A 72,089-nucleotide genomic window follows, 5' to 3' on the forward strand; every position below is an offset into this window, starting at 1 on the left:
GCTGAGCTCAGACTGCAATCTACTGTGAATTTTACAAGTATATATAAAAAAAATCCTGCAGTAGAAATATCTTCTGTTTTTGAAGTTTTCATTTAATATTTTTCCTACTAACCATAAAGAAAATAATTTGATTTGTGATAAGAATATGAGGGTATTTAAAATAAATTAATAAATATGCAGACACACTGTGAAATCAAACAGTTATTCTTGGGTCGCATTTTGGTTTATGTTCTGTTTGGATATGGCTTCGGTTTTCTACATTGATTAAATAAGTCGATAGAGGCATCTTCATTGCCATACCGAATTCCACTGTCTGTACCATTGATGAAGGCTTTAAACAATACTTGTCTCAATACATACCCCTGAGGGACACCAATCATCACTGAACTCCATCTACACTTTAAACCACTTGGTTAATGCTATCTGGATGAGACCATCCCAACAATACACACCATCAAATACTCTGTCTGCCAAATCCATCTCTCTACAATTTAGAGAGACAGATGTTGTGGGGGATCATGTCAAAGGCCATCTTACAGATGTTGAGATACATGACATTCCTTCCTAGCCCACTGATGGTCTCACTCTTTTACAGAAGGCTGCTGGGTTGGTCAAGCAGGACATGCCCTTGGTGAAGCCCTGTTCACTGTATCAAATTACCAACCTGTAGTGGTTTTGGTTCGCCAATCTGAGCTTCCTGACCGACGCACCAATTTTATGTAGTGGGTCTAATGCTGTCCAAATGCGAGTGCACCAACTAGATTTACTCTTTCTGCTGTGAGATAAGATTTAGGAGAAAAGCAGAGCAGGCCCAAAACTTTAAAGTGTATAAAGAAAACTTTATTAACAAAATTAAAAGAAAAATAATTAGAATCAGAATAAAATCTTCAGAACATTTCTCCTCCACCCAGAACCTTCTTTCCTTTTCCACTGACAATGTACAGAGACAAAACCTGGGACTTTCAGTCAGTTTTCCCCCTCTAAAATAGTCTTTCATCAGTTCTCTTAGGGAGAGGAATCTCTCTTGCCATGCCATGGAAACTTCTCCACCATAAACTGTTCTCTCGTGGCCTCAATGTCACAGTGAATCAGTTGCCTGGAAAGAGAAAAACTGTTTCACAGTATTTAAATTACTCCCCTTGACTTACAGCCTCGAAAAACAATTGTTTTCAAGGGCTCAGTCTTCGGCCAATGGAGTACACTTTTGAGGATGAGCTGCTCAGAAGCAAAGGTTCCCTTCATGTATCTCTATGATCCTCTTCAGCTCCAGGAACAGAGGTCTTCTTCCTCCTTGGGGGCAAAGGATCTTCATCACCCTTGTCTTTCTCTGTTTAAGCTTATAATTTAGATCACAACTACTTCAACATCTGCTTGCTTCAGCATGATTGTCTTTCTCATATCTACACTTTGAATGCTCCATCTGCCCATGCTTTTTTAATGAATTACTGGGATAATCTAGTGTATCATAATCCATCATCATGGCCTCACAAAAGAATTTCAGCCCAAAACTCAGGCATATCATCATTCTCCTCCCATCTGAGATTTGACTCCTTCTTTACTGACCTTGCTGTCTTCATGTTTTCTTCAAGAGAGGATTGGCACCTGCAAGTTTCATCTGTGCAGAACAAGGGTTAATATCTCACCTGGGCCTGCAGATATCGGGCAGATGATCTCTGCCAGGCAGTGTCAGAGCACTCACGATAATGTGTTTCAGGGGCTGTGGGGGCTGTGCCAGGATCTGGTGGGGCCAGGCCAGAATGCTATTCTGGCTGCCTGGCTGGTTTCCGGCCCCTTGTGCATTCAATTCCAGCCACAAGGTTGCTTTCTGCGCAGGCTGCAGAGCCACCCCTAGTTTTGGATGCATGATCTCCTGTGGTGTTGGAACAGCCCCTTTGACAAGATGGCTCGGAATCTTGCAGCTGAAGTTGCTTACAGTGGAGAATTCTTTGGCAGCTGCACTGGGGGAGCGGCCAGGATCTCAGCAGCCAGGCTAGGACTCAGCTGTGTTCCCCTCCCCTGTCCAGCAGCTGCTGGGGCCCAACCCCGCCACTGCTGCAGCAGAGCAGGGCCCAGTGGGCTCCCCTGGCAGGGGCCTGGCCCAGCAGCAGAGCCCACCCGGCCCGGCCCAGCCCAGCTCGGCCCAGCCCAGCCCAGCCCGGCCCGGCCCGGCCCGGCCAGCTGTGCAGTGGGCTAGGCTGGCCTGTTACATGTTCTCAGGCCAGAAGAAAGGGAGTGATTCCCAGGATTTGTTAGTTTTTGACATGTGCGTTCATAGAGGTGTGTTCATCTTTTTTAGTGGTTTAAAAATGTCCCAATTCTCAGAACTAGTCAGCTATTTTTTTGCCAGGCACAGGGGAAGCTCCCAGCAGATCCTTTCAGAAAATCACTTCTGTGGCTCGCCTCTTCCCTCCTCGCCAAAAATCAATTAATGCAAAACCAGCACACTCCCTTTCCTCCACATGCCTAAACAGAGCTTCTAGGTTCTCTTCATTGGTCTTCACAGACACAGAGGCAAGATTGACAGGTTGGTAGTTCCCAGGGTCCTTCTTTCTACCCATTTCATAAATGGAAAATGGAGACAATTTTTCCCTTTTTTCCAGTCATGTGGGACTTGATCTGACAGGCATGACTGATCAAATCTCAGGGAAAGTGGCTTGACAGCTACATTAGCCAAACCCTCCAGAATCGGAGATGCATCTCATTGGGTCCCACAGATTTGTGTAAATTCAGGTACCTCAGGTGTTCTCAGTCCTGATCTTTACACTGGAAGGGACTTTGCTCCTCCAGTCCATCCACTCAGGAGGCATGGGAAAAGAAAAAGAGATTGACAGATGGAGAAAAAACGTTGTTGAGTTCTTCAGCCTTTTCCTCATTTGTTGCCAGTCCAGCTCATCAGGGAAGGAATATGATTTCTTTGACCTCTTTCTGGCTGACATACCTAAAGTATCCCATCTTACTATGTCTCTTGCCAGTTACTCTCCAGCCAGAACAAAGCCCATCCACAGGGCAGTTTTCCTATACTCTTGCCTGGACACTTGTCCACCAGGTTACTGGAGTGCTACAGGTATTAGATATAGAGTGCTATTGGAGTCCTGTATGTCTTGGGGAGTTAAGAGAAGCAAAATCCGCTTCTTTCCTCATATCCACTGAGCAAGAGATCTCATCTTGAAATTATATCAGCTTCCTCGGGTACAATTTTCTCTTTATAAATTCATAATGTCTGCTCTGCATAAAACAGTGCATGATATAGAGGTACCTACATTATAGGTAACAAAAAAATAGTATAGACTAGGATTCAATATAACTTACCACTGAAATGATGATGGGGTACACACAGAGTCCTTTCACTCAAACTCCAGAAGAGTAAGTACAAGTAGAAGTCCTACCTTCAGGGAAAAGCTCTATACAATTCCAGGGAATGTGTGGAAGACTTCTTCTGAAAGTTTTGTGCAGCTTTTATAGTCAGTAAAGTGAAATGTCTGTCAGTCAGAAATTCAAGACCTATATTCAATTTGTTCACAAGGCAAAATGTTTATTGTCAGCTGGGAATGCCACCTCCTTGGTGCCAGAGATAACACACTACTGGGCAGCTGTCCGGCTTGGGTTATTTCACTGATTTATATGAGGGCGGAGATGCCCTGATTTATCACACCAGCTGATGGAACAGATAAGTTCTTCTCGGACAAAAGGGAACATTCCACCACAAATGCTTTTCCTATTAGACAAACAAAATTCCTGAAGGCCTGTTCTAATTTTGCTTTTTGTGGGAATCAAGGACAAGACACCTTTCCAAGACACTTCCCCATAACACATAAACTTCTAGCAAGGAGGGGGGCTTCACAAGGGGTTGAACCAAGAGGAAGAATTTCTTCATTACCTGTGTTTCTAATTAGGTATTCTTGTAATTTATGCTAATTTGTTAAACTTATAAAACTGAATGTACCCTATCTCATGAGTGCGTCTTTGGTGCATTTTCACTGTGCATGCCAGCATGTTGTGCACCCTTCATTAAATGGTAACTCCATTTTATAACCTAGTCTTGTTTGGCTCTTGATTTTAGGGCTCAAAAAGCAACAGTGTGGCTAAGTAAGGTTGCTGGAGACAGGGAGCAAGTGGAAAACTGGCAGGTGAGGTACAAGCTTTATTCTTGCTGCATTTAAATGGTCCCAAATCCATGGTCCCTCCAGACTGGGCTGTACTCAGTCTCCACTGTGACATTACCACTGGCTGCAGGGACCTGGGCATTCTTGGGGCACTCTTCCACAAAAGAAACTGGAGTACAACCACAAGTTATTTTAGAATTTCCCATGTTGGTCACAGTTTCCTGTCCTACTAAACAGTGTTTTCCATTTACTTTAGACCTTCTTTTGCAGCTACTGTATTTATATATGTCCTTGTCTTTGTCCTTCACATTCTTCACTAGTTTCAAGTCCAGCTGTGCTTTGGCTTTCCTAATTCCAGCCTTGAAAACAGAAATAATATGTGTTCTCCTGGGTCAGCTCTTTGTTTGCACATCTTTGTAAATTTTCTTGAAATACAGTTCATCTATGACAGTTACCTGCTGTGAATGCTCATCTTTCCAGATCTGTGGTTTGAGGAGCCTCTCTGTGAAGATGACCAGCTATCCTGTGCCTTTTTGTCATCCAGAACCATCTTCAACGAGAAAAGGCAAACTATGTTGCTCAGCAAGAAAAAATCTCTTCTGACATTCTCAACAGGGATTTTACTGAGTGCTTTGTTCATTTTCTATGGAATTTTATACTCTCATGGTCACTACTGTCACTACTGCCAAGGTAACCCTACATATTCACCTCCTTAATCACTTCTTCCTTTGCTGGGAAGGAGCAAGCCAGTTGGCCTTTTGATCACTTATGTCAATAAATTTTCTTCAACACATCCACAAACTTCTGGACTGCTGGCAGCTATCCCTCTGCCCTCCCAGGATATTTCAAGAGGTCGAAATCTCCCATAACTATGGGGGAAGACATGAGACTGGGGTTTCTTTCAACTAACTAGAGAATGACTAATTTCTTTCCCTTTGGGATGAACTGATCTGTAACAAATACCTATCTTGTGACCTTCTTCTATTAGCTTTTGACTTTCTTGCCACACTTGTCAAGACAAAGCTTCATGAAGTCAAATCTCTCCTTTCTTTCCTGGTCTCTCTTCTAAAAAGTCTTTGTGCATAATTGGCAGGACTTCAGTAATCTTAATATCGCTGAATCTCTTAAATTCCAATGAGACTGTACCAGTGCAAATGCATCAGCAAACATTCTTCCAATGTGCTTTCTATGTTATATGATCTCAGTTGAGAACTCCCTCACCACATTGTGTTACTACCACATTCACTAAAAAAGTACAAGAACTTTCTCAGTCTGGTCACTTCCTCAATATCCTCAGTGCCTCCATTTTTCTTCTGTATTGGGCTGCTCTCTTTTGAGAAACCAATTTGAAGGCCCCAGCAGGTTGGTAATATTGTTCTTGCCTTGCTTTAGTATATGGATTAAAGAATTAATGCTTAGAATCATTCAGATGAACTAATCTGAAGGAACTGTCCATGCTGAAAACTAATTTGCTTTCATCAGAAGTTTTAAAACAAAAATTAATGCATGAGATCAGAATTTGGTAGCATACATGTCAGTGAACCTGATGTAGAAATGGATAGCTGAAGTTCTGTAGTTGGACAGACTAATAGTATGTGGTTAAAATATCTCTCTTAACATCTACACTCTTGTTCACTAGGATTGCACAGAAAGCTTGGTGCTCTCTTGTATCTGAGAAATTTTACATGAAAACAGATATGTTTTCTGAAAACTTGTAGTATATCCATAATCTGTACTTCATGGAATTAACTTGAATTCTTTTTATCACACGAGTATTGGAATCTTTAGCAGGACAGTGATAGGCACTGTAGGAAAGAAAATCAACAATTAAGGTGAGAAAATATTTTTTCCTACATTTTTTTCTGTAGGTCTTTACAGTGCAATCTCTTTGGAGCATCTGTATTTTAGATCTCACATGTTCAGGTGGAATTACATTTGATGTGTTGCAAAAAAGACTTTTCTAGCCACCAGATATTGTGCTGAATTTATTTCGTTCAGGAAGATATAAACTGGACTTTAATATAATGTTTTGTGTCTTGCTGGACAAAATAAGGAGGGCAATGAGCTTTTATTTAGTATTTCATGATATCATGAGTCATGTCCTGTTACAATCAGTATTTAGAATGCATAGTTCTAAGGGAAGAATAAGGGGACTCTAAATATGCTAAAAAAAATTTCAATTACCTTGAGACAACTGTGTGTAATTATATTAGCAAACTCTCTGAAGAGTACAATGCTGTTAGTTAACTTAGTTAACTTAGTTAACTTATGGTATGAGAGATAAGGTCTTTTTTAAAGTTTTCTTATTAAAAAAAAATAGCATACTTATTTCAGAATCAGGACAATGAGAATTGAGTATAGTTTTAGTACATTTTAGTACATACTACACATTTTTTTATCATCCCAAAAGAGTTTTCAGGTGATTTCAAATGGAACTTCAAACATAAATATGACAATATGTTTCATGTTTTACAGCACACCAAGTTTTTTGTACATATGTCCATGCCTGTGTATGTTTAAAAATGAGAAGGTAAGGGATCATTTTTTTATTGCAGTGCTATGTTCCACTCAAACTTCTTTTTACTTATTTTCCAGACTGCTTTTTGCAAGTTACTTAACAGTTTCTTTTTCTATTTTTCAAAACTTTTATGAGTATTTTCAATTGAAATTATTTGAAATCTCTCCCTAGTGCTAGCTCATATGAAGTCAGAACAAGAAATCAGAGAACAGCGAAGGAGAAATTATGTATCGAGAAAGGAAATTCATCTTAAGAAGTTTTTTTGTAATAAAAGCCCTATCAAATACCTGCAAAAGTTTTAGAAAAGGCTTACATACGTGGGAGATGTTGTATAGTAACTGTTGTTTTGGACTCATTTGCAGCAGAACTGATAACAGATATCACAGCTCGTTTTTTCAAAAGTCAATATATCATCCTTCATGTAAAATGTTAACATTTCACTCTAGATTAATATTGTGTTAGGTTAAAATACATTAATACAGTAGTTCATGATGGCATAATGTGGTGAGTAATGCTGAGGGCATTCCTTAATGCCATTTTGAGTCTTATGGGTATGTGCGTTGTACTGACACTATTAACAATTTCTGATGAAAATGTACTTCAGCAGGAATTATGGTCAGTGTCTCAGCAAGGTGTAGCTGGAGAGAATGCACAGAACAGATTCTGTGTGAAAAGATACTCTAGAATGGAAAAAAACCAGAGTGTCAGGGTTAAAAAACAGAGTGCCAGGGAAAAACAGAGTGCCAAAAAAACTTTTCTTTAGTTAACTATTTTTAGAAAACTTTACCTTGATAAAGTTATTCTGTGCGATGTGGTCATGTGAAATTTTTTTAACAGAATGTGTTACATCAGTCTATCTCTGTTATAGCCTATAACAATTCCCTTTGTCTCTAACAAGGGAAATCTGATATTTTGTTTGTATCTGATATTTTGAATCTGATATTTTGAATCTGATATTTTGTTTGATTTTTTTCCCCATATAAACTAAGTTTTTCAGTTGAATGTACTTATATTAAGATGTAATTGACTAAAAAATAAGGTATTTTCATGGTTTGAATTTTGCTTTTCCCCTTCCTGCTCTACCAATGGTGCTTTGCCTTAGGCAATTCGAGAGCCAATGACAGAGAAATTGGACTATTCCTGGGACAAAGGAGAGGTTCTCTATTTAGTAAACTCACTATTTCCTTTGTATTACACTTATTGTGTAATTACTCAGTGGATACTCGAATGTGAACTCACAATTATTTCTTGCCTTTGGAAAGCAAGTCTACAGTCCACACTTTCAAATATTGTCCCATATAAAAGATGAACTTGAACTGCAGTCAGTTTTCTAAAGGAGTGCCTGTTTATTATCTGACTTCTACATGTTACTGGAAACAGAAGTGAGAAAGAATAAAATGACAGGCAAACATTATGTATTTTCCAACAAGGAAGATTACAGTGTCAAGACTCTAGGCACACTGTTATTCCCAGGTTCCTTTCAGAACATCTTTGCAGAAATTATTTCTGTAGATAATTTTTACCTAAGACATTTGCTTCTAATGGAAATTACAGTGGTATTTTGCCTTTTTCCCTGTAAATCCATTTGATAGTGGTTAAATTAGATTTTGAAGGCAAACCGCTAACTCGAAAAAAAAAAGCTGAATTTAGCAACACATCTCTGTAAACGTTCCCTCACATCCAAGTTTGGTACACTGGGCTTTAGATCAGTTTTGCAACCTGTCAGACAAACAATTATGTGCAAATACTGTTAACTGGGAATAATTCAAACTATAGAATTTATAATTGGTAGTGACAAATATAGATACGTAAGTTAGGAGCCCCATTCTAATATATTCCAATCAACATAATAATACCTATGGGGATAACTGACTACATATTAAAGCATAATTATCTTTTAAAGTCTTTGTTGGAGATGTACATTGTATTCCTTCACATTCATTTGGCTTTGTAATTTTTCTTCTGTGTTTGTCTCACGCTATTTTTACATGCATATTTAGCACATTCTAAAGAGGAACAAAAACCACTTTCCATACTCTAGTCATAATGATTATAAGTTCAAACAAAAACTTTACAAAGATTAAAAAATGGGACTCACATAAACTCGTCTGAGTGAACCAGGAGGCCTGGGGTATGTTTTCAAACATGTGCTGCTCACGTTTCATTATAAAATAAAAAAAAAAAAAGAGACATTTTATCATAATCCAAATTCTAAAGTCTGTTTAAATCAATAAACTATTTCAAATTTATTACTCACTAAGATATTATTTTGCTATCTCTGTCAAATTTTCTTGAAAATAGAAATATTTTCTTCAGAATGACTTCAAAGCAATCTTGTCAGTTACTTTTGCATTTGCTATTTTTAATTTTGTTGTAATTTTAAGATATTATTGGGACACTTCTGTGCTAAAGGTTCTGTACAAATGCTAAAGGTTCTGAATATGAACTGTAGGTTAATGTTCAGGTGACTCAAAATTTGCAACCACAAAAAATGAAACATTTCTGTGTCATCAACTTTTCTGAAGTCTGAACTTTTCTCTTCATGGAGTAGCTACTTTATTCTTTAACAAATTTAGGTAAACATTCCCCCCCACTCTCCCCCAAGAAGTGAAGCTTTTCAACTGGTAGTAGCTTTATTTCTCTTCTCCCCTTTTAAATACCATCCATAGTCTCATTTTTCAAAGCTCGTTACTGATTTTCTATCAGGAAATTTAGAGCATTCATATTTTCTGTTTCATTCTTTCAGAGGCTGCTAGAAAGGGCTTGTATGTGCACAGAAAACACAAATATCTTTCTGAAAGGTTCAAATCATATTATTCTACTTTATTTAAGAAAGTTCACTATAAGTTTCCACTGAGATTAATTTTGAATGATAAAAGAACTAAAGTTTCAATTTGAAATGACTCATGTTTAAATCATTATTCTGAGAGTTAGCTGAAGGGACCCATAGAGCAAACTGAAGCTTCTGAAAGAAAGGTCCAGGGAGCGGCAGGGGAGAGCAACAAAAAACCCAAACATGGTAAAGGGTAGCAATGTAACTAAGCTTCATACTAAAAGATTTGTTCAGTGCAATTCTTTGCTCATGTATAAGCCAGTTACATAGCAGTCAAACCCTTTTATATGGACACTGTGCAAAGTTTTAAAAAATGGAAGAAATTTATAAACAATATTTTTAACTTGGAGACCAGAAGGGAAACACTAGATAATTAAGAAATTATGTATAAATTCTAATCTAAATTATGATTCCTATATGTGTTAGGAAAAGAAAAAAACAAAACCAAAGCAACCCAGACACTAGATTATATGGCTAGTCCTTTAGAAAGTAATAATGACTTTATTTTAACCTTTTTTAATTATGAGTTTATTATTATTTTGTAGTAATTCTGTGGTAGTTCTATCTTCTGAAGATTTGAAAGTGATTTCTGTCTTTGTGATATTCTAAACAGAGCTAAGAATTCTGGTTTTTGATGTGGAACCCTTTATATCACAATCCTTAACATTGATGTTATATTAATGTATACATAATTAAAAAAAAAAAAACAACTGATTTCATGATTGAGTTTCAGGAACTGGATAATTTAGTATCACTTTCTAAAAATTAGGGGTTTTTAATTGTTAGATTTTTACACCAGCTGTCCACAAAAGGTTAATAGATATGAGGCAGGATTCTGGGGAAAAAAAATTAACATACATGCAGAACAAATGAATAGAAATATTGGTTGAAAACAACTCTGGAGGTCATTTGTCACAGCTCTCCAAGCTGCTATTATTCTAAGTCAGTCACTAGTTCATACAACAAACACGTAATATTTTTCAAGGTGATCATAACCTCTTTGGCAACCTCATTGCACGTAACGCAATGCATTCATGATCATAGAATAGCTGGGGTTGGGGGGAGCTTCTGGAGATTATTAAGTCCAGCTCCCTTGATAAAGTAGACTCACATAGAACAGGCTGTACAGGGACATATCCAGGTGGGTTTTGAATATCTTTAGAGAAAGAAACCCCACAACCTCTATGAGCAGCCTTTCCCAGGGCTTGCTTAGGGCCAATAATCAGGTGGACCATGTTTTAGTTGTTCCCATTGTCCCTTGTATTGTCACTGGGCACCAATGAAAGGAACCTGACTCAAACCCCTTGACACTTATCCTTAAGGTATTTTCAGGCATTTATAAGATCACCTCTCATTCTTATCTTCTCAGGCTAAGCAGGTCCTGCTCATTCAGCCTTGTCTCATAGGAGAAATGCTCTAGTCTTCTTCTCTTCATAGCCTTCTACTGTACCTTCTTTGAACTTTGTCCTTTATGTACTGAGGAGCCCAGACCTGGACAAAGTGCTCCAAATGCAGCCCCATCAGGAATGAGTAAAAGGGCAGGATCACTTTCCTTCACCTCCTGTCCCCATTCTTAATGCCTCCCAAGACACCATTTGTCTTCTTGCCCTCAAGGACACACTGCTGGCTCATGGACTATTCATTGTCCACCAGGACCCCCAGGACCTTCTCTGTAGAGCTGTTTTCCAGCAGGTTGGCATGAGAGACTGGAATGGCAATGGTTAATGACTCAAACAGTTGGCCGTGTGTGAAAGTAGTGGGTGCTTTGGTGAGGTCAGGTTTGCACCCCTGAGCCAAAGGGGAAGAGGAGAGGTTTTGGGCATGTGACGGTGAAGCCTCTGATCTGTATATGAAAATTTCAGGTGCAGGGGGAGTATGCACCCACTGCCGGAGGATGACCATGCAAACTAATCTTTGCTTTAGATACAACCTGGAATTTGAGCCAGATAAAGGAAAAGGGTAATAAGAAGCATAACCTGAAAGCAGGGATAATGCTTTTTATCGTGCCAATTTACTCATTTGAGCTACTCTAATGTAAAAATCCTCCAGACACACAGACATACACATCACACACACACACACACACACACACACACACACACATCCCCGCTCCCCAAAGTCATCAAGTGCATGGAGTTATTCTTTCTCAGGTGTAGCATCCTACATTTGCCGGTGTTGAACTTGTGTTCCTCCCTGTACAGCTCTTCAGCCTCTCCAAGTCTCACCAAATGGCAACACATGGAATTATCTTTTCTGACACTCAGCCTGAGCTTCCTGAGATGTGGTTTTTTTTTGGTACTGCTTCATGTCATCTGGAACTAGCAAGAATATTTTACCTCTGTGGTCTTCGTAGCTGGTTCACAGACACAGTTGTGGAGTCAAAGACTGTGGAGATGAGCCTGTGTACCTAGCTGCATTGCAGACAGTCTCTAACTCGGGACTAAGCAGGCCTGAGGACAATACCCTGAAGGGGAGCTCAAATTTGGATTCTCGAGCTACTGTCACTTACAAAAGGTGAAATATTGTGCTTAGGTAACATACACTTTATTTCATTATCTACTTAAACAACAAAAGAATAAAAGAAATGTACTCTCACCTTAAGACTATTTTTCAATGTTACCGTTAAAACACTTGCTAAAGAAATGTTATTGCAGAAGTCTTAATTGTACATGACAAACTTACCTCAGACTGTGGATCAAATCACCATGAAAGAAGAACCACTGAAGTAAGCAAAGGTTGAGAGTGTTGTGTGAATTGCACTTTTTCCCAACAACCTAGCATTTTTAGCATTGAGTGATTATTCTCTTGTCGAGGCCGACAAAATTGATTAACCTTCTTGGAATCCTAGGCTAAAAGTGATAAAAACTTTCACCTAATATTACTCTTCCTTAATTTCCCATTCATTTCCTTCAATTGAGTATTTCTGGGAATTCTGTGTTCTGTTAAAAAAAGTGTTAGTCTCAATACAATAATAAAAGCCATGCAGAGCAAGCATGGTTTAACACTCACCTTACTTTGAGCTGACTTAGTTTCCTTGTCCATTTTGTCTCACTTGTGGGGCATCGTGCCTGATGGCATTTAAAGCCTATGTAGATGTGGCACTTAGGAACATGGTTTGGCGGTGGACTTGTCTGTGCTGGATAAGGAGTGGAACTCAATTATTCTGTTGTTCTATTATTCAGTAAATAAAATACTTAGTGAGGGTCAAAAAACATTGTATCTTGGAGCATGAACAAGCAACTGTGAGAGAAAAGACGGCAGTACCTCATGATGGAGCAATGGTTTTAGAAAATCATGCACCCATTTCAATCTGTTTTATTTGTTACCAACATGTGCCTAGAAGGAGTAAAGTTTAAGAATAGCACTGAATATAGTATCTGAACTTGTTTTCTCCCACCTCTCAGAAGTTAAAACTATATTCATAAGAACTTTCAAAAAAAACCCCAACAGGTGTGACTTTTGTGAAGAATTTTGACTCATTCCTATTCTCATGGCAAGGAATTTATCTGAGAGTTTTATAAATGCAATCTGCAAAAAAATAGTAATTCTTACATATTTTATATATGGATGTGTTTATATTTCAAGAAAATTGAAAGTACAGTTAAACAATTTTTGTTTTTATTCATGGTTTTGATGAGGTTATTAAAATATCTTTAAAATATTTCATGTTTTAAACACCTCTCACTTCCCTTTATAACATATGTGGTTTCACTATTGATGTTTTTCAATACCCTCCATGTCTGCGTTTCTAGTAGGTCTTTATATGAAAGCAAAACAAATTGAAAATAAATTAATTGAAATGTGTCACAGATATTTACTTCCTAAATCGCCTTCTGTTAATTTATCTCTGATTCTCAAAAGAGGCTCCATGCAGAAGAATTAAAGCTTTGGTCATGCCCACCACCACATATTTTTTTTCTGCTTTACATTTGCTTATCTAAGAGAGCATAGACACTTTGTTCCTATAGGAACCAGACAACTATATCTTCCCAGGGGAAAAAAAAAAAATCAGCAAAAGCTGCTATTTTCCAAAGCAGATAAACAGCTTTCCTGTGCATAAAAAGAGTATGATAATAAAATAATTTCCACATCTCTTGGGCTTTGATAAGTATTCTGGGCTTTTTGAGAAACGTGTTTGCAAATCATTGAAATACCTGGTTTTGCAAAGCCAAATTAGAAAACTAGTGTAAGGGTCCATGCCTCATGCATCAAATATTACTGGATACATCTCTTTAAATCTAGGGTTACAACAGAAACAAAATTGTTAAATATTTGCCTGCTCTTTTTTCCTTCTGCAAGTCATAACAGTTTATGTGAACAGGCTTGTTCTTAAGATCAGGAAAGATCTGGAAACTATTTAGAGCAATACAAGAAGTGTTTCCTTGAACATTCTAAAAGAGAAAGAGCAATTTCCACCTCAGATAAAATAAAATAGAGTAAAAATGCATGTTGCTTTTAGGTAATAATTTGCAGATAAACTCTAAAGAAGCTTGCCAAATTTTATTTAATCATTAAATATTCATAAAGGAAATAATCTCTGACTTCTGATTTCACTTTAATTACACAACTGATATCTCTGCTTTCCATTATGTTCTATTACTGGATATTTTTTCATCATCCATATGAATGCGACTTGAACTTTTAACAGTTTTACTGTTTTTCATGTTCAGCTTCAGTAAGATTATCCTTTTGATCTTAAGTGATGCTCTGAACATTAACCTTTCTCTCTGATAGCATTGTAAAAAGAAAATTATACTCATCAACACCACATAAATGTAAGGAGTAATGATTCAGTTTTTAGTGTAATTTTGTTGCTATAATCTGTTTATCTCAGTGGCAGAAATGAGTGTAATCGTCCCTATAGACATAAGAGGTTTTCTGTTTGGTTTAACAGTTCAGGCAGAAGCCAAAAGCAAAAGATATTCCTGCAGAAAGATGCCTGGAAAGGTTAACAGAAAAGGCCTCCTTTTGTCAGGAGTGTCCGCAGAAGGGGACCATCAGTGATCTGTGATACACCAGGATTATTACTCCTGTGAAAAAGTCTAAGAGTGTAAGTGTAAATAATGCTGAATGAGATGCTCTTATTTCTGCTAGTAGATTGCAGTGAATATTTAAAGAAAAATTATACAAGCTGGGGGGTGTATAGAGTGATTTTGCCATTCCCTGCCGATTTTTGGAGACATAAGGTTTACTGAGTCACTCTTTCTAACTTCCTCCAGATTCTTTTGCCTAATTATTCTATATTCCATGAACTTTCCTAATCTCTTTTCTGAAATCCTTATATACATTTTTGGTTTCCATGGTGTTGTATGAAAAATAGTTTTGGAGTGTATATATACAGTACTGAAAAACATACTCCTCAGTGTTTTCTCTAATTGATAATTTCACAGACTGTCTCCTATTACTTCTTTAGATTTCTGATGAGGAGTACAAGCAATTTTTACCAGGATGGTAGTCATCAACAAATAAAATAAACTAGTAAGGGCATTTTTTATATCCTAATTCCACAGTGTCCAAAAACAGAGCACACAAACCACTGGTACTGGAAAAGTGGTCTGGCAGAAGTGATGTAGGAGTTTGTCATGGCATGGGTTTTTTAAAACCTTTCATTCTCAACATTCTTCACTCTAAATAAACCCTATGTAGTTGCCATGCAACATCCAGTTAGTAAGGCTGAAAGGATGAATATGAAATATCTCTCAATGGAGTTCAGCACTTATACCTCTTTTAATTCACTGAGTATATAAAAACACCATCCAAAAATACACGGTGCATAGCTATGTGTTTGCATTTGCTATAAAGTAGTGATTGTGTGATCAAGGAGGGATTTCACCCCATCCATATACATTATCTCCAGATAAACCTACCCATTTCTGATGTCTGTGGGCATTCTGGCAGCAGAACCAACATTGCATCTTCAACCACTCCAAGATGACCAGTTATTTCACTACAGAAAATTACCTGATGCCTAAAACATTGTCAGATAAAAATGAAGTTTGGTCTACTCAGACTACTTTTTAATAGGTGTTACCAGAGTTAACAACAGCACACTTATCTTCAGGCAAAGTAGAAAGCCTATGTTTTTGTTAACACAACTTGACCTGCACAACTTACGATTCAAGAGAAAATAATTGTTGAGCTAATCTTAGACCATTTCAACTGAAATTCAGGGTTCAGTGAGGTTTGCCTGTTTGGATTTTTTTCTCATTAATTGGTATGGTCAAGCATCATAATAAACTGGTTTTACTGGCCAGATTGCTACTAGGTAGAAGAAGCCCTGACACATATGTCCATTTTTTCTCTATTTCCGTCTCTATAGATATTTAATTTCACAGGGCATGACAAAAAATTGCCAGACCTATGAAATCAGTTATTGAAATTAATCAGTGGAGTTTCCTCTTTTTTTTTTTTAAATTTATACATACTTGTTCTTCTGTTCTACAAAAAATAAAGTAAATATCTGTTTTATCTTCAAATCTTTTTTTCTCAGCTACTCACAACTTCTTGAGTATCATGAAATGGCTTGTTCAAACAGGTCTCCTATCTACAAGTATTTGAAAGGAAAGCTTAAAACTAGACTGCCAAAAGAAAAAAGTTAAAGATTTTAATATGGAATAAATAATTATGCAATCACTGAAAGTCAAAAATTACAGAAAGTGTTATTTCAATTAAGATGTGATCTATCTGTTTTGCTCTATTTCTTAGACAAAACAATCAGGAGTTGGATCAGCAACAACTATCATACACAGAGCAGTGCAGAACCAAATTATCATAAAAATCAGAACTCAATAATTAAGGAGGAAAGAGCCTATTTACATTTTTTTTTAAATTATAACTTCTGTTTTTTCCTTATTTCTTCTTGGATTCTCAGCTTCTTCTAGAATGGAGGGAACAGGTAATACCTCTAGATTCTACTGAATTTTTAATTTGAAAATAATTTTTAAAGTTATATTTTACAATTTATGCAATTTATTAATGACTAAATCATTACAGCATAGTGACTGATGGTTGTTATAGAAATATAAGCAAACAACTTCAAACAATAAATTTTTATCAATAATTGTGAAAACTGTGCAAAAAGATATTTGAAGTATACTTAGTCATCCATTTAGCAGGGCCAGCCTTTGCTTTCCTTTAATCCTCAAGTCTTTGTAAAGGAACACAGAAATCAATTCCATCTGTGGCTTTGTGGGAAGTAAACAAAATGTTTATTTTCATCTATCTGAACATGACCTGCGTTTCTTGTCAGACAGGAAAGAATCATTTATAGGCGTGAATTGGGCAGTACAAAGTTATTGGGGAATGTATGCTGAGTGCCAATTTCTTTCTGTTTTCACTTGCGGTAATTGGAAGTGATGCCTCGGCAACTGCAGTGTGAATTGGCAGCAGTTGTGAAGGAGAGTGAAAGGAAATTAAACTTATTTTCTTCCATGGGAATTGAAACAATACATGTTGTAAACAGCTGCTAGTTTCAAATGTATCTTTTAATGAACCTACGTAATTAGAAACACTAAATCATTGTTACTTGAAAAAGTTAGGTAATAAGGGATCATGTGCCTGTTGCTTTAAACAAATGTATATGATTTGAAAGTGGAAAAAAAATTCAGAGATTTCAGACTGGGTATTGACGCTCTATCATGTTTCTCAGATTTATCTTGTATGACTACTCACAGAAGAGACTGTGATTGTAAATTAATTTAAAATCCTCCTCTTTCTTCATTTGCACTTAGATTTAATTATACAACATTTCACTTAGTCAGTTTTTGATGTACTACGGTTTGCTTTGTCCTAATATACAGAAATTTTCTGGATGTTACATGCTACTCATTTTGCTAGTGTAGTTTTTGATTAAAACTGCAATTAATTAGAGAAATATTTCTTATAATTTTTGACACTGTTTCACTGTGCTGTGGTTCATTTACTTTGGATAGTGAAGCTGTGTGAATCATTATCATGAACTCTCAAAAAACTAGAGCTCAAGAACTTTTTTCAAAAAGCCTTACATGCATCTGCCAGCACAAAACTTAATGTGTGTCCAGAGAAGACTGGTATACACATTGCCATGAGGTCCTTAAGAAGCTTGGGAACAGAGTTTTACAATGAATAAATGGAATAATTACCTTCTCAGCAACATAATATAATTTTTCTTTGAATATTAAAAAAAAACTTGCATTTTAAGTTGGATTTCTTGGCAGTACTATTTTCAAATTTTAACAAAATTATGCACTAATTTTCATGAATTAAGGTGTGATTTCAATGTCATTATGCTTTACAGTTACAGAACAGTGTCTGAGAAGGCAAGCTGTGCAGATTTGCATAGATTGTGCTCAACAAAAAGTAGCAAGTATCACTCAGAATATTAGATTTTCCATCTATTTGTTTAAGTAGGTAATTTAAAGAGGTTTGTTTAATAGATGATTTTAAATTCAAAGAATGGTAATGAGACTGGTGAGGAAAGAAAGAGCAGCTAGTGAAAAAACTAAGAAAAAAGCACCCATAACAATTTTTTATAGAAAAAAAACTTTTATATTTGAATAATGAAGAATTTCAATGTACATTTCACTGTGCCTTTCACTGTACATTAAATATCATTAATATCTCATAGACCAGCCAAAAGAGAAATATCAAAGCTTCCTTTTGTCACAGGTCTTATAATTACAAAACACTTTGCAATGTTTTTCTCTGAGTGAATATTTAATATCAACTTTTAAACCTTGTTACAAATTAAGTCAATGTTGTCTCTGCACTAAACTATTGTTGGTGATCCCTATTCCAAAGAAATTAACCAGATCTTATAGAAGATGGTAAGAACAGAAGAGGGAATGTGTGCTGCACATACTTCGGTCCTTGAAGATTTTAATCTTCCATAATATTATTATATTAATTATATTATATTATATTATATTATATTATATTATATTATATTATATTATATTATATTATATTATATTATATTATATTAATTATATTATATTATATTATATTATATTATATTATATTATATTATATTATATTATATTATATTATATTATATTATATTATATTATATTATATTATATTATATTATATTATATTATATTATATTATATTATATTATATTATATTATATTATATTATATTATATTATATTATATTATATTATATTATATTATATTATATTATATTATATTATATTATATTATATTATATTATATTAATCTTCTGGGGGAAAAGCAAATAAATGGGGCTTAGAGTAGAAATAAAGGACTGATAACTTCCAACTTGGAGTTGGAATTAAATCAAAGTCAATAATTATATTAAATTAAAGACATTTTTCATGAAAAGCAACATTTGGGTAAACAGTAGTTTTCCTATAGTTATATAATTAGCTATTTTTTTCTTTTATTTCTTTGCATAAAATTCCTTCCCAAGAATAAATAATGTGCCTTAATTAATCCAGTCAAAGTCACTTGGTTTTCAGCATGTGATATAAGTAATCTCTTTTATATTGTGCCAAAATACACTGGGAATGGATGAAATATTTAATGACAATTGACAGCAAAATCTACAATTATGTCCAGATATACAAACTGGAAGATCACATTCTTTTTACTTACAGGTACAGAATCTGATCATGCCACTTATCACCATTCCAGCCTACTTTAGATAGTTATGTGACTCCTTAATGTGGCATTTAAGATCTTTTACTGAGTACTCCACACAAAGACAAAATAATTTGTATCTTAAATTTATAAAAAATGCAGATGCTTTCACTGTTCTGCTGAAGTACCCACTTGAAAACCTGCCAACATCTAAACATTAGCTAAAAAATCAGGTTGGATCAGGAGTGTTTTTTCTGAGTCTCTTGGTCATCCCACCTACTCTTGTGTGGGCCATGGCATCGAGTGATGCTGGTGCGTAGATGCTGGAGGTGTTAGTTTTATTCACTCCCATTACTGTTGAACGTTCGATACAGAAGACCACTAGTGAAGCTTGAAGTCTGCTTTATTACTTGTCTGAATTGCTACTAGCATAGCCCAGGGTAAGGAAGAAAAAAAGACCTTTGCATAATATCCATAGATGTTTTATTCAGCCATGTGGTGAGGTGTTCAAGTCCCAGCACGCACACACAGAGAGGCTCTTGCTTTCTCTCTACAGGGGCCTGGGGGCTGACCCTGTTCTTGGGGGAGGTACAAAGCTAAGGGGCCATCACAGAATAGGGAAGGAGTGGCTCAGGACCATAGGAGCAGACATGGGAACAGAGGAAGGAGCAATGGGGTCTAACCGCTTTTTGAGGGAAGCTTCTTGTGTCTCCTTAGACTAGGGAATGTCCCCGCCACCAGGGTGTCCATAATTGCTTACAAATGTAAAATTCGATTTGGTTTGGCTTTTTCATTTGTTTTCAAATAAAGTACAGTGTGTGTTAAAGAGTGAATCTATGGCTCTATTGGAACTCTTTGTTAAGAACTTAAAAACAATCATATGCTAAAGACACCATGATTATTGTCTCCATCCTGAGTGATAATTAGGAGTTATGCAGTTATTCCTCATTAAGCTTTCTCTCTTTTTCACTTTATGTCCTTGTTTGTACAACCTAAATTTTAACGCAGAACCATACTAAATAAAACTTAATCTCACTGAGAGAGTTTTATACTTGGGAAACAATAAAACCACTTTTTTTTTTCCTTCTTTTACTTCCTTCCCCTCCCACCCACCCCATTCTTCACACTTAGTTACTTAATCAGTGAAAAAAGCCGATTGCTTATTTAAAATTAAAGTATTTTTAAAGAACTTTGTAAAGAAAACCTGGCCAGCACATCCTGAAAATGAATGCTGGATATATTTTGCTACGTAAAGTTAATTTGTATAGTGGAGAATTTTCTCCATTTGGAAAACACTGATGGAAGTTAGCTAGAATGTGAAAGATATGAAATAATATGTTACACATTAATGTACCAGTATGGTCATTAACATTATGCTCACTCAATAATATCTTACATAAAAATGAACAATTAAGATTGAAATGCAATCTTTCTGAGCTTTATCTAAGGAATAAGGAATGTTCTAAAAAGGCAAACATCAAAAATGGAAACAAGGTATTTGAAGCAGAAAAAAAAAAAGTAACTGTGGTAATATTTCAAACATCCTGATAAATCTTAACAGTTAAGAGATCTGGAATATGAAACAAGATGGTTAATAACACTGAATATGTTACTGAACTACTAATCGCAATTGTCTTTTCTCACTCCTTAGCTATTGACTTCCAATATCCATGGGACACTTTTCTAAGAATTCAGAATTTTTGGAAACTGGTATTCCTGAGTTTTCTCCTTTGTATTAGTGTCAAGGGCTTATCTGATCCATACTTCAGTATCTTTTTGTTTATTGTGAGATACAGTTCATATCTGTGCAACATTTCAAACATTTCTGAGCTAGGAATAAAGACTGCCTATATAGGACCAGAAAATAGTATACAAATAGTTTTTCGAGAATGACATCCTAAGTGTACTAAGATAGTTTTTGCTATCTAGAAAACTCCAGGTACACCAAAATTACAGTCAGTGAATTGCCAAGCAATTTAACTTGGCAATCAGTGAATTGCCAAGCTAATATTTAGTCTGTTTCCTGTCAAAACAGGAATAAAATTTAAATGCATTTATCATGTTTCTGTAAAAGTACTCTTGGTTTCCATAATCTATATGCCTCTGTGGTAACTGCTGTTATATTATCCCTTATTTATGGTATATGTCTCAGCTGGCATTGTGTTATATTCTAAATAATAATATTTCATTTTGCTTTGATGTTTTCAAATCTAAATGAGAATTCTGCACTCTCATGAGTGTCACTCAGTTGCCAATAAAGAATTTCACAGCTAGTAGTAGTGTTAATTTGAGCCAATTATGTGATCATTGACCTGCCTTAGCACTAATTTACCTCACATAATTTCAATCATGAAAATCTAGCTCTACTGAACATCTCATTTAGGAATGTCATTCCTGAATAAATCTTCATGCAGTAGTGAATCAGTTTTGATGATCTATCAGGAAGCATGAGAAAAGAAGACTTTTTCCAATCAATCTTTTTAACATAATCTCATTATGCTACTTTGTTTTATTTTCTGAGGAAAAACCAACAAAACAACCAAAAAAACCCAAATGCAACATCAAGAATATTTAATTTTGAAAGCAGAAAATTATAAATGAAAATTTTAAGAAGTGAGATTGTCAAACCTTGTACCTGCTTTGATAGAACAAGTTAATGCTAAAGACAATAATAGTAATAATAATAGCAATAGTAATACTACCACTGCTACTATAGGTACTACTATTACTACTACTAATACAAATAGTAATAGTAGAGAGTGAGAAAGAGGTCAAGCCCAAAAAAGACAAGTGGTGTTCATGACCCTGCTGGCTGGTGCCCAGCCCATCCCCTAGCAGTGATCAACCTGTCCTGGCCAAGTCCCCTCTGCTGCCTGTATTCATGACTGTCCAATGTAGCAAAATAAAATAGAAGGGAAAGACCAGGAGAAGATGGGAGCAGTAAGGTCAGGCAGATCAAAGACTTTGGCTTTACTGTTCCTATAACAAAGATTTGGGAGTGGAGGAGTTATTGTCAGAAAGGATAAAAAGCCCTTAATTCATAAATCATTGCTATCCTCTTCATACCCATTTAATAGAAACCTGCAAATATATGAATCAGTGTTAAGATCTTAGAAGACCTGATGGTCAGGAAAACTTGATTTGAATTGCATAAACTATTAGTCATTCTTCAGACCAGGTTCTTTATTTACTGTTTACTTACTGAAGAGCTTGTATTCCATATATAATTTTTTTCTTGAAGGATGCTACATAGAACCATCTCATTTTGATCTTGTAAGAAATACTGTCCTGAAGAGATAGTGAAATTAAGAATTTTTTTAAATAACATTTGATTTTATTTAGCGTAAAAAAGTATGTAACATACATCAGAATTTAATGTTAAGATTACTTTAAGAATACGAGTAGAAGAGGTTTGTTTAGATTTAATGGAAGGATTTTACGGAGATCTTATGCTGAAGGATAATATTCTACATAGAAGAGCTTGAAATTTCAGACTATGAAATATTTCATTTTACTTAAAGCACATGCTTCAAATTTGTTTGGATATGAGTTAATTTCTTTTCGCAGGTTTATGGTCTTTTTCTTTCTGCAGTTGAAGTTTCCCTGTTCACATGACATTTATTTCTTTGACTTCTTTTTCCATGTTTTCCCTGAGAATATGAAATCCTGCAGTTTTCAAAATGAGTTTACTTTTACTTCAAACTCTGCACATAGATATAAAGAGTTCTCCAGTCCAGTTTTAGAAAACAAACTGCTAATGACAGTATATATTTAAAAAGAGCATTTATATGACTGAGTTTTATGTTCCAGATTGCAAAACATACAAAACCTTCCTATCTGGTTAAATGACAAAATGGCTCTAGAGAACATTTTAGAGAAAAAATTGTATTGTATAAACAGTGTATTCCATTAAGGATTCATGCTCAGGTATGCTTCCAGTGGGAAACACAGAAACTCAAAGCATTACTGAAATATTCTGTCCGTGAATTTTGCACCGTTTTTCCTGGGATTTAACAGCAAAGAGTTCTTCTTACTCAGAACTCACAATTTTGACAGGACAGAAGACAGAAAATGCTTTCTGAATTTTAAAGACTATCTCCTTCATCTCTAGTGCTGGAACTGTGGTTCTTTGAAAAATCTGGTGAAAAAGCAGATGAAAATCCTTTTAAATTATAACTGTCCATTCTGTTTTAAAATTTTTATGAGTTCAGGTGACTATTAAACTTATTTCTCAACTGACTTTAGAAACAAAAGATAAAGATGTATTCAAATACTCTGTTAAAATAACAATTAAGAAAAAAACCCAACTTCATTGTCTCAACTATATCAAGGGAATGACCTGCACTGTGAATTAAAAATATGAAAGTATGGAAAGCAAGGAAGAGGAAAACCAGTATCTTTTTTTAAAACAAAAACAACCAAAAAACATAGAGCTAGGTTAGTGTTCTAATTAGAAAAATGCATGCTTCCTTACATTTCAGAGTCAGAGAAGATATTCCAGAACTGCATTGAGCATATCTTTGAAGTGTAAAACCTAACATTCACAGTTATGATGAAAGGAGATTTAGTGGTTATTCTGCCTCTAAAAATGGTTCACAACCTGTGAAAAATCTGAAAGTGTAACTAGTGTTGTGAATAATGTAAACGTAAATATGGGTTCACAGGTAAGGTGCAGAGTCTGGCTATGAAGGGCAGCAATAAGGACTTATTTAAGTACACCAATAACATTGGCAAAGTGAAGGAAAGCATGGATTAGCTGCTGAATATTTTGGGGGTGCCCTGAAAAAGGAAACAGAAGAATCCTTAACTGGTCTATCCTGGTAAGGCCATTCCTCAGGAATCCCCAATGCCTGAAACCAGAGGGGAAATCTGGAGTGAAAAAAGCTTATCTTTGGTGAAGGAGATCAAACTGGTAACATTTGACTGAAGGGGCAAAACCAGATCCATTTGGACCCATGAGTGCTAGCCAATTTAATTTCAAGGCCACTCTCAACTATTTTTGTAGCTGCTGGGGAAAGTTCTTGAAGACTGGAAGAGCTGGGTTCCCCTAGAGTCTTCAAGAAAAACAAGGAGACAGAATCCCTGGCATGAAACATCAGGTTTACTTAATTCATATGAATTTTGAATAATTATCTAAACCATTTCAACTCCTGCAATTGTTTATTAGGAAAGTGGAAGGGAAGAGGGAAGGTGAGATTAAGTCCCAAAAAGTTCAACAGAATGAGATCCAACAGATTTTAGAAAATAATATTTGAATGATCATTAATTATGTATTTGTTACATAATTAATAGAGAACTTGCAATAGCATACCGAGTTGTTCTGCTGATTTTCTTAAGTGATTTTTTTTAATCTGTAAATAATAAAAAACCAGAAACTTCCCTTTCAATTGTCTTTCTTTCTGAAATCTCTTATTTACTTGGCCTCTCGCATTGCCATTAAAATCAATTTTGTCACCTTTCAAATGTTCTTGCTATTAATTGCTATTTCTGAGTTTTGCATTATTGCAGAAGTCCCAAATCTACTGGTCCCTAACGCCTGAAATAAGCAAGATTTTCTAAGATGAGGCCATTCACTCAAAATGCACATCAACTTTATATCATTAGATTTTCAAAAAAACATGTATATTTTTTCTCAGAAAAGCATAATTTAATGCCAAGGAAAAGTTAACCTTACTTCAAATGCTCACTAATAATCAGTTTGGGCTGATGAGCTATATTCCACTTTTACTGGAGTGTTGACAGAAAATAATTATCCTGTGCACTTGAATTGTGTTCTAGAGGAAGGTGTAGTCAGCCCAGAATAGGACATTCTGCATTTGGTGAATATGCCATTCTTCCTATGTGTCTGAGAGCAGTTAAAATGCTATCTCAGCTTTGTTTGCCTCCTCTGCCACCCTGAACAAACCTAAGATATTTCTTCCAATTTTTTAAGGTACATACAAATTTTACTCCTCTACTTTATAGGACTCCACAAATTAAAACTTTCTGTTTAAATATATCAGCATGTTCTCCATCTTGCTATCCAGCCTATAATGATTTCTCATGTCCTGATTTGACTTAATTATTTTAAACTTGTTTCTTCCACATTTCTTTCCTCTGCCTTAAAATATTTGTTCATAATGTTGGCCTTAGGATGATCTTTTCCTCCTCCTTTTTTTCACTTCATTCATATGATGAATCAAACATTTGTTTCTTGATTTACAGCATCAAACTGCTTATTTTGATCTCAGAGCTCTACATGTTTTCTATGATACTTATCACAGATCTTGTTTTATCTCCCTTCCCTTCATTCTTATTTTTCACATACTTTTTATCTAGCTTTCATCATCTGTTTGTTTTGTATTTTCTGTTTTCAGCTTGACTGGTGTGCATTATTTTTGCCTTTGAATACTGTCTGTATCTAGAGTTGTTTTGTTTATAATAATTTTATTTTCCATTTCAAGATATTTTTTTTTTTATAATCTGTGCAAGTAGTTTATTCATCCTTTGCATTTGAGGTCTCTGCAATCTAGGGGTGTAGGGAGTGAATTAGATTGAGGTGTCTAAAAAGTTATACATTTACCACACAATGGTAAACCAGGTATATGTTCCTTCAATGAGACTGCTTTCAGAAATATAGTATTAACATTTCCCCTTTACAGGTTCTCCCAGGTAGTTTTGGGCTTATTTGTGAAAAGAGAGTATCTACAATTTTAATGTTTGCTACATAAATGGCTGCTGCCATTTTAGGCATACTTGAATTTCATTTTGGTCTTTAATAACCCACAAAACCCATCAACTTCCTTTTATGGATGGATGACCTAGTATTTTATCTTTGCAATAGTTCTTAGAAGCAAGAGAATCTTTTAAATATGTGGAAATGTAATTTTGTTTCAGAAAGCAACATTTTTCTAGTATCCAAAAAAACATCAAAAAGCTTTTTGTAAACAGAAAGGTGGAATAAAAATTGATGAAAAAGGTTCCATGAAATCGGACAAAGATTCTATAGTGAAAACATTACAAAAAAGTGGAAGAATTGCTTTTAAAACTTGGGGGTTCATCATGACTTGCTGCCAAACAAAATCACACTATGTAGCATCAGTGGTAACATCAAGAGATCTTGCTGAGCATAAATAGTTGGTCTGCCAACATGAATCTTTGATGGTGACATCTTTTTAATATCTGAATGAAATATTTATTTCTTCTCAGAGGCCTTTGGATTTTTAGAAAATATTTTAATTCTAAATAGGAAGCGTAATTCAAAGCCTGTTTTATGTTGTGGGGAAAGCTGGAGAAGAAATACTCTACAAGTGATAATGTTCAAGCCAAATTATGCCTCAGATGCTTAAAGCATTTTCACTGCTTGCACCTTTTTTGTTCCACTTACAGATCCCTTAAGAAGCCATACTGAATTTCAGAGTCCACATTTTCTCCTTTGAGCAATGTTCCTGAAGTACTGTAATATTTTTAAGATGTGTATCCTTCTTTCATATGAATCAGCTGAAATTCTAGTTGAATCTTTTTCTTTCTCAGATCTTTATTTCTTTTAATCTGCCTTATGTATCTGTATCATATAATCCATATGATTTAACATGTAGCCATCAACATCAGTGAGACAAATGACAATCTTTACTGTAAATGAGAAATCTTTCTCATTGTAACAGAATTAGATGAGTTTATGTTTGCACATTATATAAACTGTGTATTATATATGCTCATGTATGCATCTTTGTACAGAACCTATGTTTAGCTAATATTATTTATATATTTTGTCATCTTATATATTTTTATCTAGACTATAAATCATCCTTCAGTGTCTGGGAAATGAAGAGACTAGATTTTCCATCTTGAGGCCAAAAAAACTTACCTATGCAATATGTTTCATAGTGACGATGGTGCGGCAAAACCAACTTCCTTTGGACCTATAGTCTGTTACCTTTTGTCTAAATTTCTTCCCAGGACGTCCATTATACATATGTTGACAAGAGAGCCTGTTAAGCATTATTTCAGAGCTGAAGAAATATAATAGTTTAAAGAAAGTATTTAGTAGTACCATTATTTCTGAAGATTATCTCCTGCAGGGTCCTGGAGAATATCTGAATTTAGCAGAAGGCCAATCCAAGCTTCTTGACTTTTAGTATGAAATTCAAAGCCACATTTTAAAGAGAGCTGTGCATCTCTTTAAAAAGATGAGAAGTTTTCAACAAGGGCTTAGTTTGTAAATACAAATATGCAAATTTGGCACTTCATACGAATTTGGCATTTAGTATCATTCATGATACTAAATACCTCTAAAGTTTGAAAAGTCTTTCTTTCTTTCTTTCAGTGTTTCCATAAGTTCTTGTTTTCTGCAGGCTTATGCATAATTGTACCTTCTCATTCAGAATCAAAAGGCATAATTCTTGAAGATGAAAGAGAAAAAATTATTAAATTTCATAAACTAGCTCTTATGTTTAAACTTCTTCATAATATTTTTTAAAAAGTCTAGTACTTCAGTATGTTCCTTAAAGAATCTTAAAATCTGTGACCATAACTGGTTTAAAATTTTAGGGATTGTTTTGATGACACCCTTTGATCATGGACAGGCTTGCAGAATGGTAAGACTCCAGAATAATTTCAGATTTTTGCATACTCATCCAGCCCCTCCTTCTGCCCAAAGCAGAATCAACTATAAATTCACACCAGGTTACCCAGTCTGGTACTCACTGATTGCTCACTTTATGTTTTCATCTATGTTCTCTGAACCCACTTCAACAGACATTGTCTAGGTGTAACATTTGTTTGAGTGATTTTTGTGTTGCCATGAAGATAATCTTCTCACATCAGAAGCCATACGTACATCCAAACCTTTCACATTTCTGAGTTACTGCCTGAGTCTTTGAAACAAATTCTGTATTAATAATAAAAATATTTCTGTAAATATTTTGGGGAGTAGGGTGTGGTTTTTTGGGTTTTTTTGGGTTTTTTTAAGTTTTAAAAAGAGTCTTAGTATTGAACACTGAACTTATTGGCCTCAAGTCCCAAATGAGGACAGAGGAAATAATAATTGATAAGCAGTTAAATAAAGGGATTAAGAAGTAAGAAGGACCAGATTGTGAGAAGTGATGAAGGCGAGGATGTAGATGAGGACAAACAGGTGTTTTAATGTCAATACTGACAACAGTGTGTGTGGGAACAGTGATAAAAGAAATTATTTTAGCTACAACTAATGTGGTTTCCTGAAGGAAGAAGGTAAGGATGGCTCATAGAGTGGGATATAAAAAAGATGATTGATAAAACTGTGTTTAAAACAAGTTTGATGTGTATAACTGTAAATATTGGGGTACCGTGCATTGTTATTAGTTGGTGTGGACATGTGAAGATGAGAAGTATGGAAAATTTAAATGGCAACCTACTTCTGCCATACATTTTAATGTTATACATGAAAGAAAACCAGGTGAGAAGTGCTGGAATATGGTACAAAGGGACAAGAATGGTGGTTGAAAGAGTCTGGTTACTGAGGAGCAGCTTAGGTTACTGTTATGTTATGTCACATTATGTTATGTTATGTTATGTTCTATTACTCTATTATATTGATAACTTGAAGGTAAGTAAATTTAAGACTTCCAAAGCTGAAATTGCTAGTGTATTTACAGAAAAGAATGACCAAAGTTTTATTCCATAGCCTGGAGTAAATGGAGATTTGATGTTTCCAAATAAATAATAGGAAATAATATTTAAGTATCTTTGGATACTTAGGTGTAGCCAGTATGTAAAAGGCACTACCAAGGGACTATTTCAGACAGTTGAACTCTTGGGCATTTCAGTGTGATGTGTTTCATTAATGTCATATCTTGCATATTGGTCTTTGAAATTTTGAACACCTTTTCTGCCACCCCGATGGGCCTTGCCAATGCTGTGTATTGATGTGATCAATTAGCTATTTTATAAACTAATTTCATAAGATGTGCGTCTTTTGTTTGGTTGTACATTTTTTAATGACATCTGCATTTATTATCTCCTGTTTTCTGCTAGGGTGTTTCATTAGGTGTACGATGTAAACCACATAACACTGTGAAACAAAAAACTGGCATAATGGAATGTTTTTGAAAAAACAAATAAACAGGTGTATCTTTTAAATTATGTATTTTGTCTCAAATAATGTTAATATTATTTAAGATAATAATAATATTATTACTAAATAAAAATGAAAATTAATATTTATAATGTTTGTAAATTATAGCTTAAACTATAACTTTTTATAGTTAAAATTTATATTTTAACATAGAAAAATAATATTATTAATATTATTAATATTATTTGGCAATATTAAACTTGCCAAAGATTCCTTTGAACCCCTAGCAAAGAGGGTTTTTTTCTTTTTCCCATGACAATTTAGTGAGACCACATTTAATGTTCTTATAAAAATTTAAATGCAGTATTCTTACTTTGCTATTTATAGGAAACTGAAAAAAAAAAATGCTTTCCAGCTAGCTGGGTTATCTTAGATACAAATTAAATTTGGACAGCTGACAAAGTATCCTTGGAGAGCTCAGACACTTGCCAATAGGATTAAAGAAAATCTGCTTTCCTCAGAAACATTGTGAAAAAGATAGTGGGAAACTAAAAGTCTGAAAATCAAAACTAGACTCTCTTGTGGAAAAAAATGTCTTTAAGCTTCCATTATTTTACCCACATATTAAATTAATAGTGACTTATTTCAAGAAATTCTTTAATCAAATATTTTAACATTGCAGAAGACATGAGATATTAAAATGTCATGGGTCTAAGTGAAAAAGCCTCAGACTACATTTCATAACCTAACCATCTTCATCTAAAGGCAGTTTGCTTTAAAGTCTAGGTCCTCCTGACTACTCATATATTGATTTATCAAACAATGACTATTTTCCCTTCTGTCTGTGATATGTGAAATAAGTGGTTGAGCTGCACATATTTTTCTTTTTCCTAGAATTAATTGCTAGAGTTAATAGGGAAATTATTCAGCTTGAATAATATTATTTCTGAATTGTTACTATAATTAGGTAGATTAACCTTAATAATAGTATTGTTTCCAGCATTACTTGAGAATCAGAAGCAATGACAGCCATCTCAGTCCTATATTGTGAATAGACAAATCTGTTTCTGTGTCTGTGAAGAACATTGTCTTCTGTTTTCACTTTGTTATGTTACTGTTAGGAGCACCATATGCTTGAAAGCCTAAATGAAATATCAAAAGAATAAAAATCTGCTGTATAGAACCATCCTCTCTTTTCTCTCCATTCATTGGATCTTCCTGAGGACAAGTGATAAATCCACTTTGTTGGTGGATGCATACAATAGATGATTCAAAGAACACAATGAAACAAGGGGAACTTGAGTCCTGTAGGAGACCAAATTGATTTCTTCAGGTTTTGGAGATTGCACAGTGAGCACTTCAACATGTAGCTGGAAAAACATGCTTTTAATTTAAACAGAATGAAGAAAAAGATGAATCCTCCCTTCATCATTCTGCTGTGATGATTGCCTGTAAAAGGAGAGCTGCATACCTTTTTCTCCAGAAATGTGACTTGTATATTAACTCAGAACACACAATGCAGTTTAAGGTATATGTAGGATTAAGAGAAATGCCACATCATTAATAGGTGTAAATAGTCTTGTATTTTCTTGATAAGAAGTTGGGAAAAGTTATTTTTGTTTCATAAAGTTATATCTCTGATGACTATAATAGCTTTTTTCCATATTAACTCTTGAGAAATTTGCAGGTGTTTTATTCAGATAAATGTTTTTGGATTACTGGTGAGCTTAAAGTCAGTGTGACATAAACTTCTTTTAAGTGCTGTTTTCAATAATATAAAGGAACATATGCACAAGGAAAAGGTATAAAAACAAGTTTGATATTTTCCCCAGTGATGTTCTAATTAAAAGTTTAGTTGTCAAATAAAATTCTGGAACAATTTAAACCATACTGGCCTCAGTGAATCCTTTTTCTTTACAGAGGAAACTGACATTTACAAAACTTTATTTCAAGATTTATAGTTTCATTTTCAACTATATGAAGTTAAAATAACCTTCTAAAGGATAAGAAAATGTGGAAGATGAATAAGAGTCCAAAATTAACTTCATATGCATCTAATTTATCACTTCCACAGATAATTGCTTACAAGTAAGAAGTTCAAAAAAGTAGTACTGGAATTGTTAAATATTATAAATAATTATAGCACAATCATTCTCTGTCTAGTCAGTGTTCAATATGAGAGAGTTTTTGTCTGATTCCTTTGGCTTGGGACAGTGGCAATGGCTTCATTCATACATTGCGTGAAAGCCACAGGGAATAGCTACAATAAACAGAAAGAAACCACAAACTTCACTAATAAAAGGATTTTCATTGCTGCTTTAAGACAGATTACAGTGAGGGCATGGAGCAGATTTTTCCATACAAAGTATGGAAGAATAGATGTTCAAGGTCAGGAAACCTAATATCCTCTGTCCGTAAATGTACATGATGAAAGGTGTAAGATCAAGAAAATCTGTCAAATACTTCCTCACAGTGCCCTCCAACCTGTAATGACATGTTCTCAAGCATTTTCTTAGTAAAACCACTTCCTGCAGAGATTTTTGCTCCAGTGTCCCAAACTTAGTGAGAATGATTTCCACAGATTAAAATATTGCTAATATTATTGTATTAATTTTTTCCAGGCATTTTAACTCCACATTTTACAAGATGCATGTCTACTTCTCAAAAGGAAATCCTTTCATGACTATTTTCTGAATACTTTGTTCTCTTTGTAGACCAATAAATTATTCTGTGATCATTTTTTCAAGGCTGAAGAGATTTAGGCTGTTTAAATATTTCCTTGCCTGTATGTTCTTCCATACTTCTGTCTACTTTACCTCAATTCTTTTCCCAAATGCATTTTGTAATTTGCAAATGTGATAGTTAAGACATAATTATGTGAATCAGTTAAAATTATTTCATTCTGCATTTAATCTGTTTTTTACTGAACTATCATGACTTTCAAAAATTCTTCCTTTATTCTTCACAACAGATCTCAATCTTCATTTATCTGAGTACTATGATGAATTCAGCAAATGTGTACCTTTACATTCTTGCCCTCTTTTCTATATAATTTATGAATTAGTCCAATACTTGGGGTCCAATCCATGCACAGATTTCTATGAGATTTAGCTCTTTGATACCTTTTCTAAACTGTACAAAGGTAAACAACCAGGGAGGACAAGTAAGAAATATTTTTTTAAAGGAGAATGCAGTTAGGCATAGATGTACTATTGCCCCAGAATGTGACAAATGTACATAGTGAAATTTACTGATGGATGTAAGAATGGATAATATAATAGGCTTAGGCTTTTATAAAACATTTATTTATTAGACTAGAATATTATGTTTATAAATACTAATATTTTACAGGGTAAATGTATTAAAGCAGAAAATATACTTCAGTATAGTACTTCAGTACAGTGTGATTACTGTAGGGATCAGTGCTTAATCGTGGTTTATTTCAATTTTCTTATCAGTGGTCTTAGAGCAAATGTGAGTCTAAATATTTACATGATGCAAAATTTGACAAAATAATAAATATTTCTCTTAACCACATAATTCAGTTTATATAGCAAAAGAAAAATAGAGAAGATGTCCTGTTTTCATCTTGGAGAGAGTTAATTTTCCTCTCAGGAGCTGGCACAGCTCTATGTTTTGGGTTTAATGAGAATTATGTTAATAAGACACTGATGATTTTCCTGTTGCTGAGCAGTGTCACCTGGAATCAAGAACTGTCCAGGGTCTTGAAAAAAAAGTCAAAAAATCACTTGAAAGCTAGAAAAACTATAATTTAAAGCAAGATGCTTTATGTTTGTCTGCAGTGTGTCTCTGTCCCCACTTTAGAAAGACAGAAATTTATTTGCTTAGTTAGTACTCCAAATGCAGTAGCAGGTGGTCTGATTATTAGCCAAGCTAATAAGCCCTGCTGAGTAAAACAAAATGTAGCCTAGCACTTTGTCACATTAATGCAGCCATATATTTGTGAGTGTTAAATTTTATTGCTCTATCTTTTATTTACATTACTAAAAATAGTTAGCAAAAGAGCAGCTTAGAAATCAGATGTTCTGAACATATTTCAAGGTGTGCATCCAGCATTCTGTTTGCCTTCTGAAATCTTGCTGTAAAGGCTGATAGCCAGTCTACAAATAGGTAGCTGATGAGAACTTAATGGAAAACTGAAGACTTGCATAGAAAGAATGAGATATCAGCTTTCTGAAGAATCCTACTTTTTAGGATGAGTCAGCTGGTGAAGTACATAGTAACAACAGTAATAGGAGCGACAAACTGTGTAAACTCTGAGGCAGAATACTTGAAGGAGCTAGGCAGGGAGTTTCTGGAGTCAAGGACGCCCAAGAGAGACCTGGTAAAATTCAGCAGCTCTAATGAGCAAGGCTGACATGATGACAGTCTTGCCAGAGCAGCTGTAGAACATAGTACAAGAAGATTTCCTGGGCTGATTCAGGTGTCAGATTATTACCCATGCAGGTCAGCAGAGTTGAGGTTGAGGAGAGAAATTCCAGGGCATTTAAAAAGGACTCAGGATACTAGGAAGATTGGTTGAAGAGGGGAGCACAGGTTTTGTTGTCTTCAACCCCTCTGGTAACAGGGAAGAATGCTGAAAGGAGCAGGAAACCCACTTGATCAACATGTGGTGTAAAGACTGGTGTTATAACTGAAATCTTGTTTTTCATTTATGGGGTGATTTATACAGAACCAGGCCTGCTGGAGACAGATAGGGTTTGCCTGTCTAAAAGGGGTAAAAGAATTTCAGCCATGAGTAGGCAAAGCTGGTTGAGAGTGCTTTAAAATGGGTTAGAAGGGGAAAGAGGATAAGGACAGGCCCAATAGAGATGAGTCTGGGCGTGACATGCCAGATTTGGGGGTGTCATGGACAGCCCAGCTACAGTGTGCCTACACCAATGCACGTGGATAACAAACAGGAGGAGCCGGAAACCATTGTGCAGCAGGAAAGCTACAACGTATTTGTCATCATGGAAACATGGTGGGATGACTCCCATGCCTGGAGTGCTGCAATGATGGTCATGAGCTCTTCCGAAGGGACAGTGGGCAAGCAGAGGCAGTGAAGTGGCTCTGTACATGAGGGAGAGTTTGACTTACAGAGCTCAAGGGCAGTGATGATAAGGTTGGGTACTGGTGGGTATGGGCCAGGGAATGCCAAGGAAGCAGACATCCAGGGGGAGTCTGTTACAGACCACCCAGACAGGATAAAGGGGCAGCCTCTTTCTAAGAGCTTGGATGACATTTCACTATTGCTAGTCCTTGCTCTTTTGGGAGGCTTTCACTTGCACGGTATGTGCTGGAAACTCAAAATGCAGAGAGGAGGCAATCTAGGAATGCCCTGTCCCTGGAGTTTGTGGACTTTCCTGACATGGCAGGTAGGACCATTGTCCTTCTACATCTGCTGTTTACAAACAGAGAAGGGCTGGTGGGAGATGTGGCAGTCAGAAGATATCTTGGGCATAGTGACAATGAAATGATAGAGCTTTCAATCCTTAATGAAGTAAGGAAGGGGATAAACCAAACTGTATCTAGCATTTCCAGAGGGCGGACTTTGGCATGTTCAGGAGACTAGTTAAAAAAATCTCTTGGAAAAGAGTCCTTAATAACAATGGGATTCAGGAAAGCTAAGTAGGAAATTTAAAGGGTGCAGGAGCAGGCTGTCCCTATGTGCTGAAAGGCAAATCATGGAAGACCACCCTGACTGACCAGGGAGCTTTCAATGAGAGTTCACGATCCTTGGAAGAAGGGTATGCAACTCAGGGAGAGCACAAAGATATCATTAGGAAATGTAGAGATAAAATTAGAATGGCAAAAGCTCAGCTAAAAATCAAAATTGTTTTTATAAATACAATAACAACAAAAGGCAGTCCAAAGAAAACCTTTCCTCCTTTTTTAGATTTGGAGGGAAACATTATCATGGATGCGAAAAATGCTGAGGTACTAAATGCCTTCTTTGCCTCAGTCTTTAACAGAAAAACTAGTTATCCTTAAAGCAACCTGACTCTGAGTGGGTACACAGAGACAGGAGCAGCACTGACCTTCTGTAATCCAGGAGGAAGTCGTCAGTGACTTGTTTGTGAGCCATTAGACCTAAATCCATGGGACTAGATGGGATTCACCCACGGGCACTGTGTGAGCTGGTGGAAGTATTCAAAAAGCAACTCTCCATCATTTTTCATCAGTCCTGGACAACCAGGAAGGTCTGGGATGACTGGAGGTTGGCCAATATGGTGTCCATCCACAGGAAGGGTCAGAAGGGGATCCTGGGCAACTGTCAGTCTGACCTTGATCCATGGAAATGTTATGGAAAAAATCAGCTTGAGTGAGATCGCAGCATGCACAAGACAACAAAGGAATCAGGTCCAGCCAGTGTGCATTTAAGAAAAATAAGTCCTGCCAAACCAACTTGGTCTCCTTTCACGACCAGGCAACCTGTTTAGTGGATGGATTAAGGAAGAACTCAGGATGTAGTCTACCTGGACCTCATCAAAGACTTCAACACTGCTTCTCATGGAACCCTCCGAGAAAAGCTGGCAGCTCATGGCCTGGATGGGTCCACTTAACCCGGGTTAAACGCTGGCTAAATCAGGCCCAGAGAGTGGAGGTGAATGGTGCTGCATCCAGCTGGGGGCTGGTCACCAGTGTTATCCCCAAGGGATCAGTGTTGGAGTTGGTCCTGTTCAATATCTTTATTGGTGATGTGGACAATTGGATAAAGTGCACCCTCAATAGTTTCACAGATTACACTAAATTTAGTGTTGATCTGCTGGAGGGAGGGAAGGCTCTGCAGAGGGATCTGGACAGGCTGGATTGATGGGCCAAGGGCAAAGGTGTGAGGTTCAATAAGGCCAAGCATCCAATCCTGCCCCTGAGTCACAACAACCTTGTGCAGTGCTACAGGCTGGGGGAAGAGGGGCAGGAGAGCAGCCAGGCAGAAAAGGACCTAGGTGTGCTGTTTATAAAGGGCTGAGCATGAGCCAGAAGTGGGGGTGGCCAGAAGGCAAATGACATCCTGGCCTGTATCAGCAATAGTGTGACCAGCAGGATTAGGGCAGTGATTGTCCCCTCTGTATTCTGCATGCTACTCTGAGGCCACACCTTGAGTCCTATGATCAGTTTGGGACCCTGACTGCAAGAAAGACATTGATGAGCTGCTGCATATCCAGAGTACAATAATAGAGTTGGTAATGGGTATAGAGAAAAAGTCATACAAAGAGCAGCTGGAATGTTTGTTCTGGAGAAAGGAGTCTCAGAGGAGACCTTATCACCCTCTGTAATTCCCTGAAAGGGGGTTCTAGCCAGGTTCTTATCAGGCTCTTCTCCTAGGCAACTACTGACATGCTAAGAGGACATGGCCTCAAGTTGTGCCTTGGGAGACTAAGGTTGAACATCAAGAGGAATTTCTTTACTGAAGATGTGGTTAAGCCTGGGAATAAATTGCCCAGGGAAGTGGTGGAGCCACCATCCCTGAAGGTGTTTGGTCACAGCACTTAGTGCTATGGCTTAGTTAGCGTGGTCGTCATCAGTCAAATGTTGACTCCATGATTTTGGAGGACTTTTCCACCCTTAGTAACTCTATTACTTCATGATCAAGACCCAATTCTGCCAACTTCAGATAGATTTGTTTTAAGCTGTGCATGTCTGCTTTTTTGGTTTTCATATCAGGTTTTAAATCAGTCTGTATGTTCTAACAAGTAAATAAAACTCAGAAGAGTGCTAGTGATTAAAGGATTATGGTTTCATTGTGTTAATTAATTTGATTCATAATATATCATTGCTTCCTGAACTCACTTTTTCCCTTAATGGCTATGTTCATGAAAAAGATTTATTAATAAAAAGATTATCTTCAAATCCTAGCTTATTCTTCTAAGACTCAGAGAAGGTCCCTAAAGGTACATGGATTACAAGATCAGGGAGAAAAATTCTGAAACAAGTTGGCCATATGGCATGAATCTTCAGCTGATCTGAGTCACTAGATATTTCCTAGACCTTTTCATAGCAATTCTTTACCTGACAGATTAGAATGATTATTCCATTAACTGTTTTTCAGAAGCCTCCCCAGTTCTGAATTTGGAGTCTGTGACCTGCAAGAGCCATTCTGAGTTTTACATTCTGAATTTATTCTATCAGCCTGGACTTGTTAAAAGGAAGAGAAAAACAGTAATTTATGAAGAGAACACATTTTTTCACATTCATCTACATACTTTCGAGATATGAGAATAGGTGAAAATAGAACCCCCTATGCATCCTACTCCTGGTACAATTTTTATTTTTTTTCATTTGTCTAGTATTGTAACACATGCTTCTTCAAATAACACGTAGTTGGGACTTTTTGCATTAAAGATTTCAGTCCTCCCCCTAGTTAGAGAAGTCAATCTTCTCAGGCAGTATTCAACTATTTTGCTGCAAAAGAGGCCTACCACAGAGATTAAAGAAACTTAGAGAGTCTCTGATGGGAGAGGTAAATTTTAATCTCCTTTGGCTATTCTCAGAAACCTCTATGGGAAAGTGTTTGATAGAAATGCAACATTTCCTGCCCAAATCATTACTTTTTTTCTGTCTTTGTCAATTATTGAGACAGATGTCGGCACACAGAATAGATTTTATTGGCACTTCACTTCCATTTTCCCATTTGCCGGTGGGAAATTTTAATTAAAGAAGTTTTGCTGTATCCCCAGACATCTTTCCTATCATCTTGCGGTGATGAGTTCATCCCACCATGTCCTCAGGAGCAGTAGTAATACCAGGTAAGTACATTTTTCTACCCTTTTCTACCCTTTACAGAATTCTCTAAAACACCTCAGCCTGTGAAGCTGTGGAAAGAAATAAAAACAAGAAGAAAGTAAGTAACCTAGCATGTGCTAGTATATTACAAAAAGAAAGTAATGAAAGACAGAGCAGCTCAGGGAGGGAGGGGATGAAATCCATATAAAGCCAGTTCCCACTGAAAGATATATCCAAATTCTAGTGTGGGACTGGGTATTGAATAAAATTACCTGATATGAAGTAGCACAAAAGAAATAATCAAAAAGCAATGAATTTGCAGTCTCAATATGAAAGCAATTTTATTATTGTGGGAGAATACTCAAAAATATCTGAAGAATATGAAAAATAGAAGTTCACCTCATATCACTTCCTATTTCTCACTATCATCCCTAATGCAAATATAATTAGTATATGTCCATTTATTTGTCTGGATATGGACATACAGCTCACATTTGTGAAGTCAGTTATGTCTCTAAAACAGACTGGAACTGTAAAGCAAATATATTCTGATTTCTGGGGTTTGGGATTTTTTAGTGTATGTTCTATAGTCATATTCCTCATATCTTATCTAAGGAGTCAAACTCCTTATATCTAGGCAGGATAAGAGTCTTTGAGCAGGCAGACAAACTGTTCTTTCATGGAATTTTGTTGTAGCACACAACTTACATATTCCCATGAATTTTAACTTCAGAATGTGTTTCAAACTTACTCAAATAATGTTTAGGGACAATTTCAGATGTCTTTGACTTTTAGGCATCCTGACTTGTTTGAAAATATTTATTTTTGCGCAGTCTTCTGCTTTACTGGAAAAATAGCAAATGTTTTTGCAGGTACGACCTGCAAGGGTGGAATACGGAGCCAGGAAGATGCAGGGAGGATGATCCATCTGTTGAAACTTCAGACAGAAATTTGGACAAAGAATTATGTGTACTGAACTGGCACTTCAGCTACTTGTACATTTAATATTTTAAAATGAGCAAAATCAGAAGACAATGCCTGACATCAAGACTTGAGTGGTGCACAAATGGTGTAGAATTGTTCATAATGCATGTGAGCTCTGAGAAAATTGTGTCAGCTTTTGAGTCATCCTGGACACAATTTGTGGCACATGGGAATCTCCTAGTTCATTTAATTAGCATCCAGAAGATTGTGAAATTAATAAAAATGCAAAATTAGGCAAAATGATACAAGGTTTTTAAAAATCTTTCTCAGCAGCCTATCATGTCCTGGAACACTGCCTGTGCTTTGAGCACCTAATGGCTGCAAATTTTTTTCTTGTAGATTCTGTAAGATTCTGTACCTTTGTCTTTAGTCAGGTATAACAAATTTTGCCTCACTGAAAATAAATCTGTCTCCTTCTTGGAAATCGTAGTCACTAACTTTTACAAAGTTCTTATTATAGTTTAATAAAATATTATCAATTTTTATGTCATCTACATTGATACCATTATTCTGTTCAGGTTCAATAGTCTGGATCATATATATATATATATATATATATATATATCCTCTTCTTATGATGATGTAGGGAGCTAGCCTTTCTTGCCTGAGATTTATAAAATAGAAATTTACTTTCATTACAGAATATATATATATATATATATATCTTGATTTTTCGTACATATTGACCATAATTGCACTGAATTTCCACCCTTTTCATGGAGATTTCTCTCTCAGATTACCATTGATGCTTCTTGAAACTGGTGTCTGTCTCCACTTTTTGAGGTCACAATTTTTCCTTGAGTAAATATGTTTCAGAGAGAAACTCTAAATAGAAAAAGTACAACACGTGTTTCAGAAGGATGATTCATTCTAAAGCCAAAGTAGGCCATTCAAAAAGCTACAGACACTATCCCAGTTAATACAATTTTTTTCATAAAATTTTAACCTCTTATTAGAAACCTGCTCATGTGTACATTCTCTAAACATAGACATGCTGACACAAATATCATGTGCCTCAACTGTGAGAGGCCTAACAGGACGTTGTCAGAAAGGTAACTGTGGGAAAGATCACTTTTAATATTTGTAGATTTGCAGTGTTTTCAAGCTTTCCAAATTTCAATTTGGTGTTGTAAATTGCTGAAATGCTTGAAAATGTGGGAATTTCCTGTGTATATACCAGTTCACATACATGTAGTAATATAGGAAAACAATTCAAACCAAACCAAAAGAAAAATAAACAAACAAACAGACAAAACCAGCAGCAACAACAAAACCCCAGAAACATGAAACTGGCTAAAGGAGTGTACACAAAATGGTACTAGTTGCCACAGTATTAACCATTCTTATCAAACTTTTCCATAATCATTTGAGGACAGAGCAGTAAAGCGGAAAGAGGGATGGAATCATAAAACATGCTGGTTTGGAAGGGACCTGCAAGAATCACCAAGTCTAATTCCTGGTCCTAAAGTAGGACACACCCAAGAATCACATCATGGGCCTAAAAGTGTAGTATTGTTGAGGAGTTGGGAAACCTTTTTTTGTGACACAAGTTCAGTTCTTTTTTGAATAAAGGGTTTTCTCTTTCTCTCCATTCTGTTATGTGATTGAGAACCATAGGACTTGCACAGTTATTAAAGTAATATATAGGCAGTATAGCTGTAGGCCAATATAAGTAATTCCAAATTAAAAGCTATAAACTTAGTATAACTGTTACTTACTGAGCTTATCTTGTAAATAAAAAATCACATATGTTGTATTTTTGTAAGCTTCTTCTAAAAAAAGGAGGATTTAAATAAAGTCGGATTTCAATGAAACTTCTATAAGAGTATATCTGCAATCATAGGATTAATAGGGATAAGTAATGAACTGAGATAAAATAGATTTTAATACATAAAGCTACTTAGTTTAAAAATGATTAACAATAATTTTTTCAAACCCATTTATTTTATATTTTATACTATGGGAAGACAAACACAAATCTCTTACCTTTCATAGGCTTATTAAAAATCTCCAGGGAAAGTAATAGGTGTTTAAAATGCAAAATGTAAAATGTAAAAAATACAAGCAGGTATTATGTACAATTATTTTTTTATTCTTTAATATTATTAGAAAAATTTAATACGTTTATTCTGTTCTCCATGAGGTAAGTTACAATTATTAGATTGTGCTTGATCAAGGTGCTCTTTTCAGCAATATTTATTAAAAAACTGTATTTGTTAAGGAACTCATATTCCTCTGTCTCCTTTGACTAGACAGAGGGGCTTTGCATTTCTGATGTATTTCAAAGACATGAGACTTCTAGGCAGATGCAGAAAGCAATTGCTTCCTTCTAGGGAGGGTATAGGACCTACATGTGGTCTATATTGTAAAAAAAAAACCAGAGGCTATGGAAATTATGTTTTGGAAGTCATAAACTCTGTTAATGGGCTTCTCAAATACAAATTGTCAGAAGAATAAGGAGAAGAAGGTGTTTTCTTCATTGAAATATGTGTAGGTTCTTGCTTGAGATGAAATAAAGCTCAAGTCTAAGCAATCTTGTTCAGTCAATGGATTTTTCTAGCTACACATTATTTTTAAAGGAAAATGAAATTAAATGCATGTATATATACAGAATTTAAGTATGTGTTCTTTCTTTTCAAAAGATTTCTGAATATGATTTTGTTTTGAAAAAAATTTAATCATTATTTTTTAGAGTACTAAATAAGCTCAGTAATCATTTATTCAGTTGACTTTCTTAAAAGGTCTTTGGTTTGTGTACTTTAATTAAATAGTCCTGGGCACTGTTCTCCTTCATTGTTTTCCAGGTAGGAATTTACCAAAGGAAATTATATTGTTGATCTTTGAATTGGATGAGGCAAAACCAATATTTCTTTCCATCCTGGGATGCTCATGAAGTAAGTAACCAACCACATTTACTGTCTGGAAACTTGTTTCGCTGTAGATGGTCACTGCTCACTCTGAGTCAGTGTACAAACAAAAAAAATCTCTCTTAACTAAAAGGTGTGTGATACACTTTTTTCCAGATCGTCAGTTATTATGAAATGTGCATTTAATTTTTTAAACTTAGAAATTTCCTAACTTTTCTTTGACTTGTACTTCAGCTATGTTGTTAATCTAGAACAGAAAAACAAATAATAACTTGAAATATTAGCTGCTGCTAAATGATCTGGCATGTTATTCAGACATTTCATCCCAGTAAAAATCAGACATTTTCAACAAAATGAGAGAAAAATGTAAGTCTACCTTGAGATAAAAAATTAATTCTAAGGTATACTCTAACCACATTCTGAAGTTTTCAATTGTGTTTCTATCATACTTATTATACTGATTTTATATTGGCCCAATACAGGCCCAAGAATGCAAATAAATCTCTGATAAATCATAGCTTTGTGCCCAAGATTTACTGAAGCCAAAATGTGTGTAATCTTAAAATCCAGTCTTACCACGAGAGGCATTTTCCCTTTTGTTATCTTGCATATCTGTGCTAGTTTTGAGTTAATTTTCTCCTGAGGTAATTTCTGTTCAGGTAATAGTAGCTATTATGGGGCTGTGTTTTGGATTCATGCTTGAAAACAGGGCTGATAACACAGCATTGTTTTTGTTATTGCTGAGCAGGGCTTACACAGAGCCAAGGCCTTTGTAGCTCCTCACCACCCCACCGGTGAGGAGCCGAGGGTGTGCAGGGAGCTGGGAGGGGACGCAGCTGGGACAGCTGACCCCAACTGACCCAAGGGATTTCAGGCTTTGAGGCGTCACACTCAGCATAGAAAGCTGGTAGGGAAGAAGGAAGGGAGGGGCAGAGAGATGGTACTTGTTTGCCCAAATCACTAATAAGCATGGGGTCCTGCTTTCCTCAGGATGTCTGAACATCTGATGCCTGCCTATGATTTGCTTTGCTTGAGACTGTAAAGTTTGTTTTACCTATTAAACTGTCCCTGTCTCAGCCCATGATTTCCTCACTTTTACTCCCCCCTGTCGCTGGGTAAGGCTGAGAGAGCGGAGTGCTTAGTTGTTGTCTAGGGTTAAACCACAAGTAAATCTCATCTGTTCTTATTTCAGTTATATCTTAAGAAGTACTGAAATATAACTTGACTGTTATTAAAAAAAAAAAACAATATCTTTCTTGTTTATTGTATGTAACTCAATGTAACAACCTCAAAGGTAAGATTTTACAGTGGTTCATTGAGTTGAGCTTTTGTGTTCCTGCCAACATGACAGGTAAACAAGAACTTCATGTTAAATATGCCTGAGGCTTTCCACTCCATACAATCAGTGTAATGTTTGGGGGTTTTTCAAACCTTCATGTAACAGAGGGAGATATTTTGTCTCACTAAAACATTCTGAGTATCTAAGAAAACTACTGAAGCTCTTTAGATGCAAATTTGCTATCTTTAGGAAAAACAGTATGTGTTTTCCTTATTAGCAATGGTAACATATTTTAAAGTGCAGTTACTGTCAGAAACTTTTCCCTAAAGATTAGCTTCGCATAGGCTGGTGCATTACCTTTTTTTTTCCCTTAATGACATCTAGGAAATTTAGTCATAATACTGATCAATGAGTAACCTTTCCCATCAGTAGCCCATCAAGTTTCACATGGGATCTGAAAAATAACCTGTTGTTCTCTGCATCTTAGGTAATCACTTGTGAGGAAAATCCTAGATTTGAAAAAGGCAGTAATATAATTTTATTTAAAAAACAGTTTTTTTACTAGTGATTAAATTTAGTAAGTTAGTTATTAGAATTAATGCATTCAAAATGGGTTCCAAACTTTAAACTTTTTTTACTTTCATTATCCTTCTGCCATTGTAACCTTATCAGAGAATCCAAATAATGCAATATTTATGAGACATGGAGGTCCTCTTACTGCCAGCTTTCCAACTGAAACATTACAGAAAAGGGAACTCTGGATGTCATGGATTAGATTTATAAAGGGATTTTAGGCTCTGAAAATAATCTAGGCATAAGTAGGTTTTATCCTCAACACTTAAGGCATTTGGTTATTTGCAGGAAGGATTCATTCTTGATAAAAAATATGTAGTGGAAGCACAAACATTCTGTTAGGAGAGAGAGGATGGCTTAAAATGCCAGCATTGTGATTTATGTCTCCTCCCTTACTAATATGCAAAGTTTTTCTTACTGAAATGGCTACTGAAAAAGAATGGGGTACATCTGACAATGTTGTGCAAGGGTATATTTGTAATCAAACGCACTGATCTTTTCAAGAGGGATGGAAATGTGGGAGGGGAGTTCCTACAGAGGAGAAATAGGTAAGAGTGCTAATGTGTCCAGGAGACACCATGATCAGAGGGCTGTCATGCATCAACTGCAAAGGCTGCACAACCCAGGACCCATCTCAAATGTTTACACACAAATGGGGGCGGCTCTGGGGATGAGAGGAAGGCAGCAGCCATGGGTGCAGAGTAAGTGAGCTGTGACTTCAAAGGGATGAGAGTGACTCGACGGTAGCACTCACACCTGCAGAGATGCAGTGCAGAGGTACAGGTGCTGCTGGAATTGCAGGGTTGTCAAGGACAGAGAAGGGCAGATCTATGCAAAGGGCTAGCTCAGAAGCATGGAACTTACTACCTGAGAAAGGTTAGCCTGTGGATAAGGGTCAGGGGACAGCACTGCACCGATGATGCAGAGGCAGACTAATGCAAGCAACTCGAGGGCAAACTATTGACCCAGATGACTGACAGATCAGCCAGGTAAGATGTTCTGTTGAAGCTGTTGAATGTATGGAGGTTGAAGGCAGACTTGACTGTGGTAACTGAAGGGCTCTGGAGAAATATAACCTGAAAGATGCGACCAAGACAAACAGCAGTGTTTCACAAAGGCAACCACCTTGATTTTGAGATGAGCAGTCTTTTGACCTGCTCAAATACTTGCTTGGAAACTGCCCTCAGAGGAAGAGGAAATGTTGCCTTAGAAGCAAAGGCACTGAAGAGAGCTGAGCTCACCCCTGAAACAGGGTAAGCTGAGGCTGATAATTCTCTATGATGATAATTGAATTCCCGTCCCAAGTTCCCAGTTCTAAACTGCTGGGAGCCTGGGACCAGCAATTTATCAGGACATAGCAGTGAACCCAAGTAGTTAAACAGCCTCTGAACTTGGGACTTCACCACCAAGGAGAAGAATCCTGAGCCATTGTTAGGCATTGGCAAGATTGTCCTGATAGTCCAGGCTTGATGCCCTGGCACAGGATAGACCCTGACGTACAGGAATTAGTCCAGTGGAGGGTTACCATGGCAGTGTACAGGACATGAAGGGAGACATGGAGGGCACTGGGCTTGTACAACCTGGGGAAGATGAGGGGCAGGGTAGACTTCATTACTTGTGGTGTGTACAGTGGAATACATGTGGATATAGGGATAGGGTACAGAGGAAATTAAATCAAACTCTTTTTGGTGATACAGAGCAGTGTCAATATGTATAAGTAGATAATTAATAAATTGTGAGGAGATGTGGTTTGGATTTGTTTCTTTTTATTTTCAGCAGAAGAGTGGTCAAGTACAGGAGTGGATCACTGGAGAAATTGTGGTGTCTCTGCAGTTTGAAGTGGACACAGCACTCAGCAATCTGGTCTAATATTCTCTTGCATTGAGCAGAGAAAATGTTTAGTAGTACCTTACATGCTAAATTACACAACCAGGTGGTTTTCTGGTGGTGTTGAAAAGATCAGTTAAAAAGTTGAACAAGTAATGCAAAAGTTATTTGAAACAAAGTCATATTTCATAGCTGCCAATTATGTATACTTTATGCTATGCTTTGATTAATAATAGTACTGTGCCCAAGTGACAAAGTCCTTGAAAAAAAAGCTAAATTCTACTTTAGGAAAATGAAACAACACATCACTCTAAGAAGATATATTAAGAGTTCATAAAAATAATTATTTCTGCTTTATTCAATCTTTTGAAGAAAATTTACTTAACTGTATGTTTTCAGTTAACAATATGTCTTCAGTAAGAAACTAAAGGTACTACTCATTACCAGAGGCATTTCAGAGCTACAGTCACATTGTTAAAGTCACAAAGACAATGAAATCCTGAGCAAAATGAAGTTAGCAGTAGCTGTTTGATTTCCCTTATGAGGCCTCTAAAATGGCCATTTTCATGGGTGTTCAGTAAATGAAGCTTGGAAGACTGACTTCCTTCTGCATACATCGTCACAAAACTCTGCTGGCCCAGAAGACTGTATGCTTTGCTTTGATATTAAATTTTTGGAGGCATTAACAGTCTGATGCTCCATTATCAGTCTAATATAAAGGATAAGGCCTGATAAATGGGAAGAATAATTTAAACAAAATGTTAAGATTATTGTTTGCCCCTCCTCCTCACCTGTCTCTTCTTTTATATTAAATAAGAGTTGCCTTGATTTCCAAGCTGGCAAATGATCTGTCACAATGCTCATCTTAACAAATACCCTGCTCCAGCCCTGTGTGTGCCAGTGCTCTGATCCCACATTCTCCCCTCCCCATACTCTGAATGTCAGGCTGCACTGTCACTGTCACTGTCACAATGCCCCAAATTGCCAGAGAAACTTCTAGTCCTTCTGAGCTGCCTGTGTAGATACTCTGGAGGGAATAGACAGAAGACAGACTGGTTGCTCTCGGTGTTGTTAACATCATAAATGATTATACAGTTCCATGACAGTTTGCATCAACACCTTGATAGTGTTACAACAAGAAATCAACTTCTAGGGGAGCTGTTAGAGAATTTAAATGTGGTCAAACAGTCAGACTTCCTCATTATGTATCAATGACAGAGTGCCTTCTTTTAAAAAGAGCATATTACAATGGGTTGAAACACTGCCAGGTTTGCAGCACATATGTTTCACCAAAGTTCTAGCTGAGAAATTGTAAACCACCTATCAAAAGACAAATAAAAGTGGTCTCTTGTTATGAGATATTGCTGCCTACAACGTGGAGTTTGTAAAATGCTTCCTTAATTTTAATTTTTGGTCTTGGTTGGGGAGGTGTGTTGGTTTTGATTATTTTGTTGGGATTTTTTACATCAGAATATTATGATATGAGAAGATAAGCAGATCAGACAGAAAAATCTTGCATTCTGAATAGCACTAAAAATTAGAAAACTAACAGGATGAGATGATTTCCTGTATTGTCAATTTGAAATGACCAATGATCATTTCATACTTTCATTTTGGAAAATGACAGTCTCAGTCTTCTTTTCAGTATTTTCCCAGTGTTCACTATGACAGTCCTCATGATCAAGAAAACTTTGGTGAAAAGTTGCATTTGCGAACTGCAGAGATGTTTCCGCTGAAAAATTAGTAGAAGAAGCAATTACTTTATCAAAACTGTCAAGTCTGTTACACTCAATCAAGTCTCACAGACTTGTATTAAAATCAGGACTTGAATCTTTTTCAGTTCGACCCCTAGGTTCTTAAAAAAGGTTTCAGTTTATAATGTTTAGGTGAAAACAAAAAATTGTAATAGAATATGGTTTTTGAAAATGTTAAGATTTGAGCAGAATTTTTATCCAGAAAGGATAAAAAAAGGAATACATATATATCTTATAAAGGACAATAAAAAAATGGGGAATCATTGAAATTTTTTGTCCTTTTATTTAGAAGTTGCTTAATAATCACTGCTATATGACATCAACAGCACCCTTACCAACATGCCAGCATGGCACTCCAGGAAATAAAACCAAGACTACCTTCCCCTTTCCTGGTGCTGCAATTCTTAGGAGTTATCTACATGCTTTCCTCTTCGAGGACAGAAGCAGACCTTCCATTTTATGGAAGGACATATACTACTTATTTAGCTGGTGTTACTGCTAATTCTGCTAAGTATTTTATGCCCTATACCATCTTACTGAGAATTTTGATTTACACACACGCACCTACTTTCCTTCATAACCAGTCTTGAGATGATTAAAATAGACTAAATGTCATTATGGAAATAAGTTAATCAACCTTAATCAAAATGTCATGTTTGAAAATTCCTTTTGTGTTTTCAATAAGATTAGGGGAAGATCATGTGGAAATATTTTAAATATTGAATTAAATTTTACTTAAGCATATCCCAAATTATTCTGAGTTCTTTCTCTCTCCAGGTGACAGCTCATTTTTCATAAGGTACAAAAACATAGATATTTGCAACTCTTTAAAACTGTATCAACAGCAGCACTAAAATGAAAATGATAGCATCAAAGAAATTATCTCGAAGCCAAGTTCTCTCTTAAAAGCTTATTTTTACATTTCTCCAGTGGTTTTTATTGGTTTAGGTTTTGGGGGGTTTTTTGTTTTTTTCTATGGGGAGAGAAGTTTGTATTAAATATGTTCATAAAATAATTCACACACCATTTAATGAAATATTTTCTAAATTTCAAGCCCATTCTTACTTCTAAAATAGGTTTTAAAAAATTTTTTAAAAAAAATATTAAAATATAAAATTTTATGTTCAAATTTCTCTTTTGACTTCCTATTTGACAATTGTTTCTATATTAATTAATTAGAGCAAAATAATTATATCAAAAGTATATTTATATCTCTTTTCTGGAAATTTTATAATGGAGGATACACTTTTGCAAGCAAAATCAAGACCTCATGCCATCTGTGGGTTCTTAATAGAACTATCTGAATTCTCACAGTCCCCAAAATGTATAATAACCTAATATTATCTTTTTGTAACTTAAAATACTGAGAGATGACTATCAGAGTGCATTGTAGTCAATGCAATCTCTGTTTACACATACTTTGTTTAAGAAATCACAATTGTGAACCTATTCCATTTTTACAGGCAGTTTTTAAGCAATATTCAGCATTTAAATGACTATCAGGAAAAAAAACCCTTTCAGATCATTCTACTCATTGCTTCTTTTTATTTCTCTTACTTTTTTACTGAGAGTTATCATTCACATGAAATGTTTTCTTTTCATGAGCTGCAGGATATCAACTATTCTGTAGTTTTATAAGATTTTTCTCCAGTGTGCTTTTCCTCAGAATAAGAAGGTACTTAACCATGGAAGGTAAGTTGCAAATTGCATGGAAACATATTGCTGATTTTTAATTTTTTTAATCTTTTTATCTCTTTTAGGAGGCAGGAAAGATTCAAATATGTAAGATAATAAAATATAAAAATACCAGATTGTCCAAGAGGAAGACCATTATCCTTTATCTCACCAGGTCACATCTGAACAAAATGCATTTTCTGATTGTGCCGTGCAAAATCCTCTGCTGTGCACATTTTCTGGTTGCGCTGTGCACTCAGATACTTGGGGAAGCGCTGGGAAGTATGGTCTTCCAGCAACCTGCAGTGTACAGAAGAGTCCCATTTCATGCTTTCTTCGGAATGGGCTGTTGGCAGGCAGGGAAATGTCAGAGCTGCAAGTTGTTAAATGAGGGAAAGATGCATCTGGCTCTTGGGACAGCATGCCTCTCTTGCGGGACGAGCTAGGGGGGAGGCTCTAGAGCCCTGGGTAGTATTTTCCCGTTAGCACACTGCTCCACTGAGATTCTTTTCTTGTTTTCTTTACAAGATGTTTTCTTTACAAGAAGTGATTTCTGAAGGGAAATGCTTCGGCCGAGCTCCAGCAACCAAAGGTAAGTTCCTGACTCTAGGTCTCAGTTCATGTCTTGTGTTGGTCGCCTCACTGAATTCGAGATGGCTGGTAGAGCAAAACTGCTGCTTCTTGGCATTCACTAACAAGAACAAAGCCACACAGTGGAAAGAACATAATTATGTAAAGCAAAGCTAGGCACAGACCCTCTCCTCTTCAGGAAATAAAACCTCAAGCCTGTGTGGACATTAAACCTCTGAAAATGTTCAAAGTGTTTAACCACGTGCAATATCAGATCATAGAATCAAATGCTCTGCACCACTTGAACAAAGTTGTGTGTGGTAATTTTTCAACTGGGTCATGTGCAGAAATTAATTTCATTTGAAGAGTTCTATAATAAAAAATATTTTATATTATATAACTACTTTTTATGTGTATAGTCTCAATGATTAGCCATTACCAATATTAAAAGCATTGCCTTCCTTTTATTCAATTCCTCTGAATGTAAAACTTTTGGCATTAATCCTTGAAGTCTTAAGTTCTAGTTTAAATTTTTTATAAAATATCTTTTCTGCTGTATGACTGTCTTTAAATATTATAATGTTCCTACCAGCTGGGAAAAAATAACAGAAAAAAAAATCCTATTTTGTATTGAAACTGGAAGAAGTTAAAATGTAAATGTGAATTAAAGGGGGGAAAACTATTTCACTTCTTTGAATTTTTCATATTTTGACAAAAATGTGACATCAAATGAAAATAAATAATTGGCATTCTATAACACTTGAAATATAGTTATTGTTTTTCTTTTGGAAAATATGAATAATATTTTAAAACTTGCTGTTTCTTCAACCTTTTTCCCCATTAAAACTTTCTCTAATTAAATATTGTTTATACTTCCAAGAATAAACCAACTTTTTTATTCTCCACTATATTGTTCAAATATCTTTTTTTTATCCGAAGACAGACTATAAAAGCTGATGAAAATTTTATCCCTTATTTCAAATAGGTCAGATTTTTCCTTCTATGTGATATTATTTTTATTTATTATTTTTTTTTAAATAAATGAATCTTGGGGAAGACATTGTAATAAAAAATTGGCTTTAATTCTCTTGTGAAATTTTTGAGAAACTGCAGTATTTGCTATTTGAAACTATGTTTAAGGCTGAAAGTCTTATGTTTTGACACCCTGAAACTGATGATTGTCATAACAATTCATCTTTCAATAAATGTTTAGAAAAAATTTATTATGGGTATGTTTAATACATTATTTCTTCAAAGTCATTTATGCTGGTCAAGGTATTTTAGCTCTGTATAATAAGTGCTAACATATGAATAGAGAGTTCAATAAATGGATCATATGTCTCATTCATAGAAACGCTGAAATAATCATCATTGTGCTAATGTTGCTTCTGAATTTGTGTGCAAATGTAATTTATGTGTTTATGTATAAATGAATATAAATACTGAGATCTTTGTCCATAACATATCAGAGGACCAGAGCGTAATGTGATGGAAGAATTTAGGAGACTTACAAATCTGTCCAATTTTAAGCTTTAAAACAGATTCATTCACAAGATGGTTTATCACTGTCTGACACAGCAAGAGCTGTGGAACTGTCAGAGCCAGAGCACATCTGCCCTCGCTCTCTGTCTGAGCTCTGCTGGGCTCAATGCCTCCCCCAGCAAGAGGGCGTCCCTGGCTAATCCTGATTTTGTTATCTGTGGGCTTGCCAGTCACTCCTCGGGTGCATTCAGCAGGGGATTCCATTTGTGTGCAATCCCCTCTGTGTATCTGAACCCCCACCCAGCAACTTTTTCACTTGGTTGCATTTTAAGTGCAGTTACACTGATCTTCATTTGCCCCTGTGGTGAACCCATTGAACACAACTTTATGTGAAATGCTTATTCATGGTGTCTGACTATCATTGTATCACTGTCCTAGTGATACAATTTTTTTATTTTTTCTTAACTACACTATTTGAATAGGCCTGTGCTCATTTTCAAGGCAAAGTTATATTAGTTATAGGTGTAAATACAAGATATACTTTCAGAGTCTCTTGGTGCCAGGAATCTCTGCTTTCGTTGTAATGTTTCTGAACCTGAGTTACACATGATAGAGAGCATTTTTTTATGCTTAGAAATTCGAAGACTGAGAAATCCTCAGTGCCCTCAAGAGAGATTAAGCTCTGAAACTTTGATAGCTGCCATAATTCTGAGCAAGATGATTTCCATGTGCAAGCAGTAGACAATTGCTACACTCAGTACTTAGTTGCTATTCATAGAACTATAGAAATTGTTCAAAGAGGCTTGTTTATCAACTGCCTACTATGTTTGTAGTAGCTGTCCATGATACAATAAACCTCTCTGTGTTACTGACATTCTCTGAGATCCTGGTTGCTAAAGCATTGTAAGCATTCAACTATAGACTGAGTTTCCATGTCAAGATGGAAAATAACTACTAAGCATTTCAAATTGGACAGTTTGGTGTTGAAGTATCCACTGATGGTGTAGGTACTTAGGATTGGTTAAGATTTACCATAAACCATTTGAAGCATAAACGAAGGAAGAAATGAAGGAATGCAACTTAAATTTTATTTATTAGCAGAACATCACACATAACCTTCACTCTAACTCTGCTGCTGAGGTCAAAAGCAAACAGAAGTGGCTTCTGTGAGAAGCTGCTGAGAGCTTCTTCCATGTCTGGCAGAGCCAATCTCTGGGAACTGCAAGACAGATGTGCCCCTGGCCAAGGCTGGGCCAATTACAAATGTAATGCCTCTGTGATAACAGATTTAAGCAGAAGAAAAAAGGAAGTTCTTGTGCATTTGTAGTTGCGGCCAGAGAAGAGCAGGGTGAGAATGTGTGAGAGCACCACATTTGCAGACGCCAAGTTTGGTGGAGAGGGAGGGGCAGCTGTCATGCCCCTGCATGGTAAAACAGCTGTGCCCCTGCATGCAGAATGGGGATCCATGGGCATGCAGAAATCCACCTCCAGCCCATGCAGGAGCCCCACGGTGGAGCAGGTGGAGTCCTGAGAGGAAGCTGTGACCTCGTGGGAGCTTTGTGCTAGAACAAGCTCCTGGCAGGGACCTGTAGATCCATGGAGAGAGGAGCTCATGCTGGAGCAGGTTTCCTGGGAGGACTTGTGACCCTGTGGAAAACCCACATTAAAGCATCCTGTCCTGGAAGGATTGTTAGGTCACAAATTGAACTCTATGATAGCAGTGATCTTTTCCATTTAGTTAATTCTGGGAATTCTGTGACTGCACCCCATGGAAGAATGATCAACATTGCAGCGGTTTCCAAGAACTGTAGCTCATGAGATGGACTCACATTGGAGAAATTCATGGAGAACTGTCTCTTGTGGGAGTGACCCTATGCTGGAGCAGGGAAAGAGCCCTCTCCATAAAAAGCAGGGCAAATAACATGAGAAGGACTGACCATAATCCCCATTCCCTATCTCCCTGCGCTACTAGGGAATAAGGTAGAGCTGTGAAGGAGGGAGAGGTGGTGAGAAACCATTTTTAAGGTCAGTTTTTACTTCTTATTATCCTTCTCTGACTTTGTTAGTAATAAATTCAACTAATATATCTGATTTTCTGTTTTCCCTAAGGTGATATTTGGTGAGTGAACTTTCTCTGTCCTTATCTCAACTCATGAAACATGTCTTGTATTTTTTCTCCCCTGTCCAGTTTGAGAGGGCAGTGAGAGAGAAGTTTTGGGGGGTGCCTGGCATCTAGCCTGGGTAAACCCAGTACAGTATAAAATATGTCTTTTATATATATAACCTCACAGGTACAATGTAAAATTATAAAATATTATTTTATTAAGGTGTTTCTAAAGGCGTTGTTTAATAACAAGCTGTAAGAAGGATCAGTGCAATATACAGCCTTATATCATTCATAAAAATTATGAGTCCACTTGTGAGTAACATTGACCATCCCAGCTTTATTTACATATTTATTTCCTGAAACAAGTTGTCTGAGGAATATCTCTTTCAAAATCAAGAAATCTGAAAACATAAATATTCTTACTTTTTTCTACTGAATTAGGTGTGAAGAATTAGAGGCAGCTTTCCAGATCCCTGAATTCAGCTGATATTAAATTAACTTATATATAAGCAGTAGCACACACTAAAAACTCATATATATCTTTAAACCATAGATAATCCAGCACAAAGAACCAGCATACTATCTCACACTATCAAGTGTTTAAAATCACAGAATTCAAGGATGGTAAAAGTTACAAGAGACTTCTGCAGGTCATTAAATCCAGCCTTCCTGCTCAAACAGACTCTTGCAGAGAACTTGACTCAAGATTGTGCCCAGATGGTTCTTGAACATCTTCAGCGATGGAGACTCCACAGCCTCCCTGGGCAACCTGTTCTGGTGCTCAGTCACCAGCACTGTAATAAATTCTTCCTCACACTCAGGTGGAACTTTCTGTGCATCAGTTTCTGCCCACTGCCTCTTGACTTATCACTTGGCATCACTGAGAAAAGACTGATCATCCATCCTCTCAGCATCCTCCCTTCAATTAATTATGTACAGTAATGAGGTCGCCTCTCAGTTTTCTCTTCTCCAGGCTAAACAGGGTCAGGGCCTCACACTTTCCTCTTAAGTGAGGTGCTCCAGTCCCCTAATCATCATCATAGCCCTGTGTGGACTCGCTCCGTGTCTCTCTTGTACTGAGGACGCCAGGATTGGACATGTAATTATGTAATACTGGACATGTAATACACATATTATATGCAGATCTCCCTATACAGTGTTTCTTGCTTGCAGTAAGAAACAGTAGCTATTCCACTAGCATTACAAGAACAGCATTTTGGTATATTTTTTCTTCATGATTTTTGGGGTTGAGTTTTTGAAAACAAAACAAAACAAAACAAAACAAAAAAATCCAAACTCAAAGAAATATGTTTAGCATTATCACATTAGAAATTATTTTTAAAATATATTCTTATGGCTTAATGCTATGCAATGGTTAAATTAAGCTTTTGCTAAATGTATATCTACACAGTAAGCTTTGGATCTCAGAAGTTTCCAAAGAAGAAGCAATTCAGTTCCTCATTAAAACAAACAATTTGCTTAGAACAGTGCTAGCATTCTGATATGTCCGTCCATTGCAATTTTTCTACTCTTTAGGATAATAACTAAGTGCTGTATTCTGATGCTCATATTCTGTTTTCCAGATGCTACATTGTTGCTCTGTATAGTTATGTATTTCTTTAGGAAATGGCAGACATGAAGATGATTTACATTTTTGTAGATTTTGCTTTGCATTCTTTAGGTAAAATATTCTGTAAAACTATGCCACCTACTTCTTTACTTGTGTGATACAGTTACTTCAGCAGAAGTAGCCAGTTCTGTGATTATTTTAATAAAGTATATGAAACAGAGAAGAGATAATTTCAGTAAATTTCTTTAATAACAATAAAGCTTCTTTATTTTTTCTAAGACAAAAATCTATAAAGCAGGACTGAATCTATAAAGTACAGTTGAATGAAACAATTAAAATTGCTAATTAAAGCACTTCACTTTTGTCAATGGTAAAAATATAATAGGAGAAATAATTAAAAAACACTTAATTCAAGTCCATATTTTGTCTCTCACAGAAAAAGTACCAGAGTAGTGGAAAATACATCCATATTGTGAAGTTCACAGACACAGGTCATTTACCAAACTAGCTTTATTTGCACATCATCTGACACAGACTCCTTCTATAATTTGTTATTGCATAACTCTCTTTATTTATGAATATATATACTTATGTACATATATCTGCATACATTTTTTTTTAACTCTTTGGTGTACAATCTTAATAAAATGCCACTTCTTTTTCCTGCTTAAATATGAAGAGTCTTTATTATCAGCCCCACAGTAGGCGGAGGTCAGGAGAAGTCAACCATGCGCAACACAAATCCCTGTGCTTGGGGCAGCTGCAAGAGGTGCAGGGTTTCACCTTTAGATAGCATTCTTTCCCACCTGCTTTTCAGAGTGCCCTCCACACCCTTCTCCCAGCTGTATCTGCCTTGGTGCCCTCTGGTCTCAGGTGTCTGGTACATTACTTCAGATAATACCAGTGGGGAGAACATCTGGCCTCTCACCTTTCTGGGATTTTAGCTCAGAGCACTCTCCAACCTTTCAGATGCCTTTTGTTGACAGATTATTTCTATGTTTCAGGTGATTTCAAATTTGAAAACCTGCCAAGTGTGTAGAATGAGTTCAAACATTTTTCCAGCTTAAAGTGGAAATGCTATGAGATCTCTCATCTTCAAACAAAATTTTAATACAGCTATTTTGTGGTAAAGTTGGATAGACTATTTTTCTTCTATTTTGAGGGAGATGGAGGACCACACAGTGTTTTGACCAATTTAGGAAAGCATAAAGCCCTCCAAAATTGACAAAATTTATTACAAGAGCCACATACTCATCTTTGCCTCTTTACCTTGTGCATTTCCCATTGTATATATGTGGACCATGCCTGGGCAGAAATTTGCCTGCTCAATGGCTTTCTGAGTAATTTAATTGCAGAAGAATATACAGCATTTGATTATACTTTATTTTGTTTAAGATATTTTCACCTTTTGTCATGGGTCAGGCATGGAATGGAAAAAGCAAGAAATGGGAAATAATATAACTTTTAGTTTTGATGGTAACAGAAAAAGACGTGTGGAAATTCTTTGGAGACTATTATTGTAATGGAGTCACAATGTATGGGAAAGTTTATTGCAGAATACAAACTAGGATTTCTCATTTAGGCATGGAATATATTTTCTTCTTTGTTCAGGTAACTTGATGTAATTACAGGTATTTTTTTCATGTGATTCCAATCAGTCTTGAATGACATACACATGAAATTCTTATATCCACTGACTCAGAATTATAAAAAAACTTATCTTTATTTGTGGACACCTGAAGACTAATGTTGGACATCCCCACTTCTGACTCTCCAATTTGAGATACCTTTTATGGTGTCTTAGTATTGCATATATAGCAGTTTGGAAAAGTCAGATATAAAATGGTCTTGTATTGATCAAGTAGAAGAACTACTTATCTACATTGACTTGTCATGTCATTGCAAAGACTAAACTTACAAATGCAAGTCATGACCCAGACTAAGAATAATAGAATAATAGAGTGAAAAAGAGACCCTTCTCCTCCAGAAATCTTTATGACTGAACAGGATTTTTTGGCAGAACAGATCAGGTAATAAGTACTTTTTACTATGGTATGATACAGCATTGCTATAGTAATTGTAGTGTGAATTCTGACTCTGAGATCACCATTGAAATTAAATTTTGGGAAAACGAGTCTAATATATTAAGGTAAAAATTTCCTGCAAACAAAAATCTTCCACCTGTTTGACTTCTGGAATTACAGTCTAGGCACAATATTTCATGCACTTCAGTTAAATCTCATCTCTATTCTATAAAATAAAGAATTAACTTCACAGGTAAGTTACAACATCTGGTCTTTTATATTTTTAGAATTTCAGCATAATTAAACACTCTGGGGTTTTGTTTTTTCCATCCATGGGTTTGGGGAGGTTTTTTTATTTTTCAGAAAGTGACGGTTTCAAATGTTCAGTGTCTACTAATTTAACAAGGAAACTGAAAATTAATAAATGACTACCTGAAAATATTTTGAGTTGTGGATTACATTAACATCAGTATTGGATGGTGATGTGTAACATTACAGAATATTACTCCAGAACTCCAACAGTTATGAGTACAAACAGTAATTTTGTAGGAATTGCATAGTTTTTAGGACTTTAAAGGGAAAAATGCTTTGGGATACATAGACTTCACAATTTCAGTGCACTTAGTGGGAATTGTACATAGAGTTAAACTTTGATTCAGTGTTCCTACGGGTGTGTAAGGGACAAGCAACTAAATTTGAATTAATCTTCACATAATCCCAATGTTTTTCTAGGTTAGTGGCATTTTGATGATCTAACAAGGCAAGCAGAGACTGGTGCAGATAATGCCTGTAAACAACTCCTACAAACATGATAACTTAGGATATATTTTCTGAGTTTACATAGCATAGAAATGATTAAATTCATAATCAAAGATGACCACTAATTGTTAGCATTTCCAGAGGCTGCAAGAATACTCTAAATTACATTATATTATTAATGAATCTGATTTGTTGAGATTTTTTACTTTTCAGCAGCTTTTGTCACAAGAAAAGAGAATAGAATGACTGAATTTTGGAGGAAGCTTTTGAATAGTGATTATATTATAAAAACGGATGTCTGGAGCTACTAGAGTCTTCCCACACTTGAGTGCAACAGCTTTGAGAGTAAAAAAATACTGAACAGTTTGAAGATACTATCTAAATTACACATATATACATATAAACAATTACACTGTCCCAGCTCCAGGTTGTACAGTTTATAGTCTTCCATACTCTGGAACCTGATATGCAGACTGCTTAGACATGTGATTGAAAGTTGTTATTTGAGCTTATTGAAGAAAAAAAAAGGGAAAAAATGAAGTCTTCCAAGTCAACCCGAGAGGCTTTCTTAGGTTTTATTTTCTTTTGGTTTTATTTCTCTGTAGAAAATAAATTTTTCATTGAGTTCTTTTAAAATTATAATTTGCAGAACCTTTTTTCATTATTTTTATGATTCTCAACTAGCTTTTGGCTGGGGTTTTTTTAGTTTTTTAATTTTTTTTCCTTTTTTTCAGAGGTAATAATCCAATGTTTTTTATATTAAAAGTAATACTGAAAATAAGTTTTTAAATTTTTTCCCATTTTTACTAACAAAGACAACAAGGGCTGTGGAAAAATTATTTGTTCAAAACCAGTCTGCTCTAGCATTTATAAAAGTCAATAAAAGTAAATCCTTTCAGATTTAGACCAAGTTTTTGTGGTACAGATTACAGTTTAATAATTCTAGCATCTTTCAAAAGTCCCTTATGGCTCAAACTATCTGCACTGTATTATTAGTCTATTCTTTCTCTATTGACATCTCCTATACCAAAACATGTATCTCCCATTAGTGTTAATATAGCAAGCACTGTAAATATGAGATTATATTTATTCAATTGGAATTAAATATCATGGAAACACTTTCATTGCAGACCAGAAAGTTCTGAAAAGCAATCTTTTTCGCTTAGTTTATATTCATGAACACCACATCCAGACCCCCCTTTTTTCCTAGGTGAAACATGAAGGACAGGATTCAGAATCTTCATTTCTCCATGCAAGAATATATAGGCTTACATGAACACACTATTAAAAAACCTCAGCTAACAGCTGGTACAAATTGCTGCCAGCCTTGAGAATTAGATTTTCAAAGAATATCGTTGTCTGTTTTTCACAATTGTTAGTGTTTTCTTAAATGTTTTCCTTCAAATAGTAGGCAATTGTATGAGTAATGCAGCAATTTCTGTTGCTTCCTAATATCTGATTTTTTGGTTGCAAATCTCCTATTTGTACTTCATAAACATAACAAAATCTTTTTGTCTGGATTTTTTTGGCCTTCTATAATGGTAAAATTTCAGAAATTCTGTTTACAAATGTTGAGCCATTGCACCCACAATTAAAAACAATGTCATCTCTTTGGCATGTGTTTATGAGTTTAATGTATTTGATGATACCAATGGTCCTTATTTGGAAAAGCAGGAAGCTTTTGCCAAGGCATTGCATAAAAATATTTTTGTTATGAGAGCCCAACATCATTAGGTGGAGTTACTTCAATTTTTTTTGAAGCAAAATCATCAACACATAAAAAAGCTTTCACTCTCCAGACTATAGTTCATTAGAGAAACAAAGTAATATAGTTGATTGAGGAAAATAGTAACACAGAATTTAAGTCTGTAGGATGAGTCAAAGCAAATCCATGCCTCGGAACAAAACCACATTTTGTCCTCACTTTCACTGTATAGAGGAAAAGGAGAAGGAAAAGAGGTTGACCTTTCTCCATTCTAGCTTCACAGCTGAGCAGCTCTCTACAACTCCTGATTCATCTCTCTGAGGACAGCAGAAAAGTTGCCTTTTGGCACACACCTCTGGGACTTCATCAAGCTTTTTCTCTGCTGCAGGCAGAATTTTAGCAGCTTCCTGCTTCATTCCTCATTGCATTGCAACAAGGACTTGATGGTTTCTGACGTCTTACATTCATTCAAACTATGGGAGGTTCTCCAATCTGAGTATTTTGGTTAATCTGGAAGAATACATTAATTCTACCTTCCAGATTTTCCAGTCTGTGCAAAGTTAGTAACACATATATGTTTTTGTTTACCAAACTATTATGAGATACTCAAAATTTAACAGCAGATGGAGAGCTCAGAAACCTTAGGCTCAGAAAAACCAAAGAGTTATTGTTTGTTAGACTGTGCAATTGCATGACACAGTAACATAGCACACTAAAATTTACATGAAATTATTTTTGCCCTACTGCTACTGTAACAACAAGACTTAAAAATCTTTCAGTTAAAACAATAAATCCAATAGAATAGAAATGGGGGGCCCATGGGACACATGAAGCCTGAAATTTACTAGACTACTAATTAAAAAACTTCTCATTCCTTCTATTGTGTAACAGAGGAATTATCTGTTTAAAACAATCTTCAGTGTGCAGGCTCACCTGAGCAAGCTGTCACAGAACTTGGGACCAGTTCATGTGTGTGCAAAATAAACACAGAAGAAGAGAAGCAACCCCATCATATTAAAACATTAACTACCAGTATCAGATATCTCAAAGTACGACCACTTTATTGAAGCAGTAGCTCTGCCAGTATCTATTGCTAAACACTTTCTCTTTGCTCATGTGTCCAGAATCTGGTGACCCAGGAGAAACCCTACAAGTATTTTTTTCTAACTTAAAGAGATCATTTTCAACCTTAAACCTTGTATATTTGAAAGGACAGCTTTAAAGTACAGATTCTGACATTTTAGGCATTTGAAGTACAATACTCTACACTGCATTTTGAAAAATGGATGGCAAATCTGCCATAGACAGATTGCTATGTTGAAGTAATTTTTTACAGAAGTGGAGAAACTGAGTTCCTGCTCATAGAATAAAGGATGGTAGTATTTCACAGAAGAGACCATGTGTTTCAATTTTTTTTTCTGGAGATTTTTGCTTATCACTCCAGAAATCACAATCTAAGAAGTAGATTTCTCTCACTCTTGCTTAAGAAAGACATCCCAGGTGGAGTTACAGCAATGTAACATTGCAAAGGATCACATCTGAGAATAAATGGATAGGCAGGCGCAGGTTCTTCAGGTTTTAACTGTGTCATCCTGCCGCACTGTGAAGGTCAGGGCAGCCCAGCGTGGGCTGAGGAAAACACTTAACTGCACTTGTTATTCAAGAGGGATTCAACTGAAAATATTCCTTACATGAAATGGACAACTAAAAGCAAGTCTTGCAAGCAAAATTGGATCCAGTGCCCTGGAGATAACTTCCAAAAAAAGTAAGTGGTGGTTTTAGGTTGCATTTAGAGTTTTAGAGACATAAGGCACAAACAATTTCCTCTCCTGATTGCTCTTGAGACTGCAAGTATTTGAAACCACATGTAACTCAGCATGTCAAGAACAGCTCAGCTGGTGTCAGCAGTCTTCTTGCAGTGCATGGAGATATAAGGTGCATAAACCTTTGCAGGGTCAGAACTTGCTCTCTCTACAAACCCAAAGAGAGCTAATCAGCGTTAGGCAGTAAATTGTGGTAATTTTATACAAAGAATTCTAAAGAAAAACAGTGGTAAAATAAGACACTTTGGGTCAGTCAGTTGTGTTTGATCAGTTTATTTGAAATGGATATGCTCAGGGAAGTTCAGCATTACTAAAATAATATTAATATTGAAAAACTATACTACTTTTAATTGTGCAATTCAACATTTATATTTTATTAACATTTATGATCTCAGATGAGACAGAAAGTTTTCTGGATTGGCTTCCTTCTCTCACAAATATTCTGAATATTTGTGACATATTCAGAAATTTAAGCATATACTTATTTAAGGCATCTGATTGCAGAGGATACTGTAGAAATCGCAAGGAGAAGGAAAAAAAATCAAATTGGTATGCCTTTCCCACCCTTCCAATTCTAGTGCATTTATTTTTTCTCTTTAGTTGCTTTTTTACCTCTGGCTATAGCTATTTTTACTTTAAGCTTGTACTTTTCAGTCCAAAATAACTCATAATGTCATGCTACAGTTTCAGGTCATGTCCCAGGACTATTTTGGATACCTATATCAGGCAGTAAGTATCAATGAAATTTCTTTTCTTTGCTTTTTCTTTGCTGGGGAAAGAGTGTATGGTTAGAAATTTATATACTGAACTTTACAAGAGATGCATTTCATTTAAGGTTCTGACTGCATCATCAACAAATATTTCTGAAGAGAAAAACAGTACAGATTTTTTTTTTAATTAATCAACTTTAAAACAAGCAAAAAATCTGTTGTTTTATTTTTTTTCCACTTATAATCTTTCCATTGTTACAATAGGGTAATGTATTTACTGACTTGAATTAGTTCCGACCCACTATTGATTGCTTCACAATCTTCAGCACTGTGAAACGGTTGTGAAATTAAAGTAGACCAAATACAGAATGACAAGCTCCTTGAGTAACCTAAATGCATCACAGGTCCTTTGTTTCTCTTCCTCCACTGACTTATGCAATCACACATATGGAAATTTCCTGACCCATAAAATTTTCTTTTTGAGCAGTCTCTGACTGTTGGCCTTCACACAGATGAGAGAGGAACAAACTTAACAGGATTTCAAGGCCAGAAAAGAAATCAATTCTTTTTTCCTGATTTCTTTTTCTTTCTTTTTCTTTTTCCCCATGGCAGAACAAAGGTACTTCAGCCACACTTGTGAGTTTATCTTTTTATTTTTATGAGAATATTGGAACTGCTGTATTTTTTTGATTAAGTCAGAAATAGCATAGTATGCATTCCTTTTGAACTAGGATGTAAATAATTCTATTTACTGCAGTTGAGATTCTGACCTTGTATATTTATGGATTCCTTCTGGGTTACTTCAATAAGAGCTGTAATTTCTGTGGCTAAGAACCTGATTTCAAAATAATTTTGAGTGTACATGAACACATATGTACATATTCCCCTGCTAATCAGGAAACACTATCTCAAATATAGGTGTATTTTGGAACGTGCTTTTTGTCCCATCAAGTACAAGACTGATGAAATAGGACAAATTTTTTTCTGCTCTACATGTTTGTATTATGGATGTATTATTTATGATCAAGCTCAGTGGATGCAGAACAATTGATTGAACTTGCCTTATAGGAAAATTAGGTTTTAGCACATACTTTCGCACTGAAACAGCACCGCTTTTGTTATATATGATCCCATTATTGTAAGAGCTAAATGATCTGAGTTAGAATTTTAAATTCTGATAGAATTTGTCTAACTGTTTTAAGGTAAGTTCTGTCCCAAGCGCAGTAACATTTTGCACGTTAAAATACAGCAATATCTGTTGTTGTGTTAACTTCTTTTATTTTACCACATTGAGTGTCTGCTCCTAAATTTATTAGTGCACACACAAGTACTGCAATAAGTTTATTTTCAGTAAGAAAGGATGAATGTAATATTACATTCTTGCTGAGTTTTCTTTCTTTGTACTTAAAGATAATGAGTAAAGTCTTTCTGCTGAATGTATTAAACTGTGCAATATTACTATATATGAAAATGTGAAATATTACTGTGTATGAATGGCATTACTGGATGAACAAGAAATGCGTGAATTATAAAGCTATGGATAGAAATCCCCAACTTCAAAAGAGCAATCAGTTTTTAGGTTGCATCTCAGAAACTCTGATATCAAACTATGTATTTTCCTATCGTTATCACAATAACATATATACTTAGGAAACTGTTTCAATTAGAGTAATTGCATATAAAAAGCACTGTCTTTTGTGATAAAAATCTCCATGACCAACAAGAAGCATTTTACCTAAGATTAAACCATACATACAATTAAACAAAATTTGTAGAAATGTTGATAGTTGGACCATTTGGCGACTGGCAGGAGATTTCATTTGCCATTCATTTAACTAATCCATCCAAGAGAAAGGAGATACTTTTAATTACTCTTTCTGTCTACATTGTATAAATGGCTAAAGTATAAATACAGTATAAATGGCTAAAGGCCACCAGTAATATTACTGTGTTATTTGTACTCCTAATGCTACATTAAACATCCTTAGAAAAAGAAAATTTGGTCAAAAAAGAGTTAAAGACAAGCACAAAATGACCTAACACTTATGACTAACAATCATGATTGGTTTTTTTTTAATAAAAGATTTTCTTTTGTCATGGATGAGTTAGTTTAAATAAGTAATAACTAAGGTTTAACCTCAATGTCAGATCACATAATATCTGAGTTCCTTTGCTCTCTCTGTACTGTTAGTGTAGGTCAGAGTCAGCTGTACTGGGAGCTGTACATGATGTGTGGAGGCTCAGCTTTTGCCTGGAGGGATTTCCCATTTTAGTACTCAAAAGACTTTTACAGATAGCATTGGAAAGAAATTCCCGTTTGCATGTGCGACGCACAGAAAGAGTAAGAATTACCTTTGTTTTGCTGGAAAGAGTCTGGCATAAAGAGAGTATTACCCACAAAACTCACCCAATACCATAATGATTAAATAGACCTTGACTTTGCTTTCTCTTGGACTTCTTTCAGAGACACTTCCTACCCTCACTGTCTTGATATACTGTGGAAAAATCCTCTAGCCCCCACACTCACTAAGATACTTCAGAGGAGCTCCAAATAGATATTCCTGGCTTCTAGCCAGCCACTTCAAAATTACTGTTTGGATAGAGGACGGAGCCCTCTGAGCCAAATCATTCAGCTTTGGAGATTCATCTGCCACAATTTCTCCTTAATTTCTGTTCAATAGCTAGAGTAATCAGGAAATAATTTGTTGGGTTTTTTTTTTTTTTTTAAATATACCTGTGATAAGAGAGAAAGTCTTGAAAAAACCTGTTTGAATAGTAAAACAACTGATAAGAATTTATGGAGGTCTAAGCCTCTATGCATGAAACAAGTGTAGAATGAAGAATAACAGAACTGGGACCATTCATTTTAGATAATTTGAATGCAAGTGGGTTGGACTTGTTCAGTCATGTGCAAAGTTATTCTCGTAACTGGCAGTCCATTTTGTGATAGTGTCTCAACTGTAAATGCATTTACTAGCACACAAACTAGAGATCTCTCTCCTGTGTGAAATTTTCAGCCAAGAAATTAAATGCTTGCTTATGGATGATAGAATTTTTTCCCTGCTGTTTGCAATCTGGCCATGTACAGGAACAGATGCAGTTGAAGACACCAAACAGTTTACACTGAAATATAAATCAGTTAAACAAAATGATGAGCACATTCCAGAGCTGTGACAGATGACTCTATTGTTGGTAATACTGTAAGCGAGAATATGATGATTTGTGGCCCCTGTGGTGACATCTCTGATACCAAGCAAAACAGTGCTAGGGAGTGCTTGCTGACATTGAGCCCAATTGGTACAAAAAAGCTGGAATCTGAATCATCCCTGAGTCATCAAACCCTTCTAAAATTGCAAAAGAGGATCTGACTTAGCCAGGATGGGTCTCAAACACCATATTGGTGTCAAGGGATTGCTGGAGAGACTGATGGTTGACCCAGGCTGACTACCTGCCAGCATTCAGAAAATATATTAGACATAGATTTTCTACCAGCTGAAAAATACATGTAAACATAACACTTGGAACGTTTTCTATCAAGGCTTAATTTACTAGTGCAGATAAAGCCACTTGCTTTGTTTTGTTTTTGTCTGGACTTTTGAACAACCTTTTGGCAAGGGACTGAAACCTGCTTCAGATGTTCACATCAGAAATTAAGTATCAGCCAACTATGAGTCCATTTGTAGTATCTTTTCTGAATGGCATTGCCAACACTAACTTTCATAACTGAGCATTTGTATTACATGGTGCTTCTGATGGCCCTGGAAGGTCAAGGCTTTGTTCTTCTCAGAGCTGTGAAAACACATAATCAGGGACAGTTTCCCTATTGAAGACTTTGCAGCTTTACTATATAAGATGAAAGCTATCACATTTCATTCTGAGAGAGTGTCTTAATGGTTGTCATTTACTACAGGAAATTCTGAACTTACAAGACCCAAATCCTGAGTGCATTGTCTTTGGAATATACAATCAAACTGTAATTTTTCAAAAATAAGAAAACAAAATACATATGATTATGAAATTCCTTTTGGAAATGTATTAGCAAGAATCACATAAACTCACTAGGTGATTAGGTGTGCTAGATATAATGCAAGTTGCTATAATACCAGATATTTTATAAACCTAAAAAAAAAATAAAAATAAGGACATATATTTTCAGCCTACCTTGTAGATAACACTTATTTTCATGAAAAGATTTTCTAAGATTTGGGTTTCTATTATGATAATATGAATGTCACAGGAAAGACAATTCTCAAGAATGACATCTTTACTTTTCCCACTAGTCATTGAATATTCTGCAGATGGAAGGACAGGGATTTGAGATTTGTGTATTTTCTCAAAGTGAACTTCCAGATTCAGAGATATTCTGAGGCATAAAGGAATAAACCTTCTTATACAATGTGAGATTGTAATTGCATTTTTAAACCCTCAGCAAGCAGGAAAGTAAATTATGTCTTTGCTGGCACTGGCTTTGAGCATGTTATTGTCTGCCTGGGTAATATATAGAAGAGACTGTTTAAGTAGTTTAAGCATTTTTGCTGTACCTTAGTGTTTGATTCCCCCCCGCGCCCCCGCTTTTACTTACAGGCCAAGCCTGTCCAACAAAGGACATCAAGGAGAAGGCCTTGATGTGAGAGTGTGGATAAAGGTGTAGGTAGATGGCTCCTTCACAGGTGTAAGCTGCCCTGTGGAATTGGGAATTACTGAAGTAGGCAGGGAAGCCTTCACCCTCGGGACACACAGACAGCCTATTTTGAGCCACATGCTGACGGTGCTCCCGCCTATGCACAGCGGCTGCCAGCAGCTGCACCAGCCTTTATGCACCTTCATCTGTCTTTGGCAGGAATTTGCCAAGGATATATGAACCATCGGGAGAGCAAATAAAGATAATTTTTGTCTCATAACAGATGCTTCATAGAACAATAAAAAGGAGAGATGTTGCCAATTATAAACAGAAAATTTCAGGTGCGAGCAGTTTAGACAACATAATTTCCTTGCATGCAGTTTTGACTGTAGAGGAAAGAAAAGTAATTTTGTAGAAAAATAATTTACTAGATGGGAAGGTCATAATTTTAAATAAGCCATGTGACTACACAGTATTTTGTTTGAGAAGTTTTTGAGAAAGTTTTGGTTTTTTGAGAAAGTTTTGTAAATGCAAGCTGAGATTCCATAGTGGAAATTTATGAAAGGATTTAGTCATAACAACAAACACAAAAAACAATAGCACGATATCTGGTTAAGGAAGGAAAATTGGTAGTCTGTTAATTCTTTAAATCTCTGAATGCTTTATAACTAATATAAATTTCTTCTTCTCAATCATTGTAGGGACTTGATACGGAATTTTTTCTCTTTGAGGACAAAATCTGACCTGAAACCTAATTTCACTGTGCTTGACAATGATACCATTTTAGCATTTTCCCACCTGCTAAATGTTAACACACTGATATCTTTTCCCACAGTAATGACTAGGAGAAAACCAGTGTGTCAGAAGTAGAAACAAACAAATACCAAGTGGTCTTAACCCTTTCTTCCCTTTCAGGGTCTAATGTATCAGACTGCTCAAGTTTTCTAGAGTAAGCTTGAGCATATTTTCTCATCTTATTCCTTAGCATTCTTCATTGCAAATGAAAGTGCCATTTTTCATAAATGTTTGCAAAGTTTCTGCAGTTGTGTAGGCTGAAAATATAGGATTAAAAAGAGTCAAAATTATGTGTCAATATAGTATAGCTTGGTTTTGTATGTGTTTGAAAGAATACATGACAACACATTAAAGAAAGAAAAAGACATTTCTTTTCTTTGTATTTTATGTTTTTATAATGTGAAAAAAGAAGAATTTTATTACTGTTTAATAAACTCTTTCTAAATCAGACTATTCTATTTGCACATAGAAATTGCCAGAATGTTGTTGTCCTCAAATGTATTATAAGCAATTTAAAAAATATTTGGCAATTAGTTTGATTTCTTTTCAGATGGGTGACAATTTGGACTCCCTAAGGAAAAAAAAAAATCGAAAAGAGGAAGAAACCTTCTACCTTATTGTTAGTGTATGCATTTTTGTATGTCACCCTATATGTTACAAAGTAAGGAAAGGCAAATCTGGATCTGTATCAATTATTTGGATTTTATCAAACTCCTCATTTAAAGATCTATATGTGAAACAAAATTTAATGTACTATGAAGCAAAATTGCATATTTTTATGAAATAAAATTTATTAAATTAATGAAATCAATAATTGAACGTGGGGTCACAAAAGCTGCTAATAATGATTTGCTATAATATTTTTTGGTTTGGTTTTGTTTGGTTTTTTTTGTTTTGTTTTTTTTTTTTGCTTTTATGATTTTTTTTTTTTCTGATTGCATTGTTTTTAATGATCCAAAATGAAGCAAGGTGATATGGAAGGCAAACACTATTTGCAAGGAGTGAATATGAAATGCTAAAAATTATCTCTTGTCATTTTGCTTCTTAATTGATGTCTACTCCTGCCTATGAAGATAAAAGGTGTTTTTAACCAGCTACATCACAAAAAATGTCACATTCACATGTCTATAGGGCCCTGGACTTCTTTGAGTCAAATTATGCCTTTACATTTTTAAAACATTTCTTTAGAGTTCCTGAAATAGTTAGAACAAAATGTCTCATACGGTCAGACTGCTACAGCTTGGCAATAAAAGCAAGTGTTGCATATTCTTGAGTGGCAATGGCACTGGCTGAAAAACTCTTTGAAGGACTGTTGCAGGTAGCTGGAATCAAGCTGTTCTGATCACCTTTTAAACCGAGCTGTCTCATTGTGCTTGAATTTGTGCTTTCAGGGAGCTAGATGGAACAACTGATGCTGTGCGAGAGTTGAAGGAAAGGGAACTTTATGAAACCAAAAGGGTTATAAATGTAATATTTTTGGGTTTTTTCCTCTATAACTAGTGATACAGTGGTCTAAAAGACACCCCCAAAAATAAAGCAAAGCAAAGTAAAACAAAACAAAACAGCCCTACAAATATCCCGTATGAAACAGAACCAGGAAGTCTGGTCCTTAAAACACTACTTTTTTTCTATATTGTGTTTGAAATCCCAGAGTAAAATGCTCCCATAGATTTTAAGATGAACAAATCTCCCTGTGAAAAGAAATTGACATGTTAAACTGTGATCTATAAAACCATGTAAGTATGTATAGTTTTGCAGAAATTTCTGTCCAGTTTTCTGTAGATGTAATGCATTTTTGCTTTGCTTTGCCTATGAATGGGGAAAAAACAGCACATTTATCACTTTATTTATAATAGACAGTTACATGCACAACAGTTAATCATGTTCCAGGGCTGCATTAGCTGTTTTTGTTCAGTCAGTAATTAAGCAATTGCTCATATGATTAATAGACAAATCTATTTCTACAGCTGTCATTTTCTAAATACCACTATACTGCAATAGTTGTCAGTTACCAAAGATTCTTTCAGCTTTAACAGAGTTACTTCTTCCATGTCTGTGGTAGCAGTTAAAAATACTGATGTTTAGAGACTTGCATATTGTAATTAGTGGTAGAAAAATTCTGAACTATCATTAATTAATTAATTAATTTTGCAAATAGGTTTATTTAGTGTAATTAAATAAAGCTTGAGGTCTGAAAACATACACAAAATTTTCAGAATTTTTTCATTTGCAAGAAAAATGAAGTTTTCAGACCCCTTATTGAAATCAAATGTATGTTGATCAAATTAAAAAATACCCTTCTTATTTCTTGAACTGATAAAAAAATTCTTCGAATATTCCAAGCACTGTTAAACTACATTTCATGTAAAGAGTTGTACACTGAAAGAATTATAATTGCATGATAATCTGTGGTGGAAGTTCCTAGAACTACTTTTCCCATGATACAATTGTTAACACCCAATTTTGTTTGCAAATCCATTAAGTTAAAGTTATGTTTCATCATGTTAAATTATATATGATTGGAGATTTGCTGACATTTGAAGAAAATGATTATATGAGTACCTGCTTCCAGGAAGGAGTGGATATATTCGTGGAATTTAGCTGAATTTTAACTAAGCTGAAATTAAGCATTTTTGTCTTGTTCAAATACAGAAGTAATACAGTTTTCTAATAATTAGTGAACTTCCTAAAATACTAAAAACATAGATAAATTTTTCTTAAATTTTCCCACAAACCTCCCAGCAGTTTCTATTTAAATGGAGGACAAAGCTGGCTAAATATTTTCAAAATATTGCTAACAAGGTTACATATGTTAAGGTTGCAGCTAAGCCCTTGGAAGGTGAAATTCCATCTTCCATGTAGTGGGTGCTTTTGAAGTAACACTAGATTTATTTAAAGTCAAATATAGAAAACATTAGGAAAGTAATTGAGCTCTTAGATTTCCTGTTGAACAATATTTGTTCATTAAATTTAATTAATCTTGCCACAAGGCAGGTGATTACATTTAAATCAACACTTATTTTAGTTTAACAAGACCTCACTTAAATGATATTCATTTGATACAGATATGAGTATATAATTTGAATTATTGTAGCAAAAGTTTGAGTTTTTAGCTTTGTGGTAAGAAAAACTGTCATTATCTGCAAAGTAGACTTCTTTCTGTTTAACATCTGTAAAGCAAACTAGCATTTTTGGGAGAGCAAGATACTACCTGTCTGGGAACATTAGAAATATTATTAAAAAGCAATTTGTATATGCTTTTTACAAGAAAATGCAGATAAGAAAATTTTTGGTGACATGAAAGGTCTAACTCAGCAGATCTAAAAAAGGTCAATAGAGAATGATGAAAAAAAATTTCAGTAACAGCAAAACTGCTATAAGGTAATAAGAAAATAAGAGTTGTGATCAATACAAAATTAATGTACTTTTCAAAACTGATGAACTGTCATTTCAGTAAAGAAAAAAGGAACATCTGATTTAAGAATGCCACTGTGATTGAATTTCTGAAGTGTTTTGAAGTCACACATTTGGGAAATTCCTGGTATTCAAATAACTTGGAAATTCATCTATTTTATTTCCTTGTTCAGATAGCACAGTCTAGAAGTTTCAAGGCCACTCAGTTCCATTAAATAATGTGCAGATGAAGACATCACCTGCTTTGCACAATTACCTGTTATTTTATGTAATCTACCAAATCTCTTAATATATAAAATTTTATTTGAAAAAGTTTCCTGAAAGAAAAATATTCTGTTGCTTTTATCTTTCCTTCTGTCTTAAAATTGAAAATGGAGAGAAACACAAAACTTCAAGTGCAGTAGTGATTCATTCCACTACACAGTTGCATGACACAAATCAGTGAGGTGCTAATTTCTAGTTTCCTCAATTACAAGCTACAGGAGATTTCAAGGATGAGTAGAAGTGTTTTGATGAGGTAAAAATTACTGTCTCCATGAAACTCTTTGAAACAGTAATTCTAGTTCGTCTGTTCCCCTAGGAAATATTTACAGGAATGGGACAGCCTAGAGTAAAGGAAAAAGATCTCAGCCCTTGTTAGCCTTGTGTATATAATCAGTCGTCATCAACATTAACACTGTGTAGAAAACCATGCATTTAACTGACCATGCATCCACTGTACACTTCTTGGCTGCAACAGGCTGATTTTAGGCTTCTGAGTATTTCTAGGAGGCATGGTAGATCTCCAATGATTGTGAAAGACAAGCAAAGAAGAATTTAAAGAACACATTACTGTGACCCACACCACAGACTTGGTAGGTGCTGTTGGAAATAATGGATGGATTAAGAGGGAAAGAGGATCTTGACTCTAAATATTGCAGTTGTCTCACAGTTTTCATTATGGCATTTGAGCTGTCAAAGCTTTGCTTGAGGCTCAGAAACCTCCATTCAAGTATGGTAGTTCAAAGCTTACCAAATTCCAATTATGATAGCACATAACTGTAAACTTATTTAGCATGCATGATGCTAACACGGCTGCTTTAAAGTGAAGAACTATGATCAATTCCTCTATGCACTGTCCAAAAAAAAAAATCCCTTAGTGATTATTTTTCATTCTACTCAGGAGAAAAAACCCAAAACAAACAACTGAGAACTGTCACTGATCTCCAACCACATCTGTTACATACTGTCATGGCTACAAATCCTTTTGGTTCAGGTATTCCTTTGCCTAACAAAAACATTTCTAAAACAAAAATTCTCTAAATATGGTTTAGATTTAAAATATTACAAAAGGAAGTGATATTACTTACACATAATACATAAAAATAGTAGTCAAATTACACAAAATCACATTATTTTATGTGATTTTTTATGATATTCAGATATTTCATCAACACTATCAAAATCCTTTTGGAGTAGTTTTGTCTTCATCTATGATCCCAGATTTCGTGAAGATAACATAAACAATGGTCTGCTGGTAGAGCAGACAACAGGATGAAAGACACGTTTTATAATTTAATTAGATGAATCTTGAATGATGATTTAATAACCCTTGAACTAGTTTGGATCTACTTCCAGCACCAAATTGATGAGGGCAAATAAGCATGACACATTCTTATTTGATATTTACAGTTATCGCAAAACATGGCCTAGTATTTATGCCAGTGAAGAAGAAGTACTGCTTACTTCTATCTTACCTCTGTATTTAATCCAAAGG

Source organism: Melospiza melodia, chromosome Z (genome assembly GCF_035770615.1).
Source record: "Melospiza melodia melodia isolate bMelMel2 chromosome Z, bMelMel2.pri, whole genome shotgun sequence".
Taxonomy (NCBI): Eukaryota; Metazoa; Chordata; class Aves; order Passeriformes; family Passerellidae; genus Melospiza; species Melospiza melodia.